This window comes from Diceros bicornis, chromosome 12, assembly GCF_020826845.1.
Source record: "Diceros bicornis minor isolate mBicDic1 chromosome 12, mDicBic1.mat.cur, whole genome shotgun sequence".
In the NCBI taxonomy this organism is placed as follows: domain Eukaryota; kingdom Metazoa; phylum Chordata; class Mammalia; order Perissodactyla; family Rhinocerotidae; genus Diceros; species Diceros bicornis.
Genome location: NC_080751.1, coordinates 56,353,115 through 56,425,203, shown reverse-complemented (window position 1 = coordinate 56,425,203; position 72,089 = coordinate 56,353,115). Strand labels below are relative to the sequence as shown.

The following is a 72,089-nucleotide window of genomic DNA, read 5'->3' as shown; positions in this document are numbered from 1 at the left end:
TATAAAATCATGTCATCTGCAAATAGTGAGAGTTTCACTTCTTCCTTTCCAATTTGGATTCCTTTTATTTCTTTTTCTTGCCTGATTGCTCTGGCTAGGACTTCCAGTACTATGTTAAATAGGAGTGGTGAGAGTGGGCATCCTTATCTGGTTCCTCTTCTTAGAGGGATAGCTTTCAGTTTTTCACCATTGAGGATGATATTAGCTGTGGGTTTGTCATATATGGCCTTTATTATATTGAGGTGCTTTCCTTCTATACCCATTTTATTCATAGTTTTTATCATGAATGGATGCTGTATCTTGTCAAATGCTTTCTCTGCATCTATTGAGATGATCATGTGATTTTTATTCTTCATTTTATTAATGTGGTGTATTACGTTGATTGATTTGCAAATGTTGAACCATCTCTGCATACCTGGAATAAATCCCACTTGATCATGGTGTATAATCTTTTTAACATATTCTTGTATGCAATTTTCTAGTATTTTGTTGAGGATTTTTGCATAAATGTTCATCAGTGATGTTGGCCTGTAATTTTCTTTTTTTGTGTTGTCCTTGTCTGGTTTTGGTATCAGGGTAATGTCAGCTTCGTAGAATGAGTTAGGGAGCTTCCCCCCATCCTCAATTTTTTGGAAGAGTTTGAGAAAGATAGGTATTAAGTCTTCGTTGAATGTTTGGTAGAATTCACCAGGGAAGCCGTCAGGTCCTGGACTTTTATTTTTGGGGAGGTTTTTGATTACTGTTTCGATCTCCTTACTGGTGATTGGTCTATTCAAATTCTCTATTTCTTCTTGATCCAGTTTTCGAAGGTTGCATGATTCTAAGAATTTATCCATTTCTTCCAGATTGTCGAATTGGTTGGCATACAGCTTTTCATAGTATTCTCTTATAATCTTTTGTATTTCTGAGGTGTCTGCTGTAATTTCTCCTCTTTCATTTCTGATTTTACTTATTTGTGCCTTCTCTCTTTTTTTCTTGGTGAGTCTAGCTAACGGTTTGTCAATTTTGTTTATCTTTTCAAAGAACCAGCTCTTGGTTTTATTAATTTTTTCTATTTTTTTTGGTCTCTATTTCATTTATTTCTGCTCTGATTTTTATTATTTCCCTTCTTCTACTGATTTGGGGCTTTGTTTGTTCTTCTTTTTCCAGTTCCTTTAGGTGCATTGTTAGATTGTTTATTGGAGATTTTTCTTGTTTGTTGAGATAGGCCTGTATTGCTATAAACTTCCCTCTTAGAACCGCTTTTGCCATATCCCATAAATTCTGGCATGTCGTATTTTCATTTTCATTTGTCTCCAGGTATTTTTTGATTTCTTCTTTGTTTTCTTCGTTGACTCAGTCATTGTTCAGTAGCATTTTGTTTAATCTCCACGTATTTGTGGCTTTTCTGATTTTCTTCCTATAGTTGATTTCTAGTTTCATACTATTGTGGTCAGAAAAGATGCTTGGTATTATTTCAATCTTCTTAAATTTATGGAGACTTGTTTTGTGGCCTAATATGTGATCAATCCTGGAGAATGTTCCATGCGCATTTGAAAAGAACATGTATTCTTCGGTTTTTGGATGGAATGCTCTGTATATATCTACTAGGTCCATCTGTTCTAGTGTGTCATTTAAGGCCAATGTTTCCTTATTGATCTTCTCTTTGGATGATCTATCCGTTGGTGTAAGTGGAGTGTTAAAGTCCCCTACTATTATCGTGCACTGTCTATTTCTCTTTTTATGTCTGTTAATAATTGCTTTATATATTAAGGTGCACCTACACTGGGTGCATAGATATTTACAAGTGTTATATCCTCTTGTTGGATTGTTCCCTTGATCATTATGTAATGCCCTTCTTTGTCTCTTTTTACAGTTTTTGTTTTAAAGTCTATTTTGTCTGATATGAGTATTGCTACCCCAGCTTTCTTTTCATTGCCATTTGCGTGGAGTATCTTTTTCCATCCCTTCACTTTCAGTTTGTGAGTGTCTTTAGGTCTGAAGTGTGTCTCTTGTATGCAGCATATATATGGGTCTTGTTGTTTTATCCAATCAGCCATCCAATGCCTTTTAATTGGAGCATTTAGTCAATTGATGTTTAAAGTAGCTACTGATAAGTATGTACTTACTGCCATTTTTTAACTTTTTTTTTTCTCAGTGTTTTAGTAGTCCTTCTCTGTTTCTTTCTTCTTCTATACAGAATTGATGGTCTCTTTAGTTTGACCCCTATCTGAAAGGTCTACTCTTTAACTCCCCTTCTCCCACATTTTATGTTTTTGATATCATATCTAACCTCTTTTTTGTGCATTTGTATCCATTACCCTCTTATCATGGAAATAGATAATTTTTCCTATTTGTGGTCTTCTTTTTTCCCCTTAAATCAGTCCCTTTAACATTTCTTGTAGCACTGGTTTCTTGGTGACAAACTCCTTTAATTTTTGCTTGTCTGGGAAATTTTTGATCTCTCCTTCCATTTTGAATGATAACCTTGCTGGGTAGAGTATTCTTGGCTGTAAGTTTTTTCCTTTTAGCACTTTAAATATATCATGCCACTCTCTTCTAGCCTGTAAGGTTTCTGCTGAGAAGTCAGGTGATAGCCTTATGGGGTTTCCTTTGCATGTAACTTGTCTTTCTCTTGCGGCTTTTAGGATTCTCTCTTTATCTTTAATTCTGGACATTTTGATTACGATGTGTCTTGGTGTGGGCCTCTTTGGGTTTTTCTTGTTTGGGGCTCTCTGTGATTCCTGTACCTGGATGTCTGTTTCCTTTTTTATTTATTTATTTTTCCCCCAAAGCCCCAGTAGATAGTTGTATGTCATAGTTGCACATCCTTCTAGTTGCTGTATGTGGGATGCGGCCTCAGCATGGCCAGAAAAGTGGTGAGTCGGTGCGCGCCAGGGATCCAAACCCAGGCCGCCAGCAGCGGAGCGCGCACACTTAACCGCTAAGCCACGGGGCTGGCCCACGGATGTCAGTTTTCTTCCTTAGGTTAGGGAAGTTTTCATCTATTACTTCTTGAAATAGATTCTCTGCCCCTTTGTCTTGCTCTTCTCCTTCCGGGACACCTATAACATGGATGTTAGTGCACTTGATGTTGTCCCAGAGGTCCCTTAGACTGTCCTCACTCTTTTTAATTCTTTTCTCTTTTACCTGTTCAGCTTGGGTAATTTCTTCTAGTCTTTCGTCCAGCTCGCAGATCTGTTCTTCTGTATCATCTACTCTGCTTTTGAGTCCCTCTAGTGAATTTTTCATTTCCAGTATTGTATTCTTCATTTCTGATTGGTTCTTTTTTATATCTTCCATTTCTTTGTTGACATTCTCACTGAGTTCATCCATTCTTCTCCCCAGATCAGTGAGCATCCTTAACACTCTTTATTTGAACTCTCTGGTGGGTAGGTTGCTCATTTCTGTTTCACTTAGTTCCTTTTCTGGGGTTTTGTCCTGTTCCCTTACTTGGAATGTATTCCTTTGCCTCCTCATTTTGCCTCTTTCCCTGTGCTTGTGTCTACGTATTAGGTAGGTCAGCTACGTGTCCTGTTCTTGGAGAGGTGACCTTATATAAGTGATGCCTTAGGAGGCCTGCAGTGTGCTTCCCTCAGTTCTCAATGTTCCAAGGATGACCCCTATGAGGGCTATGTGTGTCCTTCTGTTGTGGCCTGTTTGCTCTCCCTGTAGGCGCCCAGGAAGGCCGAGTTATGCTCCTGGCCAGCTGTTGTAATGCTCAGCTGCTTGTAGTTGTTGTGGGCCCCTCAGTCTCTTTATCAGGTGTGGGGAGCCCCAGCACAGTTGGCTGCAAGTTCTAATACCACATTTGTGTTGCAGTATTTTTTTTTAAGTGAGTAGGCCCCCAGCGTGGCAGGTTGTTAGGCTCAGGGGCTTACAATTGCTATAAGCCTCCAGCCTTTAGGTCTCTCATCAACTCTCTGAGGACTGCAGCTGGGTGGGGCTGGCCTCAGGCACAGGAGCACCCAATTGTTTCAGGCATTGGAAGGTAGGGCAAACCCCCTATGTGGGTCTTTGAGAAGCATAAGTCTTCTGCAGCTGACAAGCCCTGCCACCCACAGGTCCACACACACAGTCAACACAGTCCTGCCCTGTGTGCGTGCCCCGACCTCCTGAAGTGGACCCAGTCTCTCCACGGCAGGAGCCCCACACACTCCACCACTGCCCCACACTCTCCACCTGCTCCTTGTGCATGCTTTGCCCCACTGAAGTGGGCTCAGTTGCTAGGCTGCAGAGAATCCAGTCACCAATCTATGCAGGCCCACAAGTTGCCTGAGGGCTTGTTGTTGGGTGGAGCCAGTCTCTAGGGTGGGCTGCCTGCCCTGGCTGAGCTGGTTAAATCGGTGCTCTACTGGGTGGGGCAGACCTGGGCTAGCAGGCCCCAGGGAGAACTCCAATGGCGTCTGTGTCAGCACACCCACACCAGGTCACAACAATGGCCGCCGCCAATGTCCCAGTCCCTGGAGAGGTCTCAATTCTCACTGCGATGCACTCAGAGCCTATCAGGTGAGTCTCTTTTCACCAAAGCACTATGCACCTTTCTTTCTGGTGATTTTAGGTTCCTTTCTGAACGGGATGAGTTTGCACGTGGGCCCTTTAATAGCCGGTTTTAATTTCTTTGTGAACCAGCTTTTCTGGGGGGTACTCCCCCATGCTTTAGTAGCAGGCAAAGTCAGATATTATGCCACTCTTCTCAATTGTGCTGGGTCCACAGAATGCCCACAGCAGGGGTGCTCTCCGGCTCAGGGCCCTGCTCCTCCAGGGAGGGCTGCATACCTGTGGGCTGCTCCCGGGTGGCCGTGAAGCTGGCGGCTTGTGAAGGTGGCGTTTTTTTCTCTCCAGAAGGGAGTTTCTGCCTCGTCCACCTCGATTAGGATTGTCTGTTGTTGCAGTTCCTCTTATCCAGTTTTCAGTTCTGTCTCAGGGGTAATTTTTCCACGAGTAGTTGTAAATTGGCTGTGTCCGCGGGAGGAGGTGAGTTCAGAGTCTGCTTACGCCGCCATCTTGACTTCAACCACCAGAAAGAGTTGATTTAAATGCACGTGCACACACACACACACACACAAAATACTTAGGGTAGAAATCTAGCCCCAACACATTTCTACTTCCACCACCACCTCAAATCCCCCCTTGCTAGGACCCCTGCTGAGGTAACACCAGACACATGGAGCAAATACATGCATGAGAGTAAAGACTTTTGCAAATAATTGATTTCAGAAAACACGAAAATGATGAAGAGTCAAGTTTGATAACCAGAGAGTGAAGACAAGTGCTTGAGGCGGGATGCTATCAGCATGATGGAAACTGTCTACCACGGCTGCAGGTGGTTTCAGATGGGCCAGGGGAATATGGGACACCAACAGCATCTGCCGCAGTCATCAAAGGGAGTCAGTCAGGCACCAAGTGGTCCTGGACAAAGCTCAACAGGGTCTCTCAAGGACCAGGAATGACAGAAGAGAGAGGTGGAATTGAGACCCATGGAGGAGTGGCTGCTTCAATGCCCAGTGGAAACTCAGCAGTTGTAGCCTCCAGTTAGGAGAGGCAAGGACAGACTGCATGGAGAGAAGACGCTCCATCTAGCACGGGTAACACTGAAGGAACAAGTAACTCTGAGAGAACATGAGAAAGTTGATGGAGATGGAGCTGGAGAGACCCCCAAAGATTCTATTCCCAAAACGTAATTTTCCCTAATTGATACCTGACTCATCTTAACCACTTTGAGTTCATGACTAGAAGTGAGAATAACAAGGAGGATAGCAACATATTCCTAGTTCAATTAAAGCTGAGGTGTCCAGGGCTGGCCCGGTGGTATAGTGGGTGAGTTCATGTGCTCCACTTCAGCAGCCCAGGGTTCACGGCTTCAGATCTCAGGTGTGGACCTACACCACTCGTCAGCCATGCTGTGGTGGCGTCCCACATACAGAATAGAGGAAAATTGGCACAGGTGTTAGCTCAGGGTCAATCTTCCTTACCAAAAAAAAAAAAGCTGAGATGTCCAAGGTGAATAAAACTATTAATAGAACTAAGGAACTGACCATTCTTTTATAGTAATTTTTAGATTGTTCCTCTAATTTTAGAGGTTTGAAACATTTTTGCCTGTGTAAAAAATGCCTAGGAAAAAATTGGAAGGAAACACTGCAGGCTCTACAAAGTGTCTATTGAATTTACCTCAGTATTCCCCAGGGCCTAGCACCATTCACCAGAGGGTTTAAGTAATATTAGTATTAAATGAATCAATCAATAAATGAAATACATCAAGACATTAACAGTGGTTTTAACTAAATGGTAGGATTTGGTACGTTTTTCTACTCCTCTGTATTTTTCAACTTTCTATGCTATAATGCAAAAAAATCTTAATAAAAAAATCAAATCTTACAGTCTCAATTTCTTTCTTATGGACCAACCAGGTTCAGAGTCCTTCAGATTTTCCCAGGTGTCACCAGTTGTCAGGAAACATTGGGTCTTAGGCTTAGGGTGGGGTTCAGACAAACAGGTCCTTATTGCTGCCACCTACTTACTCCCAAGTCCAAGGTTAACCATAAGGCTATTGGCCTTTTTCCCTCTATACACAGAATGATATTTTGAAACCAGTAAGTTTTTACCCCTACTGGCAGCTTCTTTGAGCTCCTAGGTTGCACTCTGGGCAAAGGAAGTCCCCTTTCTATTCCTTTGTGCTTTGAGCCCTCCAGGGCATGTCAGTGGGGTCTTATAACAAAGGTTTGCAATCCAGGCTTATTTTACCTGTATCCAAACAGGTGATCTTAAAATTTCCTTTACTATGTAAACTACTAATAGGTTACTAAAGAATAAATGTAGCTTAGACCTTTGTCCCATATATGAATCCTCGCTTCTTATTCTCTTTCCACCTGATATGGCATTAAGTTATTAGACATATTAAATGATATATTGTTAGAGTGGGAAGGGACCTTAGCTTAGATATCATCTACCTCAACTCTCTCACTTTACAGAAGAGGAAAAAGAGCCAAGAGGGGAAAATGACTTGGCAAAGATCACACAGCTAGTGGATGGCAGAGATGAAGCTTAAAGCCAGTCTTCTGAATCTAGGGAATCTAGACAGAGGGAGTTTGTTGTTAGTGCCTCAAGTCAATTCTGACTCCTAGAGACCCTGTGCACATACAGCGTGTACATACTGCTGAGCTGAAACCAGCCTGGTCTTTTTGCCCCCTCCTTTCACTTCTGGTGCTATGTCAGGCAATGCTCCACTGCTATTCGTTGGGTTTTCATGGCCAACAGAGGGAATTAAGATAGATCAATTTACATACAGAATAATAGGACCTTCTGGCAACAAAAATAAATTTAAAATAATATAAGATAGATTCCACAAGGAAGGCAGTTCTTCAGAAAAACTACTTTTCCTAACGAAGAGAGGAAATGAAGTGTAGGGGATCAGAATTGGCCACCTCAAAATATGTTTCTTTACCTTGATTATTTTCAAGAACAAAAGACGCTGAAAGAAACTTTGACCTACCCCCTCCCCCACTAACTGCCTAAAAGGATTTAAAATAGAAGGCCTGAGGACAGGCCATCACCATAGATAACTCTGGGTATGGATAGACGGGGAGGGCCCTTGCTAAGCCCATTCTTATCAAAGTTCTATTTACCAAACATTTACATTTTAAGGGAAATCTCCATTTGTAAAGGTATCTCCCTCTCTGTACGGAGAAGAGGGGGGGTGACCTCATCTCTAGAAACTGTCAGTGTGGAAGGTGAGGCCTTAAATATGCATAATAACCTTTCTCTTGTTTACTGTGCTTTTCTGGTAATCTCCCATAACTGACTTCCCCCACTGCCAACATCCTCCTTTGTCTTTTGCTGAAGATATTATTTAAGATGAGAACCTCTGCCATTTTGTTGAGTTACCCAGTTTTTCCAGATCTCTCCCATGTACACGTTATAAAGCTTTGTTTGATTTTATCCTCTTATTCTGTCTCATGTCAATTTAATTCGTACCCCAGACAGAAAGGACCCAGAGTGGGTAGAGGATAATCTTCCTCCCCTACAGTTTAGCGATGAGGATGGGATAAAAAAAAATTCACTGGCTGGATGCTCTTCGCTCCTAGACTACTGCAGCTGAGAGGTCCTGGACCCCTGACAAGAGCTGGCAAGAGGTAAGAGTTCTTAAAATGTCAGTCTTCCAGATCTCTGTCTGCAGGGTCCAGTGGAAGTGATGGTGGTGAGTTTTTTTCTTTTCTAGATTTAGATTAGCAGGAGAAAATATTGGTGAAGCTAGCTTCTTGAACTTAGCAACTCTAGGATTTGGTCCAGTGCTCATTGGTTAAGTAGATCCTCTTCCTCCCAGAGATAATATTTTTCCTTGTCTCTGTCTTTTTTTGTCTTTTGTCATAAGACACAAGCATCCCTATAAGACTATTGTCTGGGGCTTGGCTTTGTGACCTCGTTGGTCTCTGCCATCTGGAGGATACATGTACTGGCGTGCATCTTGGCAGCCAGTTGAGTAGACTGAGGTTCTGGGGCTTTTGTCTTGTTCTATGTCTTGAGAGATTGGCTTTATGACCTTTCTTGTCTCCTCCATCCAGAGAATGTACGTACTGGCATGCATTTTGGCGGCCAGTTGAGTAGACTGGGGTTCTGGGACATTCTCTTTGTTCAGCTGTGCCTGCTTTCAGGCAAGTTTGTCATAAGGGGCCCCACTTGCTTTCATAAGGGGCCTTTGTCTTCTCAACCTTCGTTGCTTGTTGTGCTTTCTTATTTTGGGGAGTGAATTCTCTGGATCTCTTTTGGGGATGCCTCTTACGTCCATGGTTAAGCTCTGATATGAGTCTCTGTTAAGATCCTGCTCATCAATGTGGCCAGATGATGGATTGTTTAAATTGGGAAAACTTCTAAATTGGGGATAAATTTTTTTGAGAGCTCTCATCATAAGTGTTTTATAGGTACCTATGAAAAGGCCAAATTTAAAAAAGGAAAAAAAAAAAAAAGACTAGCCTTAAGACCCTGACTCAGGTTGCAATTAAATTGAGAAAATGTAAAAGTGTTTGTGACATGTGTACTTAAAATAACTTCCACAATCTCTTTGGTAATTTGAAACTTTGAAGTTTTGCTAGATTAACGATAAAAATTCATTGAGTATTTAGATCATTTTCAAATAAGATAAGATATTAGATATTAATTACTAAATATAAGATTATCTACTTTTGGCTTCTTATTACTGAAAAACTAAAAGGAGTTTAGGGTCTATTGGGAAACATGTCTTGTGTTTTGTTAAAAGACTCTACTATAAAGTAACATGTTTCTAAAAATTATGAAAATAGCTTAGAATGCTGATGTAAAAGACAGTTCATAATTGCTTGCTTACTTAGTTTTTACTTAAAAAAATTAAGGTTTCTAAGGGTTAAAAATTCTAATATGTGATTAAAGCTACTAAAAATTAATGAGGAAAACATCTTTGTATTCAAGGAAAGTAAGATATATGTTTTCAGTAAAGAAGGTATAAATAATGGAAATATTTTTGTTTGTTTTGTTAAGAAATATAAATTTGTCCTAAAGTACTAGAAGGGAAGAAAGGAAGGCATGGGACAAATTCTTTTTTTTTTTTTTTAATTTTTTGTTTATTGCAGTAACATTGGTTTATAACATTGTATAAATTTCAGGTGTACATCATTATACTTCTATTTCTGCATAGATTACATCATGTTCACCACCCAAATACTAATTACAACCCATCACATGTGCTGAATTATCCCTTTTGCCCTCCTCCCTCCTCCCTTCCCCTCTGGTAACCACCAATCCAATCTCTGTCTCTATGTGTTTGTTTGTTGTTGTTATCATCTACTACTTAATGAGGGAAATCACACGGTATTTGACCTTCTCCCTCTGACTTATTTCACTTTGCATAATACCCTCAATGGGACAAATTCTGAATGTAAAAAAGTAAGTGAAAGAAAGTTTGTGAAAGTAAAACCCTGAGGAGTTTTATGGATGCTCAAGTTGGCTAAGATTAAACTAAATCTAATTAAGTAAATGAGTTTTAACGTCAAAAGTAAGCTGGTACAAAATTAAAATTTGGTCTTCTTTCTCTTAAATGGATAATTTTATTGGACTTTTCATTTGCTCTTGATAAAGAGAAAAAAGGTTTTTCTTTACCTTTGAGTAAGTCTACCTAAAAGACAGAAAAACTATGTTTTGTTAAAATAATTTCCTATATTCAAAAAGACTGAGGTCTCTTTATTAAGATCTTTTGGGCTGTTTTAGCTCCCTGTTCGCCCTTGACTGTTTCTGTTGTTACTTTGATTGAATGGATAACTGAGCATTGTTTCACAGTGAGCACTGTTTCCTACTTGATCAACTGTTTTAAAACCTTTTGATATTTTTGACAAGCTTCTCCTCCCCCCAAAATTATTCAAATCCTGATTTAAGTCTTTCTTTTGACCTGGAAGAAGAATAAAAAAAAATTTTTTTCCTTTGAGAATTTTCAGAGGACCCTTGGGACTTCTCAAAGAAAATTTGCTCTCTTCCTATAAGGAGGAAGATACTAAACTTATTAGGCTTATTTTGTATGTTAAATTACGTGGGAAGCATTGTCAAATAAGGGATGCTAAACTTTCTGAGGTGGTATTATGTGGGTAAACGTTGTTGATATAAGTGTTTTAAAAATTATATAACATTCCTAGAATTCCGATCTGTTCTGGTTATCAGTCCTGATTCTGGTTATTATTTCAAAGGGTTGTATGTCACAAAATTAACCAAGTTTCTTTGTCAATTGTCATTTTTAAGTCTTTTGGCATTTACAGACAGGTATTGTTTTACTCTGAAGTTTTTGCAAATGTTTTCATCTTCAGAGGGATTCATGAAAAGGACTCTGACATTTACTCTGGAATACAGGTTTCTGACAAACTTTCAGATCATAAAACTGAACTGGGTAAGAAATTATAGAACTCTAATGGAGAAACTGACTTCATGAAACTGCTAACAAGATTAAGATCAAGAATCGATTACACAGGACTAGATGAACTGATGAGGATGATTATAATTTTTATGACTTTTGCTTGAAATATTGCTGATTTTTAAAAATGTTTTGCCTTTCATATTTAAGGAAATTTTTTCCTCTTCTTGCTCAAGCTAACTATGACTTATAGCAATTTGGTAAATTATAACTTTGTGAGCAGAATTGAAACATTTATCTTTTTCTCTCTACTTGATCCCTCCAGAATTTGGAAGCTCTTAGTAAGTGAATATTCTTACTTCATGGCAATATAGTTATTTGCATAAGTTCAACAAGAATCTATTCTCCTTATAACAGGACACAATTGGAAACATTGGTTATATTACCAAGGCTTTGACTGGAATGCCATATTTTGACAGAAACATCACACTCAGATATGACAAAACAGCTTTTGAGGAATAAAGGTTGACTTTCTGGAATAAAGCCACTTGGAAATGTTGGCCTAATACCTTATTTACAGAAGTTCCTAACAATCTTAACCCAGTGAGTAAGGAATGTCACTTATCTGGCACGTGCAAGGAACCTCAAAATATTTCGAGGGACCTTGAGAAGAGAGGAATCCACCCAAATCTGCAGGTATTGCAGGCAAAACCTGATGACAAATCCTTAGCTTTGCTTTCCTGGCCTTGAGAGGCCTTTGAGGTTCAATCTGAGATTCCTTATGAAAAGTTCCAGCAAAGCAGATTTAAAAGAGCTTATATGATCAGTTGCTATTCTTGCTGTGCTTATGTAAATAATTGGACCAAATTTATTGAAACTAGACTTATTTTACAAACTAGTTACTCTTTTTTTTTTTTTACACTTTTTTTTTGTGTGTGAGGAAGATCAGCCCTGAGCTAACATCCATGCTAATCCTCCTCTTTTTGCTGAGGAAGACCAGCTCTGAGCTAACATCTATTGCCAATCCTCCTCCTTTTTTCCCCCAAAGCCCCAGTAGATAGTTGTATGTCATAGTTGCACATCCTTCTACTTGCTGTATGTGGGATGCGGCCTCAGCATGGCCAGAGAAGCAGTGCATCGGTGCGTGCCCGGGATCCGAACCCGGGCCACCAGTAGCAGAGCGTGCGCACTTAACTGCTAAGCCATGGGGCTGGCCCTCCATTGTATGTTCTTAGTTCCTTTGTTGAAGATTAGCTGTCCGTAGATGTGTGGTTTTATTTCTGGGCTTTCAATTCTGTTCCATTGATCTGTGTGTCTGTTTTTGTACCTGTTTTGATTACTATTGCTTTGTAGTATGTTTTGCAAATAAGTAGATGTTATAAAGTCAGTAACCTAGAAAATATGTTTGAACACCTTGTTAGAAGCCCTAGAGAAATGTGTGCCAAGGGCAAATAATGGTAAGTACTTGTACTGGGAACCTATTGTTGCTGCTTATATTCCATTTATTTTCTGACTTACTTCCTAGAATTACCCTCCACCCATAATCACAGGTTTACCATGGAAGTCATCATTTTATACAGGGACACTCTGCCTCCTGACTACAGTACTACAGTCTGTGGGTACACATCTAACACCAAGTTGGAAAAATTTCTCTCTTCTGGGGAATTTTGGAACTGGGTCCTACTGAGAGCCCAAGCTTGGACCTAACATGTAAAACTCAGCAGCTCTTGGTTTTATGTCATGTGGACTGGGAAAATGGTCTGAGCTGAAAGGAAGAGTGAAGCTAATGTGTAGACAGCAACAAAGACAAACATGAAGAGAGTCCATTGTTTCAACTTTAGTTTATTCCTGATGCTCATTTGCACTCCTGATCTTGAGTTCCATCAGAGACCCTAACTTCTTTTAATTATTTCCTTTTTGGCTTGAGCTAGTTAGAGCAGGTTTCTCTTATTTGCAGCTAAGGGAATGTGTATTGACATAAGCTCAGAAAAGCCAAGGAAGCTGTGACAGTGGAAAAGTGGTCATTATATGAATATGTAGGATTAAAGAGCCTAAGGATTCAAGACAACCACTTCATCTTTCTAGACTTTACTTTGCACATCAATAAAATGAAGGAGTTAAATTAGGTGATCTTTGTAGTACCTTAAAAATGTTCCACTTCCTTTTGGGGTTCATGGTTTCTGATGCAAAATCCACATTCATTTGACTCACTGTTTCCCTCTTTTTTTTTTTTAAAGCTTTTATTTATTTATTTTTTTCCCCTTAAAGCCCCAGTAGATAGTTGTATGTCATAGCTGCACATCCTTCTAGTTGCTGTATGTGGGACACGGCCTCAGCATGGCCAGAGAAGCAGTGTGTTGGTGCGCGCCCAGGATCCGAACCTAGGCCGCCAGCAGCGGAGCGCGCGCACTTAACCACTAAGCCACAGGGCCGGCCCTGTTTCCCTCTAAGTAATCTATCATTTCTCCTTGGCTGCTTTCAAGATTTTTTCTTTGTCTTTAACAGTAATGATGTATCTATGATGTGGGCTTTCTTTAGACTTATCCTGTTTTAGATTAACTGAGCTTTTTGCATCTGTAAATTTATGTCTTCCATCAAATTTGAGCATTTCAGCCATTCTTCAAATATTTTTTCTGCACCACATTCTTTCTCTTCTCTTTCTTGGACTCTAATGGCACAAATGTTAGACTTTTTTGGTATTTTCCCATAGACCCCCTTGTGCCTTTGTTCAGTTTTTCAATCTTTTTGTAACCAAGCAAAAAGGGGCACTGCAATTCAGTGCCAATCAATTGCAAATGAGTCAGTAGTTGAGAAAGGAAAGTTTTATATGATTATCTAGCATAATCGGAAGATGGCAGACTAATGTCCTAAAGAACCATCTTAAAATTATATAGATTCTTGAGGCAGTTATATAGGGGAAATGGGCAGGGAAGGAGGGGGTTTAGGGATGCTTAGCTTCTGGTGTGATGAACTTCAAGGCGCCACATTATCTCTTTCTTCTGTCATTCGTGATGGGTACCAATGCAGAGTTTTTGTTTCTGGAGGTCATCATGTTCCTCGGGAACTCAGAGAACAAAGTTATCCTCTTATCACAGTTGGGAGATATACATAAGCAAGAGTCATAGAACTAGCAGATCATGTATTTTGCAAAAGGGAAAAGTGCTTAATCATCTAGGCTACATGCAGGCCAGAAGGCATTCATAGAGACTAGAGAGTTAGGGTCATAGTTACAATATTGCTTCCTTTCCCTAAGATGGAATCCCTCATGCTAACTTAAGATCTAGCTGTTACATTTTTTCTCTCTGTTGTGAACAACAGATGCGATTAAATTAAGGATCTTGAGATAGGGACATTATCCTGGATTATCTGGGTGGGTCTACTGTAATCACAAGAGTCCTGATAAAAGGGAGACAGGAATGTGAGAGCCAAAAAAGGAGATCTACAATGGAAGCAGAGAGTGGAGTGATGTACTTTGAAGATGGAGGAAGGGACCATGAGCCGAGGAATGCAGGCAGCCTCTAGAAGCTGGAAAAGGCAAGGAAATGGATTTTTCCCTGGAGTCTCCAGAAGAAATGCAGCCCTGCTGACATCTTGCTTTTTACCCTATAAGATTCAATTCAGACTTCTGACCCTTGGAACTGTAAGATACTACATTTGTTTTGTTTTAAGCCACTATATTTGTAGTAATTTGTTACAGTAGCGATAGGAAACTATACAAAGACAATGCAGTAATTTAAAAAATTTTGGTTATTGTATTTTTGAATTCTAATATTTCCTTTTGGTTCTTTATGTTTTCTATTTCTTCGCTGAGATTTTTCATCTTTTCCAGAGTGTTCATACTTACTTATGACACTTTTATAATAGTTGTTTAATGTCTTATTCTGATAATTCCAACATCTGTGTCATTTCAGCATCAGTGTCTATTGATTGTTTTTTCCTATGTGAGTGAAATTTCATGGTTCTTCATATACCAAGTAGTTTTGGATTGCATCCTGGACATTTGAATATTATGTTATGAGGCTATGGATCTTGTTTAAATCCTGTGGAAAACGCTGATATTTCTGTGTTAACAGGCAATTGACCTGGTTTGCTTTAGGTCACAAGTTCTGACCAACTTACTGTGGATTGTGTTTTCAACATGAGTTCTCTTTTCAAGTCATTGCAGTGCTATTCAGATCTATAGCATATATGTGCCACCCAGTGGCCAGTCTGGGACTTGGGTGATGGCATATCTCTTAGTGCAGTTCTAAGTCCACGGTATGCTTTTCAGGGTTAAATCCACGCATGTACAACTGCAAGATGATCCCAGAAGTTCATAAAACTCTATGGGGTCTTCTTCCTGAACTCCTTCACTCTCAAGTTACTCAAGTTTCCCTGAAATAACACTCTTCTCAAAGTAGCAGACACTTAGCACACTTGTAACTGTCTTTATTACATGTGTTTTTAAACACATCTCTAAGTGCATTATACAATGCTTATCACACCCATTCCCTTAAATAAGACTCTTCTCAAAGTAGCATACACATAGTACTCTTATAACCATCTTTATTACATGTGTTTTTAAACAATTCTCTAAATGAATTACAAAGTGGCAATCACATTCATTCCCTTAAAACACTGTTCTCTTTGTAGCAAATAGGTAGCACTCTTATAATCATCGTTATTACATGTTTTTTAAAACCCTTCTGTAAATGCATTACAGAAGAGCTAAGAATATTCTCAAGTATTCTTAGAACACTCAAGTCATTCCTTTTTAAAATATCCTTTACAGGTTAAAATCCAGCCTCCTCAAGTCTAATTGGTATAACGAGAGAGGTAGAGGCCATTTGATGAGTCACAATGGCCAATGGGAAGTAAATTGATCACACCACACCCAGGTCAAATAAAAACAAGGGTGGGTACCACTCTCTCTCCTTAAATCTAGGGTAGACTTAGTTTGGACTTTTATCTCAGAGCTAAAGAATAAATCCCACCAAACAGGAGTTTGCATTCAATTAAGACTCCACTGTGTTTGGACAACAACAGAACACCTACATTAAAAATATAAAAGCAAGCAAATAAACAACTTATAAAAAAATAAAAGCAGCTTTGATTTTAGATTATCACAGCAATGCAGGCTTGTTGAAAAAATTAAAGCAATTGAGAAATGTGTAATTTAGAAACTGAAAGTACTTATGGCTCCCTTTCTGGTTGTAAAACGAACCAAAGTATATATTTTGCTTTTGAGTTGTTTACTTAAAAAGTGTTATGTTTCCTGTTCTTATTTTTAAAAATGAAATGACCACAACTTTTCATATTGCTCTCATACACACAAAAGAAATACACAAAGAAGTTGTTTTTTACTTGAATCTGGTTCTCAGGTTGTTTTTTCTTGAGAGTCTGTGAATTTAAAAAAATTTTAGAAAGGAAATTTATTAAAGAATGGCCCGGGCCGTCCCCATGGCTTAGCGGTTAAGTGCTCGCACTCCGATGCTGGCGGCCAGGGTTCGGATCCTGGGTGCGCACTGATGCACCACTTCTCCGGCCATGCTGAGGCTGCGTCCCACATACAGCAACTAGAAGGATGTGCAACTATGACATACAACTATCTACTGGGGCTTTGGTGGAAAAAAAAAAAAAAAAAGAATGGCCCAAGAAGTGGAAACGACCTACCATCCATCAGTAGTAGAATGGATAAATAAACTGTAGATAGTTTTACAATATACTACCATACTTTAAAACTATGCAGAAATTAAAATGAATGAACTACATCTATATGTATTGATATGGATCAACCTCAAAGCAATGTTAAGTGTAAAAACTGCTGTAAGAGGTTAGGAACAGCGGGATACCATTTATGTACACACACACACACACACACACACGGGCACAAAATAATACTGTATTGAATCTGGATATGAACATATGTAATAAAGGTGTAAAAATATGATTAGGAATGATAAACAACAGCTTCAAGATAGTAGTTAACTCTGGGGACAAAAAGGAAAGAGATGGTGAAGACCTAGAGCTTTTGCTGAAACATTAAAAAAAAAAGCTCCGAAGCACGTATGGCAAAAGATTAACTAACGTCTGTTAATTCCTGGTGGTGGTATATGCATATCAAGCATACTACTTTCTATATGTTATGGTTAAAACGGATAACGACGATGCTGAGTAGAGGGATGAGGAAACTTTCCTGGTGTTGACTGCTGAGAGAGCAGTTGACTCATCCTTATGCTTTTTCTGCTAAAAGATAAGTTTATGGATGTACCATATAGTATGTCTTTAAAAGCACACAGATGCCTTCTTTTTTTCTTCCAGTTTGAATCATTTTAATACTTAAAGGCAAAAATTGAGTGCTGACTTTTTTTTCTATTATTTTTTAACGCACACAGAGGTCTAACAGCCAAAATGCACAAAGGAAATGAGCCCCTGCTCTGTCCCCCACAGTCCCATCCTGTGGTTGATGCTGCTGTGGGCCCGCCCTTCTCCCCTCCAACACACATAGGAATTCACACTGGCTGCTTCACACTGCAGCTGTAACACATTCGGTCTGTTTCATAATGCATGCGTGTGCCTCCCCAGCATCTCCATTCTAAAATAAAATCCAAACAGTCATTAAGGGCAGGAATACATCTCTCCCACTGGCATCAGTTCCTACTCTACAATGGGATAGCAAGGGGAATCTTCTAGTTAGGAGCCATTTAGTGAAGGGGGTGGGGTGGCCAGAGCTGAAGTAACGGTCTGCATTGCTGCACTCTGGTATCGGAATGAAGACAGAAGATATAGGTCAGGACAGTGTGCAGGGGACAGATGAGGGACTCTGTGAGATAAAGTATGGAGAATTCTCCTCACCAGGTTTGGATAGATCAACGTGTCAAAATTTAAAATAAAAATAAAAGTAATCCAAATAATCAGCAATTCAAACACTACTGAATTTTAATTTTTTCCCTGCCAAGACAGCTCAAATACAGCAGTAGCAATCTGGATCTTTCCGGGAAGCTAAGGTAGAGTGCCTGGCATTCCTCCTGATGGCTCTGTGTTGGGCCCTGGAAGGATCTGTGCTGCTGCAGTGACTGCTGTTGTTGCATTTGCAGCTTTTCAGTCTGGAAGACGACAGGAAGAGCCAGGGTCATAAAGGCAGTGGCCGCAACCCACAAGGCTGCCCTGGAAAACCTGTACATTTTCTGAGCCACAAAGAGGGAGAGATCAAAAGTGGCTCTGGCCTTGGACCCAACCCTCTCCGAGAACATCTCTTGACAGACATGTTCTGTCAGAACAGAACATCTCTGTTCTCTCCTCCCGGGTCTCATCTAGCTCCTGTTGTTCTCTTCCAGCTCCTCCTCAGTCTTCTCAGTCACCTTTCAAGAGCAATTCCTCTCCAGGGCCTGGGTGGTGACGGCCATGGCTGTCAGGGACCCCAGCCACAGATGCCTTCTCTTACGAGAGAATTATTTCTTCTAATACATACCTAGGCTTTTATTTCTAAAAGTCTTTACTTCCAGCACTTTATTAAATTTAAAGGGCTGTGACTGTGCAAAGATGGGATTTTTTTAATTACCTATAAAAAGTGCTTTATCCCGACTTAATTATCCCTTTGGCTTCTACCTATTTTTTTTATTTGCAAGTCTTATTCCTTTGTAGCAGTTTGGGCTCTAAAGTCTGTCTTAATGCCTTCTTTCTTTATTTCAAATTTCTCTAGAGAAGCTGTTATTTCACTTTCTGCTGATTACCTACCTACTGCTTTCAAGAGTTCGCTGGCTGATGGCTATCTAAACGGCTTGCTTCTCAATTTATCCCTTTGGCCTCTCCTATTCCTATTCTCATGCCAAACCAGAAAGAGAAATCCAATATGAGGAATTTGCTGACGCTTACATCAAATCCTTATGACCATCTCCCCACCAATAAAACACAGGTTATCCTAAACAGCCACCCTATTAGCACAATGACTTGTCTGCTCCTACTTTATAGAATGATAGAACTTTATAGTTTTATACTATATTGTAGAACTTTAGAATTCTACAGTTTTGGCTTTGTACAATTTGCTATAATATTCTGGCAGATATGCCTTTAAAAGTACTAAATTTGAAACAACTTTACCTAAAATGATAAAAAGCCCATTAATTAAAAACACCCAATTCATGAATTCCTCTGTCTTTCCCCTGGTTATCAATACATTTTCAGTTGTAAGAAGTATGTATGTGTTATTTTCTGCTTTTTAATATAACACTAATAATCCATTTTGTCTTTTTTTATTGAGATAAAATTCACTTAAGATAAAATTCTCCATTTTAAAGGGTACATTTCAATGGTTTTTAGTATATTCACAATGTTGTGCAACCATCTTCATTATCCAATTCCAGGACATTTTCATCACCCCAAAAAGAAGCTCCATACCTGTTAGTAGTTATTCTCAATCCTCCTCATCCCCATTCCCTGGAGATCACTAATCAACTTTCTGTCTCTAGAGATTTGCCTATTCTAGACATTACATATAAATGAGATCATACAATATATGGTCTTTTGTGTCTGGATTCTTTCACTTAGCATAATATTTTCAAGGTTCATCCATGCTGTAGCCTGTATCAGTCCTTCATTCCTTTTTATGAGTGAATAATATTCCATTACATGGATGTCCACATTTTGTTTATTCATTCATCAGTTGATGGACATTTGGGTTGTTCCCATTTTGTGGCTATTATAAATAATGCTACTATGAACATTCATGTACAAGTTTTCGGGTATATACCTAGGAGTGGAATTGCTGGGTCATATGATCACTCTATATTTAACTTTTTGGGGGACTGTCAAACATTTTTCCACAGAGGCTGCACCATTTTACAATTCTACCAGCAATGCACAAGGATTCCAATTTCTCCTCATCCTTGTCAACACTTGTTATTTTCTGGGGTTTTCTCCATTTTTTTGCACCCACTCATTTATCTTGTTAATGACTGATATTTTATCAAATTGATTGACCATAGTTTATAGTTTGGGTTCTTATTTCACTGGCATTTTGATTGCTTGCATTTTCCCTCTGCAATGATAAATATGGCTCCTTATAAATCTTGGCAACAAAGATTCTTTTCTTTCAGATTATTTCCTGGAAGTATATTCTTCTGAAGTGGAATTACTAGGTCAATGAATATGAAGAGTTTTAGAACACTTGTTGCTGCTAGCAACATATATTTCTTTCAATTTAATTCAACAAAAGTTTACTGAGGGTTTATTGAGTACTAGGCATTATGCCAGGTTCAGGGGTCTACAGATGTGGTCCTTACTCTCAAGGCACTTATAGTCCAGTAAGACAGATAAGAAAATAGATAATTTCATAACATTTAAGCATGAAGAAAGAGATATGCACAAGATGTTGTGGGAGCATGGGGGAACAGAACTGTCTAGTAGGGGGAGGTGAGAGTAGGTTTGGAATGGGAACAAAAGAGGTTTCTTGGAAGAAATAAAACAAGGTGAATCTTGGAGGTTGTGAGGGAATTAGCCAGGCATGAACAGAGGAATAGAAGCTTTATAAGTACTGTGAGTTTTACTGCTAGTCTTACTGGTTTTATTGTTATTCCAAGAGGGCATAAGTGGAAGCTGCAAGGCCTTTCAAGGCCTAGGCTCAGAAGTCACACAATGTCACTTCTGTCTCATTCTACCAGACAAAGCAAATCATAAGGCCAGAGCAGATTCATGGGAAGGAAAATAGATTCCTCTTCTTAATGGATGGAATGGCAGAGTCACCTGGCAATGGGGCCTGCACAAAGGGATGGGAGGAATTATTGCAACCATCCTTGCAAACAATCTACCAATTCAGATTAGCTGCTGTAGCTAAGGGACAAGACGGTAAGTAAGCTTCATTAGGGAGAGCTTTGGAAACCACTAAATTACACTTGAATTATTTTAAGGTATTCAGAAAAAGAATGTCAAAAACAAACTAAGGTAGTAAAAACCCTTGTCACAGGTTTTGTTTAGTCAACATAAGCTGTCTCTTACTTCCAAACCTCCCACTCACTCTTCAACTCTCTGCAGTCTGGTTTCCAACGTCAGCAACGCCACTGAGATGGCTGTCTCTAGGCTCCTCCACTTTGTTGCTAAATCAGATAGATGCTTCCAGACTTCTTATTTGATTTTTCATCAGCTCACACTGCCTGTGATTATTTCCTCCCTTGATCGCTTTGCATCACTTTTGTCTTGATTCTTCTTTCTCTGACAACTCTTCCCAACACACACACACACACACACACACACACACACACACACACGCATGCACATGCTTGATCTCCCAGGAACACAGGATTATTCATAAATCCTCAATCGCTTATATTAGTTTGTTTTCGACATTCTTTTTCTGAATACCTTAAAATAATTCAAGTGTAATTTAGTGGTTTCCAAAGCTCTCCCTAATGAAGCTTACTTACCGTCTTGTCCCTTAGCTACAGCAGCTAATCTGAATTGGTAGATTGTTTGCAAGGATGGTTGCAATAATTCCTCCCATCCCTCTGTGCATTGCCAGGTGACTTTGCCATTCCATCCATTAAGAGGAGGAATCTATTTTCCTTCCCATGAATCTGCTCTGGCCTTATGATTTGCTTTGTCTGGTAGAATGAGACAGAAGTGACATTGTGTGACTTCTGAGCCTAGGCCTTGAAAGGCCTTGCAGCTTCCACTTATGCCCTCTTGGAATAACAATAAAACCAGCAAGACTAGCAGAACTTCCCAGCTAAGCCCAGCCCAAACTGCTGGCCCACAGAATTATGAGCAAATAAAATGATTATTATTTTAGGCTACTAAGGTTTGCATGATTTATGTGGCAATAAATAACTTTTACATCTGCTTAACTTTTTAAAGTGTATTTTCTTACAGCTTATGCCTACTGATATCACATTTCATTATGAAAGGCTAAGTTCAAAGAGTTGTTTCTGTACCCTACCTTCTACAGTCATGTGCTGCATAATGACGTTTCAGTCAACAATGGATCGCATGTACAATGATGGTCCCATAAGATTAGTACCACATAGCCTAGGTGTATAGTACCAGTTACGTGCCAGTTGAGCCTCAGACTCAGACTGCGAAATGGACTCCTCCTCCGGGAGCCACCCGCAGGCCACAGTCAGCACACACCTCTCTGACAGGTGGTGAAGAATCCCAGGCCTCACAGATGCCCTAGAGGAGCACAAGCAAACAGAGATGGGAACTTGTGAATGTAATTGTCTTTCCTTCCTTCCAGAGAGATTTAAGGGACACTGTTAACAGCTCGTTCCAGTTTGGATGTGACTCTTTTATTAGGCCTGTTAAAAGGCCTCCTATAAGTTTCATCCATCACCTGGCCTTCTCCTTATTGTTTACAGATGTAGTTCTTGTTCGTGGATGCCACTAGCTCCTGCCCTGGATCCCTAGGACCAGTCCCCATCACTCTGAGAAGAGGCCTTGGGGTGAAGGCCAGAGCTGGCAGTGGGAACTTCTTCTCTTTTTTACTATCACAGCTGATGACGTAATTTTTACTTGGGGAGGGGGATGTCATCAGGAAGTCCAAAACATTAGCAAGCGCCAGATTCTCATATAGTTTTCCCAGTTGTAGCTTCAGCTCACGTGGCAGGTCTGCCATACCCATGCCACAGGTGACCACACCTATCCTGCTTTGACTATCAGCTTTAGGACAAGCTCTAGCAGATTGACAAGCTAAAGGTCAAAAATGATTTTAAACATTTTACCTCAGATTAATTTTTCAAAGGATTCAGGTTTCAAAACTAAACCACTGCTTATTTCAGTGCACTGTTTGAACTAATATCCATGTGATTTTTGTAGTCGGAGACAGCTATACAAACCCTAGCTCCCGGTTTGAGCCAGCGTGCCTGGCTTCCTTGTCTACTGCATCCTCAAGACAGTCACCTGCTGCTGAGTTAGCCACTGTCCTTCCTAAATGTAGAGAAGTGAAGTGTGTCACCGTTTCAGGGAAATTCAGGCAATTACTGAAATAAGAGGATGGCAAGGAACAGTTCTACCCTGGTGTCTTATGAATAAGAAACTGGATTCTGGTTGGGGAAAAAAACAATCTAGGTTTGTGTAAGTACATTCTACGATGTTCACACAATGAGATAATTGCCTAACGATGCATTTCTCAGAACGTATCCCCGTGGTTAAGTAATGCATGACTGTAGATTATTTGTGTAAATATTAAATCAATCCTTGTGAGATCTCAAAGCCTTTATTCAGAGAGTTTTCTTTTGTTTCCAACCATTTGTTTCCCGTCTTTAAATGAATTCTCTGCCCAAGATAAAATATCTCACACTTTAACAGTGAATTTTTAAAAAGGAGAGGAGGGGTGAGGGGAGGAAGGAAGAAAGAGAGAATCTATAAAGAGCCAGGGCATTGGATGGTACTGGTCATTCACAGAATGCACTAATAATGTACTCCTTGCCTGGGGTCCATATTTTATTCAACTTTGTATCTCCAAGGTCTATCATGGTATCTATATTTGGCACATGGCTAGCGTTCAACAAGGATATATGAAGAGATAATGAAGTTGCTACTTTTACACATTATTTCATATTTGTATATCTTGTTTCCTAAAAGTAGAGCCAGATTCTGCTAGAGTTCTGGTCAAGCAGGCTGCATGGCCTTGGGTATATCAAGGAAGATCTCAAAGGCTTATGTAGTAGATATGTAGGTTGGCAACTATTGCCTTAATCCCTGTCCCAGGCTTTTGAGGATTCCTACATGAAAATGGATCATAGCAATATTTCCTACTCTCTTGCTCCTCTTAGGTTTTTTTCTGCTAGTACCTTTCTCTTCTACCAAAACCAAATAACCATCGATCTCAACTCCAATGATCTCAAAGTTTCATGAAGACAAAAATGATCCATACTCAAAAATGGGGTCTCTTGGTGTGGCTGTATGTTCAAATTGAAATAATAATAATAAAAAAGAATAGTGGTTACATTCGGTTATATCTGCAGACCTGACATTAGACAAGGCAAACAGGAATAAGGAGAAAGGCACAACAGAGGTGATGCCACTATGGCCACACATCGGTATGATCTGTACTTGGTTTACCTAGAATTCTGCTTCTATTCTAGTGCAGTAATAATGGAGAAAAGGATATGTGTAGGAGATGTATCAATTCTCTGCTCAGAAAATACAGATGCTGGGTCACTACCAGAACTTCAAGAATGCTGAAAATAAGACTTTACACAGTGTAAAACTTTGCCTGCGATAAGTTGTTAAAAATAATTCTCCTTTTTTGTTACAGTCATGCTCACTATTTCAAAGAGAAATAATCACTCATCTTCAAAATAAGAATGGCAAGTAGTAGAGGTTCTAATAAATAAATTACTAGACCTGTGATTTTATTCTTACCTCATATCACACTGGGCCCCTGGGTCCCTCTGAACCTTTGTACTGCCTCTCTTGGTTTTAATGACTACTGACACCACTGACAGCGTTCAAAGGTCAGGAGCACAAAAATAGCCAGAAAACCATTGGAAGGCTGATAGGATGACAAGTCACAGCATAGAAGAGATACCACCCCCTCCACTGACATGGGAAGTAGCAGGTACAAAGCGGCATTAGTTTATGCTGAATCTCTGCATATTGCAGACTTTTTCTGTGATGAAGAATATGATTGATGACCCACTCAGAGTTCTCTATACATTCTTACATAGTAGGATTATGGTTGAAAAATGTGAAATACAGCAAAAACCAGGCAGACAAAACCCAACTTGAGAAGGTTTACTCCAGCCAGGGAATTCCAATTTTAAGAAACAGTAAGCAATGTAATGAATCTGTTCAGTTCTTCCTAGTTTTTTTCTCCAGTTTTGATTAAAAACTGACTTGCAGATTTTCTTTTTTTAACATCTTACCATGGTAACATGTAGAAGCATGGTTCAGTGGAAAAATTATTCAACTAAAGTTTTGATGACCTGAGCTCTTATTCCAGATTTATCATAAACAAACAGGGTGACTTTGGGCAAGATATATAATTCTTCTGTTGTTCCATTCTGTACAATTAAAACCACTACCTGGCCCACGGCTCAGAGTTGTTCTAGAGAGATGTAAAATTGCTTTGAGAATCATAGAGTTTATGAATATAAGACATTATTATTATTTTAAAATGCAAACCAAATCAATATTTCTTTAGAAGCTTCCTTGGGAAACCTTGCCCATTTTTATGGCTTTAATAACTTATATTGGAGTTATTGACTATATTAGTCCTTAACTAACTTCCAATTTTCTAGATATCTCCATTTATCTGACATCCTCTTACTTCAGACTAAATAAAACGGAATTCTAGGAATTAAAACACTTTTTTTTCCATGTTATATCACAAAGGTGCTAACGCTGTTTCTAGCACAAATATTTTCTATGATTATCATTCTGGAAGGCAAAAACCTGATCCTGAGTGTATGAGATGGAGAAGAGAGAAACTTCTATGGACGAGGAGGCAGACAAGTAAAGCAAGGCAGTAACAAACTATGCTCAGTATTGTGGTGCAGAAGGAAGAGATTGCACAGGGTACAGAAGGTAATAGCCAGGTCAACGTGAAGCCATCCCTCGCAGCTCTGGGCTGCCTTGGGGATAAATGCCTCCTGGAATGAAATTCAGGAAAGAGGAGACAGGAAGGTGATTCAGTTACAAAGGCAAATGTGTTTAGTTGAAAATTTTCCCTTTCCAGGTGAGAGTGCCTGGTAAAGCTCACCCAGGTCTAGGATTCATGGAATTTTGGAAAAATAATATCGTATATTTGTATGGGCTTAATTTAACAGGCTTAAGCCATATCACTTCACATGCTCTATGTAATAACCGTAAGGTACGACAAGAACTTTAATCATTTTCCAGGTCAGATGACTTTATCTCAGAGCAGTTAAATGATATAGTTTCATTACATTTCAGAGATGAATGGGGTCTTAGAGATTTAGTCTAACGTTCTCTTTTCAAAAAAGAGAACTGGAGTTATGTGAAATAAGTTGTCTGGGATCACACAGCCAGTTAAGTGACAAATGTCAAAGTATAAACAAAACTGTGTGTTTTCAGTTTAGAAATTCTCAGACTGACTTATAATTGATTCAAACTTGTTACAAACTTTGGCAGAAGAGAGGCAGCAAATTGTAACTGCTTTCACAAAATCAAAAGCTGCTGTTTTAAAAACATTACTTTTGAAGAAAATATCAGAGCTAGGAAAAGAATTTTACACAATCAGAAATGTCATTTTGAGTTTGCTTACATCTAAAGTGATTAACAATAAGTGCAGTTTATGAACTATTATTAGGTTGTACTCAAGACACATTTTTATGGCTTCCCACAATTAACTAAAATATGTTTTTCAACTATGAAGTTCATATTTCAGATGGGTAAGCAAAGGTTTTGTATTAAAAACCATTTGAGGGGCCGGCCTGGTGGTGCGTAGCAGTTAAGTTCATGCATTCTGCTTCGGCCGCCTGAGTTTCCATGGTTCAGATCCTGGGCTCAGACCTACTCACTGCTCATCAAGCCATGTTGAGGCAGTGTCCCACATAGAAGAGATACAACTCTACAACTATGATACATAACTATGCACTGGGGCTTTGAGGAGAAAAAGGAAAAAAGAGGAAGACTGGCAACAGATGTTAGCACAGGGCCAATCTTCCTCAAAAAAAAAAAAGGAGCTCTCGACCTTACTTCACTCTTTAAAAAAAAAAACATTTGATAATAAGAGTTTTTTTCTCTTCATATTGATTAGAAGAAATGCATAGCAGAGGAAATCTGTAGCCTATGACTTGGGACAATAGCCTCAGTCTGATTAATGGATTGCCCAAAACTCTGTATTTAGCACAAAGGTGTGTCAATTCAGTTTTCTTATCAGTACACAGAACGGATTTATATACAGCACCTGCATAAAGGAAATACTTTTATGCCCAAGGAGGTGGTTTCATAGTTTTCCTTTCATTTGAGCCAATTTCCTTCTTAAATTAAAGGGAGATTCACATTTCTAATGTCCTTCTCCAAGCTGGGCACTTCATAGCATATCAAAGAGATCTTTGCTCATCCATTCAACAAAACGTATTGAGCAGATATCATTTGCAAGCCGCTGGGCTATGGGGCATGGGGAAAACTGAGATGTATAAGATACAAATCTTCCCCTTAGGGTAAGTGAGGGAAAATGACACTCAAGTTTATTGATCATCTATTATGTACCAGGTATCACAGATGCATTATATCTACTACCCCAAAAGAATCTTAAACTTTAGAAGAGGAGATAAGACATATGCAGAAATAATAATATACTTGGCATATATTGAGTCCCCAATAAATATTTTTGAATGAATGAATGTAAAGAACATAAGAGATCTCAAAATAATGGCCCTCAGTTTCAGAGGCCCAGAGAGACTGAGAGGCTCCCTTAGCTAGTGGCTTCCACATCAAAGACCTCTGTTTAGGTCGGGTTGACCATTTCCCAGCTGTGTAATTAAATGATCCTGGGCAGGTTAGGTAATCTGAATTTTGATCTCCTAATTTGCAAAGTGGGGAAAATGCCTTCCACCTCAGTGTTGTTATTGGGGTTGCTGATAACCTACGGAAAGTTCCCCGCAGAGAAGGCGCTCAATAAATGGTAGCAACTACTACTGTTATTACATGTTATTATTAGATTGATACACACTAGCCATTGTTCCAGTGTTCTTTCTACGACTGGCTCCAGTTATGTAAACGCACTTCTTGCAAAGGCATTTAAGGGCCCCCAGAGACTCCAGAGACCAGTGCTTTCATCTGGCCGGGGACATCAGTAATCTTAACCTGAACAGTGATAGCGCGAGTGTGGTGAGGCGGTCCAAGGTGCACAGACAACGCTGACTGAGGGGTTTGTCTCTAGTGCCCTTTCATGCCCCTTTACCGGCTGCAAAAAGCCTCCCACCGGCTTCTCTACATAAATCACGTCCACTAAGCTCTTCCTGCGTGCAGCGCTCCGTGCCAGGAGCTGGAAGCCGGCTGGGCACAGACCTTTTTTCTGCTCTTTTACTCCACGGCTTGAGGGAACTAAGCCCTCCTCCCCAAGGTACTGCTGAATTGGTTCGCACGCAATCACCCTACTCCCTCCACCAATCCCCCCAACTAAAAGGATATCCCCAAATCTCCACCCAGGCGCGGATACCACACAATTAGCCAGCCTAGCCCAGAGACCTGGAGCAGAGCCTTCGGGAAAATTGACCTTTCACCTCCCCACTTGCCTTACTTCAGCTCACCAATTTTGACGCTAGCGAATCAAGCCACCAGGAGACCTGGAAGGCGGGACTTAGTGTTGCCTGATCCACGCTGATTGGACTGCGGCGGCGTGAGGGGGCGGGCCGCGTCAGCAGGCTAGCGACCCTCCCTCCATGGGCGGGGAGAAGGGGGCTCTGCGCTTGCGCGCTGGGAGGCGGCGGAAGCGGCTTAGGCGCTACGCGTGCGTGGTGGGCGGAGCGCGGCTCTTCCACCGCCTTTGCCAGCCCGGGTCCTCCCATCCTTAGTTAGCCGGTGTGGTGCTCGTGCTTCTCAGCCTCGTCGCGGAGAGTCGCTGCCGAGTGGGCGCTGAGTGTCCGCGTCGTCATGGCTGGTTACGAATACGTGAGCCCGGAGCAGCTGGCTGGCTTTGATAAGTACAAGGTAGCGCGGGCCCCGCGGACGCCCCTCTCCCTCCTCGTCCCGGCCTCTCCCAGGCGGCTGAGGGGCCGGCGCGGTCCGTGTCACCTTGTGCCGCGTGGCTCCGGGCGGACTGGCGGGCGTTGCTCCGGGGGTCCTGCCAAGTCTTGGGGCTTTGGGGTCGGGGTGCGTGGGAGTACCCTAGGCCCGCCGCCCCTACTCCGCACCCTCCCAGGGGATTGCCTTTTCCTTAGGAGACCGCTCGACGGGAGTGGAGCGAGAGAATTCCCTTCGCTTCTTTACTTCATTATTATTTTTTAGCCCCCTTGAGAGGTGATGCAGTTCTCTTCTGTGGTGTCTTGTCTTCATTTTAATGAAGTTTTTACCCTCCTCTCTTGCATACAACTTCGGAGAAGGAGATGGTCGTTTGGCAGATGAGGCCCGGGGAGAGGAGTGACCGCTGAGGCCATGCTGCTGATGCGCTCCACCTCTACTCCCAGTACAGGCTTCCTCAGCTGTAGCTGGTGGCGCTCGGGCTGCCCGATGAAGTAAATGTACGCAGGAAGGAACTGTGTAGTGGAAAGAACTCGGGCTTTGGAGTACATATAAACGTGATACCAAACCTGATACCGACATCTTATTTCTTTTTTTGGCTTTGGGCCAGGTAATAATCTCTACCTGTGCAAAATAATTATAAGAATTTGCGAAGCGCCTGGCGCATAAGGGGCCTCCGGTAAATGCTGGTTGTTAACCATCCTCCAAATCTGGTTCTTCTCCACTGATGCCTTATCAGTGAATGACTCCACTGACCCTCCAGTTGTCCAAGCCAGAAGTCTGGGGTGTAGCCTTTCATCCTTGCTACCTGTGTCACTTTCACTCCCAGTACTCTGCCCGACCCACCAGCCAGTGAATCACGAGGTCCTGTATGTTCTATCATTTTTAGCCTAAACTGGAAGCGTAGTTCCATTCCCACACTCTCCACATGCAGTTTAAGTAATCTTTTTGTTTTAGAATAGTTATTTTAGAATAGATTTACAGAAAAATTGTGAAGCTAGTACAGAGTTCCCATATACTCCACACTTAATTTTTCCTATTATTAACATCTTACATTAGTATGGTACATTTGTCACAATGAATGCACCAATATTTACACATTATGATTAACTGAAGTCCATACTTTCTTCAGACTTTTTTAGTTTTTACCTAATGTCCTTTTTATGTGCCAGGGTCTCATCCAGGATGCCACATTCCATTTAGTCGTCGTGTCCCTTTGGGCTCCTCTTGGCTATGATAGTTTTTCAGACGTTTTCTCTTTTTGATAACCTTGATAGTTTTGAGCAGTTCTGATCAGGTATTTTGCAGAATGTCCCTCAATTGGGATTTGTCTAATATTTCTGTTATAATTAGACAGAAGTTACGGGTATTTGGGAAGAAGACCACAGAGATGAAGTGCCATTCTCACTGCATCGTGTGAAGAAGACATGCTATCAACATGACTTATCACTGTTGATGCTGACTTGGATCGCCTGGCCAGGATAGTGTTTGTCAGGTTTCTCCCTGTAAAATTACTTTCTTTGGAAGGAGGTCACTGTGCACAGCCCTCACTTAAGAAGTGGAGAGTTATGCTTCACCTCCTTGAGGGCAGAGTGTCAACATAGTTTGTTTGGAATTCTGCATGGAAGATTTGTCTTGTCTTCCCAATGTATATTTATTTAATCATTTATTTATATCAGTATGGATTCATGGATATTTATTTTATACTTTGGATTATAATCGAATATGACTTAATTTTGTCGCTCACCCACATCCACTTTTGCATTTCCAGTCCTGTCTCTATGTTTCATAGTGATCTTTTAAAAAATATGCATTTGGTCCCATCACTCCTTTGCTTAAAACCCTCCATTGTCTTCCCATTGCTCTTGGAATGAAGTCCAAAAATCCATAACACCACCTGTGCGGCTCTGAATGATCTGGTTCTTGTTTATGTCATCAGCTTCATGTTCTGTCACTCACTGTCTGCCCCCTCAGCATTAGTAGGCATCTCCTTTTTTTTCAGGTGTTCAAGAAATGTTATTTCTGCCAGGAATGTAGCTCCCCTCCCCATTTATGTTCATCTTCACATATTTACTTAAATATTACTTCCTCAGAGAAACATTCTCTAAGTACCCCTTTTCCTTTAAGTGTGCTCTCAAAGCACCCTTTGCTCCTTTATGGAATTAGTTCTTTAGTGTGTATACCCATTAGAATGTAATACCCAAGTGGTTAGACTGTCTAATGGACCACCGTGGCCTGAGCACAGGCACCCCGTAAACATTTGTGGGATGAATGAATAACTGAAAAAATCATAATGGATTTTGTCTAACTGGGATTGAAAAAACTGTAAGGGACCTTAGAAAGTCACATAGTACATTCCCCTGCTTTCAAGCAACATTGAACTGACATGCTGACTTGTCTTAAAATTTTAAGTGGAAAGAAGTTCCAGAGCCTTCTTGGTAACCCAGGGCTTTACAACTTTCATTAAAGAAGGCTGTTAACCCAGTTACCTCCTGTTTTGCCTGAAGCTTTACTCGCTTTCTCTCTCTCCTTTTTTTTTTTTTGTGTGAGGAAGATCAGCCCTGAGCTAACATCCACGCCAATCTTCCTCTTCTTTTTGCTGAGGAAGACCGGCCCTCAGCTAACATCTATTGCCAATCCTCCTCCTTTTTTCTTCCCTTTTTCTCCCCAAAGCCCCGGTAGATAGTTGTATGTCATAGTTGCACATCCTTCCAGTTGCTGTATGGGGAACTCAGCCTCAGCATGGCCGGACAAGTGGTGCGTCGGTGCGCACCCGGGGTCCGAACCAGGGCCGCCAGCAGCGGAGCGCGAGCACCCAACTGCTAAGCCACGGGGCCGGCCCCTCTCTCTTCTGACGTGTAAAACTTTTTCTTCCTTACTAGGTTCTGGCTTTCTGGGTGGATGCCAATAGAAAGCTGTTTCATTTGCAGCCGTGTCTGTAATAGGGAATCTACTTTTTCTTATAAGTAGTCTTCCCTAGATTTATATTTCCAGCTAGATAGATGTCCTAATTTGCAAGAAACTTGAGTGTGATTTTCTGTTCCTGTCTTTTCCCCTCTTAGATTATCTGACTCACTTCCTGTGTCTGAGAGTAGGTTTCCTATGATCCTGGAAACAAAGGTCAATTTAGCAAGCGTCCAGTGTTCACTAAAATATAGTTTGTTGATGTTATTTTAGTTATAACGAGGCTTCCTTTAAAAAAACCGGGAGGGCCCAAATTTATAACCTAAACTTCTAGTAAAGGGTTCTTTACTCAGTACTGTGTTCATATTTAAAAATATGAATCCAAAGGAGTCCAAAGGAAAAATCTATGTGATCAGTTTTACTGGAATGTGAATTGCACCTAGAGACCTTTTCTTCCTGAAGATCACACCTTCTCGTTATGTGGTCTTTGACAGTAAGTGCTTTATAAATGCTTATTGAATTCAAACAGCTTTACCCATAAATGGGTAAAGACACAAAACACTCAAAAGACATTTTTATTCCCTGATGTGACCCTATATATTAGAGCAAAGAGATGTAGAGAAAAATTGATACTGTAAAGGCAGCTATTGGAAAAATTTCCTTTACACTAGTCTAATTTCTTTATCTTCCCTAGAGGTACATTTGAGAGCTACAGTTTGGAAACCTGGCAGTTATTTGGAATAACTGCTGAAAGGGATGCACACATAGAGTGATAATTAGGTTTCTGTAGTAAGAAACTGTAAGACAATTGATTCAGTACAGAAGAGAGCATGGGATGGATTCTGTGTTATATGCTCTCTTAACACTTGTGTTCTCTGTGTTACCGCAGTTTTATTAAACGGTTAGTTGAATAATTAGTTGAGTGCCTGCCTTCTCTGGTAGGATGTGAGCTCTGAGAGGGCAGAGCCTCTAGCTGTCTTGTTCAGCATGACTGAGGTCTAGCACGTGAACAGAGTAGGTGCTCAACAGATATTTATTGAAGGAATGAAAGTGTAAAAGAATATAAATCATTTTGGAAGTATGGGAAAAGGGAGCTGTGCATCTCCTAGATAGCGGAAGGATACTTTTGTATTTTGAATGTGAATTTTTGAATTCCACCCCTCTCCCTAGCCTTTCTTCGGATGGGTCTTGGTAGTTGAAGGATTCTCCCACTTATCTAAAGGTGAAGCTTCTACTGTGGTTTACCTAATCTGACATAGGGAAGGCACAGTTTTAATTGCTAGTGTAGCAGCTAGTTTCACATTGTATCATTTTGCTTCAAAGAGGAAGTGTTCTGGGAGATATCTTGTTTGGTTTCAAGAATATAATTTTATGATGAATTTTTTTTCACTATTATGGTAGTTAATTAACTTGGCTGTCAATGACACCCTGATTACAGGAATTGTGATAATTTTGAATTCATTAGTACAATAAGAGGTCTTTAAGAGAGACTGTGCATCTTGATGGTAATGCTAAAGAGCTAGAATCTGGCCTTCACCCTTACTGGTTCATACAGTTTGATTTTGTTTATTCAGTAAGCATTTATTGAGGGCCCACTAGGTGTTAGGCATAGCATTGGGTTGCAAAATTAAGCTAGGCTGAAATTCCTGCCTCCAAGGAACCTGGTTTGCTGGCTTATGGGCAAGTAAATAGACTTATAAATAGTTAAGAAATGCAGTTAGGTAAGTGCTGGGTGCTGTGGGAGAGGAGAAGGAAGCAGTGCCAGGGAGTGAGGGTTAAAGCTGAGAAAGGCTTCAGAGAGGGAATGGAGGGGAAGGCAGAGCTCAGTCTAGGAAGATGAAGCTGAGTAGGCCCCAGTGTTGCCGGGTGAAGAGGGGAGAAAAGGCATTACAGAACAGGTGAGTGCCAAGGGGTGGAGGCCTGAGTGTTTTCTGGGAACCACAAGAAGTTAGATGTTTAAACAGAATAGTGGAGTGGCAGTTGAGACTGGAGAGGGAGGTGGGGCCCTGTCAGAGGGGGATGATTCTGGATTTTACCCTGTAGAGCAGTGTTTCTGTGGCCCAAGGACCATCAGCATTAGAATCACCTGGGGAAAGTGTTTAGCACATTCCTAGGGAGATTCAGATTGGATAGATTGCTTTTTTTTTTGGTGAGGAAGATTGGCCCTGAGCTAACGTCTGTTGCTAATCCTCTTTTTGCTTGAAGAAGATTGGCCCTGAGCTAAAATCTGTGCCGATCTTCCTCTTTTTTTTTTTTGGTATGTGGGTTTCTGCCTCAGCATGGTTTTGATGAGTGATGTAGATCTACATCCTGGATCCCACGAACCCTGGGCCACAGAAGCAGAGCCTGAGGAACTTAACCACTACACCACTGGGCTGGCCCCTGGGTAGATTGCTTTTATCTGCATGTTAAACAAATACCTCAGGTGGTTCTTAGGCATGTTGTAATGCTATAGGTTTTGGGGAGCCAATTAAGAATTTTAAACAGGATCAGATTTTAATTTTAGGAAGCTCACCCTGGCAGCTTGTAGAAAATGAATGGAAGGTGGTAGAGGTAGGGGTGATCTGGAGACCTTTTAGGATCCTCCTGCATAAAACTAGGTAAGAAATGAGGAAGGCCTGAATCAAAGCAGTGGGGATAGAAAGGAAGTGGGGATTCTGAAGATAGAGGTTAAAAACAGGTTAACGTGCCCACTAAATTTGGCCAGCAGATGTGTTTAATTTGGCCCACACCTACTTTGTTTCAAAAATTGGTATCTTCCCCATAAAAGTTCAGATTTATGGATTTTCTTGAAAAAACAGAATAGTGGACAGGATTGGTTCTGAGCTTCCTCTTGACAAGAATCTCCTGAAGTAGTCCTTGCCCTCTTTAAAAAGGGAATTTGCTCTCTAGTTTGCCTTTTCCCTGCCAGTCCATATGCTTCATGCTGGTCTGCTTTGTTCAGTTTACCTGTCTGATCCCTGTGGACATTTCAGTTTGTGACCCTTGATTTAAGATTTAAAATTGACAGAATATGGTGACTGACTAGCTGGAGGTGGTGATGAAAGATGGGGAGAAGTCTGGGATGACTCAGGTTTTGGTAGGATGCCTGGGTGGGTAGAGGTGGCGGTCATTGAAGTGGGGGATTTGTGAAGCATTAACTCTGGAAAGGTACCCTTGGTAATAATAGCACCTAACATTTGTTGAGTCTAAGATTTAATCCTCTTGATAGCCCAATGAGGAGGTATTATTAGTATCTTATGAGTAACCAAACTCATGAGAGCTTGATGCTTACAGAACAGAAGCACAATTATAATTTAAATGATAAATGATGCTGAATCCGGCAGGATAACAGTAATCTTTTGTGCAGGGCACTTCTCTTGGGCGGGACTATGTGAAGGTGTGGACTTGGGATTAAAAAAAAGAAAACTTCATGTTCTGAAGAAATATAATTTGTGGATGAATTGTCCTCCATTAGAGGAATATTTCTGTAATAATTTCAAAGATTAGAACACTTTCCTCCTGAGCCACAGTAGAAACATGAGAAATTCTTGATCTTTTGATTTTTACTTATTATGACTGCAAGCTGATTACAATATAATATGTTACTTATGGCGTCACCTAGATATGTTACAGTTAATTCAAGCATAACTTATTTTCAGTTGTGCATTGCTCTCCTTGCATAGATTTAGGAAACTGGCCTCTCCCACCTGTAAGTGCATTAGTAAGGCTTGAAATGCATTTTAGAGGTCTTAGATATAGATTTACAAATGTCTCACAGAAAGAATTATTTTTGCAGTTGGCAGAGACAGGAGTCTTTTAGAAAGAATAAGAGAAGGATGGATGGGAAACTTCTGCAGAATGAGAGGGAGAGGGATTAAGTGGTAGGTAGAAGGTTACTACATTTTTAGGTGCTATTTGAAAGAAACATCTTGAATTAGTTCTTTTACTACTTTCTGAAATAACAATTCACTGATGATGGCTTGTTTTTCTAACTGCTGTAGTGCTTAAATGTGAAGAACTTCTTTGCTGAATGAGAATTTGCACAGTGCATAAGGGAGTTGGGGAAAGATGTTCCAGTCAGAGAGACTGATGGGAGCCAAGGCACAGAGACCAGGAAGACCATGGTAAATTAAAGGCACAAGGAAGGGTGGGTGTGTGAGGGACCAGGCTGAGCCTCGCAAGCTCAATGAAGGAAAGTTGCAATGGCAAGAGCAATAGCGTCGTAAATACTGAATGATGATGATGATGATGATGATGATAAGGATAGCAAACATTTATATAGTATATACTATATGCCAGACATTGCTTTAAGTACTTTACATATATTATCTCATTTAATATTCACAAGTGCCTTGTGAGGTAGAGGTAGTATTATTTTCCCCGTTTTACTGAGCCACAGAGTTTAAGTAACTTGCTCAAGGTCCCACAGCTGAGGTTTGAACCCAGGCAGTCTGCCTCTGGAGTCCATGTTCTTCACGCTATGCTGCCTGTCAGATCTAAGTATGAAATATAAACTCTGCCTTGTAGTTACGGTGTTTTGTACAAGATATACAAACATTAGAATAAAGACCTTCAGTGACTTGCTTAATTGGGTTTGTGTCTAATGTTTGCAGTTGGGGAAAATGTACAGTGAAAAAGAAAGAATTGATTTTGTTTTCTCCCAGTTTTAAATTATTAGTAGGGGCAAGTGGATGACTGTATTTACTAGTCTTACATTTAGTTGAGTACTAAGAACATTTCATATACTATTAGCTCTAAGTGAGGTAAAAGGCTTTTGGTTAAATAATTAGCTTTGGGACTAATATTAAGGTAAAAAGAACCCACATACTAGCTCTGTGATCTTGTAACTTAGTCTCTCTAACCAGGTTTCCTCATCTGTGAAATGGGGTAGTACCTACCTCATAGGATCATTATAAAAATTGAATGAGTTAATATTTGTTAAGTGCCTGGCACATAGTGCTGTGTTAGTGTTAAGTAAATAAGAAATAAAACTTGACATTTGTGCTTCCTGCTTGTGAACATTAGCTAGCGTATAACATATACATGCGTACCCATACCTCAGGGAGTTTTAACAAGAGAAAGTATATTTTAGGAAAGGAAATTAAGGCTGACAACTTAATGGACAGATGGAAAGAGTAACTGAGAGGTCTGTGTCTAGCTTGGGTCCCACAGATAGTCTTTGACTTCAGATTTCTTCTCTATTTAATCATATATAATAGTACAACAGGCAGAGTAAGTAAAATTTCTCAAATACCACTCTCCTTTTTGAGAATCTGCAGTAACTTCCATGTGTTATTGTGTGTTTGATATCCAGATTCCTCAGCGAGGACTTCAAGTTCCTTCACTAAATGACCTCTCCTTTTGTCTTATCTTCTCATTCTTGTTAGAGCTTGCTACAGATTAACTCCAGCAAGCAAACCTGTTTGTCATCTTGACTTGCTTGTTCTTGTCTCATTGCTCTAGCTTCTCCAGTCTTCTCTCACCACCGTCTTGTTTCCGACTTGTTAGCAGACATAAATGACAATACTCACTGAAATGAGATCTCATGGCCCACTGAGTCATGTTCTCTGTGGGTGTAGTTCTTAATGTCTTGTATTGATGAAAAAGTACTTTAAGAAACTTTATTTCTGTCCCAGGGTTAATAGAACCCTCCCTTTTTTTTTTGCATTTTAAGTTTTGATTTGGTGTTTTTATATCATAGTAGATTGTTCCTAGCACAATGCCTTGCATTTAGTAAATTTAGTGAAACTTGCTGAATTTATTATACCTCGTCTTGGTTGTGGTGCAGTATTTGAAGTCACCATAAAGAGGTATAGATGTTAACCACCAAACTAATGGTGTGGCGTATCCTTCAGCTGAGGAGTTGCGAGAGTGTTGTTAATGTTTGTTTCCACCAGAGCAGTGGTCCTCAAACTTGAATGTGCTTCAGAATCCCCTGGAGGGTTTGTTAAAAGACAGATTTCTGGAGGCCAGCCTGGTGGCGTAGTGGTTAAATTCTTGTGCTCTGCTTCAGCGGCCTGGGGTTTGTGAGTTTGGATCCTGGGCGTGGACCTACGTACCACTCGTCAAGCCAATCTGTGGTGGCGTCCCACATACAAAATAGAGGAAGATGGACACAGATTTTAGCTCAGTGACACTCTTCCTTAAGCAAAAAGAAGAAGATTGGCAACAGATATTAGCTCAGCGCCAACCTTCCTCACCAAAAAAAAAAAAAAAGGAAAACAGATTGCTGGGCCCCACCCCCAGAGAGTCTAATTCTGTACATCTGGGGTAGGGCCCAAGAATTGTGTCCAGTTTGGCAACTACATTTTGAGAACCACCTCATCAAAGAAATATTCAATTTTATTGGAATCTGAAAAGCATTTAATAAAACCAAGAAACAAGTGTAAAGGAGTAAGAAACCATTACTATAATGTTCGTATGTTAGCTCTCAAGCGTGAAGTAGTCTTGATTTTGTTGATAGGAGCCTCATGATATCTCTTACTAGAAAAGATGGTGTAGTGCTTTCAGAACTGTGTATTAGTTTTTATCGCTTTGTAACAAATTGCCACAGACTTGGTGGCCTAAAACAACACACATTTATTATCTCACAGTTTCTGTGAGCCAGGAGTCTGGGCATTGGTTAACTGGCTCCTCTGCTCAGGGTCTCACCAGGCTGCAGTTAAGATGTCAGCTGGGCTGTGTTCCCATCTGGAGCTTGGGGTCCTCATCCATGCTTGAATGGTTGTTGGTAGAATTCACTTCTTTCCAGTTTAAGTTTGAGGCTCTTTGCTCCTACAGATGACCCACTTTTCCCTGCCACATGGCCCTCACTATTGGCAGTTCACATCATTGCTGTTTGCTTCTTCGAGGTCAGCAGGGGACTCTTCTGCAGACTGCTAAGATGGAGACATATTATATAATGAAATGTATCATGGAAATGACATCTCATCTTTGCCATATGTGTCCTAATCAAGGCAGTGACATCCCTCACCTTTGCTGTATTCTGTTGGTTAGAAGCATGTTATAGATCCCACCCTCAAGGGAGCAGAATGAACCATCAAGGGGAAGGGATTTCTTATGCAAGGACTTGACTCATTAGGGATTACTTTAGGATGTGTCTGCCACAAGTTGGAAGACAGAAAAGTCTATATTGGAGGATAATATGAGAATAATAATTTCAGTACATTGGATCTATGTAGCCCCTGATTGTATTTGAGCCAGGAAAGGGTGGTCTGGTTTAAAACAAAGTGATTAATTTCATAGACGTGTTCCAAGATGACTCAGAAAGGAGTTACAGTTTAGACCCTCCTGTTTATTAGCTGTGTTAATTTCTGAATTTTATAGTCTCTTCGTCTTAAGATAGAGAGGAATAATCTACCTTTTCCATCTTATAGTATCAAATAAGAGAACAGATATAATTGTCCTTTGGAAACTGTAAAACATTATACAAATGTAAACATGGTATTTTAATAGGGGAAGAGTGAGAGGAATTTCCCCTCCTGAAGTTAAAAGTTGCTGTGAACTAGTTCTGGGGGAAATAGATTCAGTGAAGGGAGTAACACTTCCTCTCATCACTGATAGGTTAACTCTATACTACTACTTAAATAAACATGCAAAGTAGTTCGTGCACTTATTCGTTCATATGTGCAAACATTCAAATGTTTATTGAGCTCAGTCTACTGTTTGCCAGAAGCAGAAAGGATCAGGTTGGGAAGCTTTCTACGTTCCCTTAACTGATTCTTTATATCCCAGGGCTCAGTGTGTCCCAAATTTGTATGTGAAAGGCAGCTCTTTTGACTGCCTTGATATTTTCTGAGTGAATAACAATTTTTAATAATTGGGATCCCTCTTTTTATGTTTTGTGCTTAAGTGACTAGCCTGGAGGACTGGAATGTCATTAATAAAGAACTCTGCCCAGGAGTGGTAGAGCACATGTTGGCCATGATGGATTTTGCCCCTGTAAAGACTTCAACACTGAAACATGATTGAGTCATGAGACCTGTCAGCAAGGACTGACCTCAATACTGTTAGCAGACACTGAGCTTCATTGTGCAGGGGGAGAAAAGAAAGCTGACATTTCTTTTCTCTCTCCTGAGTTCTTAAGAGAGGTTGATAATGTGTTTATTTCATTTTAGAGATGTCTGGAAAGTTGGTAAGAGCAATAAATACTATAATTTCATACAGTGAACCCAGTTGTGAACTAAAATCAGTTCTCTGTGGCTGTCTTGCTTTTTACTTCTAAGAACATGGAAGATTTTGAACTCAAGAATTTTTTTTTTTTTGTGAGGAAGATTAGCCCTGACCTAACATCCGTGCTAATCCTCCTCTTTTTGCTGAGGGAGACCGGCTCTGAGCTAACATCTGTTGCCAGTCCTCCTCCCTTTTTTTTTTTCCCCCCAAAGCCCCAGTAGATAGTTGTATGTCATAGTTGCACATCCTTCTAGTTGCTGTATGTGGGACACGACCTCAGCATGGCGGGAGAAGCGGTGCGTTGGTGCGCGCCCGGGATCCGAACCTGGGCTGCCAGTAGCGGAGCACGCACACTTAACCACTAAGCCACGGGGCCGGCCCCATGAACTCAAGAATTTTGGAAATAATTTTAAAAAGTCAGAAATATCATTTTGAGTTTGCTTATATCTGAAGTGATTAACAATAGGTATAGTTTATGAACTATTATTAGCTTGTACTCAAGCCACATTTATGGATTACCACAATTAACTAAAATATGTTTTACAAGTATAAAGTTTATATTTCAGATGGGTAAAGACAAGCCTTATATTAAAAATCATTTGATAGTAAGAGTCGTAGTCTCCTTAGATTGGTTAGAAGACAAAGCGTAGGAAATGTGCTGCCGTTTAGAGATAGTAGAGCGTTACTCAGGACAGTAGCCTCAGTCTAATTAATAAGTTGTCCAGAGCTCTGTATTTAGTGCAAGGGTGTGTCAGTTCATATCAGTTTTCTTATCAGTGCACAGCAGGGATTTAAAATATAGTACTTGTATAAAGGAAATACTTTTACATCCAAGAAGGTGGTTTCATAGTTTTCCGTTTCTTAGAGCCAATTTCTTTCTTAAATTAAGGGGAAACACATTTTTAATGTCCTTCTCAAGAATGGGCACTTCACAGCATATTTTGGAAGTAATTTAGAAGTCACTGTACTGCTCTTAGTCTGATCCATAATCATCTCTTGCCTGATGTACTATAACAGTCTTTTGACTGGTCTCTCCATTTACTCTTTTGTCCATTTTCTACACTGTAATCAGTGTGTTCCTTTAAAAACATAAATCAGGACATGCATTGGGCTTAGAATAAAATCCCACTCACTGTGGTCCTGCTCAGTGGTGTCTGCTCATGTCTCCGATCTCATTTCATATCACTATTCCTTGCTCACTAAGCTATAGCTACGATGGCCTTTCTCCAGTATTTCAAATATTTCTAACTTTGTGGTCTTTGCACATTTTGTTCTCTCTGCTTGGAATGTGTCTTGGCATGCACCTCCTTCTGTCCAGCACCTATACCCACCCTTCCCCACACACACATGTCCACTGCCACACGTATGTTCTTTATTTTCTCTCTTTCTTTTTAGGTATAAATTACATATAAATGTACAGATCTTAAGTATATAATTTAGTGAAGTTTTACATATGTCTATACCCGTGTAACCACCATCCAGATCAAGATGCAGAATTATTTCTAGTACTTCAGAAGGTCCCCATTCAGTCCCTCTCACCAACTATCATTATGACTTCTTTTGCCGTAAATTAATTTTGTCTGTTTTTGAACTTCATATAAATGGAATCTATAATAGCATGTTCTCTTTAACGTCTCACTTCTTTGAGTCACAGTTATGTCTCATACGTTCTCTACCTGTCTGTCTTCTTGTCATCTAGGACTCAGCTTAAGTGTGCCTCCTTAGAGAAGCTTTCTCTGACCACTCTGACTAGGCACACTCCCTGCAGCCTTGTCCTCTTGCAGAACACCGTGTTTATTTCCTTCACAGAATTTATCACAACTTGTAATTATTACTTGTTTTCTAGCTTACTGTCTATCTCATGTTAGACTGTAGACTTGGTGAACACAGGAAACATTGTAGTCTTGATCACCATTCTCTTCCCAGTGGCCTAGCAAAATTTTGCCTGGCAAAATCAGAGGCACTCAATCATAAATTAATTGTTGGCTTACTGAATGAATGAATGAAGAATGAACTCTGCTTTATTTCCTGACTTGTATTGAAGTAAAAAAAAAAAAAGTTTTGAAACTTTCTAATATTTGGCAAAATGTTATCTAAGGTAATTCTGGATTTCACTAAGACTTCATGAAAATCTTTTTTTGTGGGCATGATAGATATAGTTGCCATAGATGACAGTACATAATTCTATACCCAAATAAAAATTATTAAATGTACTAATAGCAATCTGGAGGGAAATGTTTAGAAATGCTACCTTGATTAGCATTTTTATGGAGACTTAGGTGAAGGCACTATTAGCAAGACAGATTTACTTGCTGTGAGTTTTGGGAGGCATAGCTGTTACCCACTCTGCTGTACACAGGGTTGCTAGGAGTGGGAATCGACTTGATGGTACTAGCGACGAGCTGTTACCTTGGATAACTGAGTTTGAATCTGAAGAGGTCTGGAGGGGCTAAAAAGATGACTTGACTCCAGCAAAATGAAATACTAAAATGGTAAATGTTGAGTCTTATGCTTAGGTTCCAACAGTTAGCCTCCTATTAGCATAGAGAAAGGTGGCTTAGCGGTCCCTATAAGAAAAGCCTATAGGGTTTAGATGACTGTGTTGTCTGCAGTATGATTTTGTTGCTGTAGGAAATTAATAGGTTGAACTTCAGAGAAATAAGTTGTTGAGGAAGAGAGGTTTATAGTCATGTTCTCCTTTCTACTCAGGCACCACTTGAAATGTTCCTTTTGCCCTGGACCACACCTTTGTGTTGGTTTAACAAGAAATTGGATTGTCTGGAGCACCAATTGTCAAACTACAGCCCCCAGGCACCTGTTGTTGTGAATAAAGTTTTATCGGAACACAGCCATGCCAACTTGTTTACCTATTTTCTGTGACTACTTTCCTGCTTCAGTGGCAGTGTTGAGTGTTTGTTACAGAGACCGTATGGCCTGCAAAGCCTAAAGTATTTACTGTCTGGCCTTTTCTAGTGTCGGGGAAGAGGGAGAATCCCCCTCCACCCTTTCCCTTAAGGTTCTTCTTGCTGGCCAAATAATTAAAAAGACAGGTTAGCAGGAGAAAATAATACCAAGTTTAGTAACATGTATACATGGGAGAAACCAGGGAAACTGAGTTTCTCAACACAATAGTGGCGATTCTCGTCTTAAATACCATCCTCAGCTAAAGACAAAGGAGGATGTTGGGGTTGGGGAGAGAGAAAGAAGGGAGACAGAAATTACAGTAATCAAGGGTAAGCAGATTTAAGGCCTTATCCTCCACACTGATAAGTTTCTAGAGAGGCCATCCCCCCTTCCCCCCAGCACAGAGAGGGAGATACCTTTACAAATGGAGATTTCCCTTATAAATGTAAATGTTTGACTGCCAACTCCTTGCAAGGCCACCTAGAGAATGTGGCCTGGGAGAGACAGAATTTTTGATAAGAGGGGCTTGTTGGTGCCTTTCCTATTGTAACATCTATTTTGCATTATATTATAGCCATCGTATGATAGTAACTTCTTCCTGGAACAGGTCTTCTATGTTAAATTCTTTAGGCAGGTTGGGGGAGGTCAAATGTCCGTCAGAGAAAATAATCAAGGTACAGAGATATATTTCAGGGTGGCCAAATTTGATCTTCCACATTAGAAAAAGCTTTCCAACCTCTGGTCTAGAGACCTAGACCTAGATGATGAAGGAGATTAAACTGTGGCAAAAGAGTAGCAGCAAAAGGAACATGGGATGTTGCAGAGAAGGTGAAGAGGGGAAGAGAAGATTTAGGTGTGACAGGGAGAGCTGTCTTCAAATATCTGAAGCACTGTTGTTTAGAAGAAAAATTGGACCCTCGTCTGCTTAACTTTGTAAGGCAAAAGGAAAACAGGATAAAAAATATGGGGGAAGGAAAGGATTTTGTTAGTGTATAGAAAAGTTCTTTTAACGTGGATTAAGTTGCTTCTGGAAGTAGTGAGTTTTTTTGTAACCAGAGGCATTTAAAAAGAGGCCAGTAAAACAGTCAGCTGTTTTACCTATTTGTGTAGATGAGTGTCAGGCATGTGAGAACTAAATGTCCTCTGAACTCTTGTGGTTCTGAGGTTTTTCCTGGGAATGATTCCCTCAAACTCAGGCTGTGCTCCTCAAGCATTTCTCCAGGACACTAGTTTAGTCTGGGCCTGCAGATTGCAGAGCCAAACAAGTCACAGTAGGCCTTAACAGTGGATTATCTACCTAGTTCGGATATTCTGGTGTATACCAAAATATCATTCCAATAGAAAATAAAAATATTTTTAACAAGCATTAACAAATAACCTAAATCTGGTTTAACACCTTTAAAAGTTAATATTTTACTTATTTTTTCATGCATGTAGAAGGTTTGAGTCATTTTTCTTCCCTCAAGACAGTTTCAAGTTTGTTTATGCTAAGTGATATATGACCTTGAAAAATACTCAGGTGTGTAAGGCTAGAGCACAGAGTGTTCTTGAGGTTTATTGTTTGCTACCTTTTGTAATCTCATATTAATCTTTCTTGCTATACTTGAGCTCATCAGCTATAAGTAAATGTAAAAAATCCGGTTAGGCAAACTCACCTTCTTGTATTTAGTTCTGCATTCTTTTCATACTTCTACTGGTCTCCTGAACTAGAGATTTAGAGTTGAAACTTCAGAATTTAAAAAGAGGAGCTTTTCAAGTCAAAATATTATTAGTTAAGGATCCAAAATTCAAATTATGGAAAGCTACTGGATGAGACTCATTCAGTAAACATTTGGATTAAGGGCATTGTACTTTGTACATCGTACTAGCTATTCGTGTAATGTCGAACTGTTTTCTTCTGATTTGGACTTCTTACAACTTTTGTACTTGGCAGTAGATGGTGGACTTGAAATGTGTGGTTTTCTAGTTTATCTGACCTGCTGGCTACATCACGCAGTCTGGGTGGACTTTGGTGAAGTGGAGGAGGCCAGGCACTCCCACCTTGTCATCCGCAGCCTTTAGGGGTTCGTATTGGTTCCATGTCCTCAGGTCTGAAGACTTAAATTCAGGCAGTCCTGTCAGTTGAGAACTCCTTCATTCTGCAGAGGTTCAAATATAGTGCTATCTATTATGTGGAGAAGCTTTATGAAGTGTAGAGAACCATGCATTAAGAGTTGATTTTAGTAAGAACAGTAATACTCATTTAAGTAGGCTCCTGCTGAGAGTCTGGATACAGCTGCATAGCTTCTCACTCTGGCCAGCAGAGGCAAACCTTGTTCTCTATCACCATTTTCTTCCTACTATCTATCTCAGATCTTTGGTCCAAGTTTTATCCCATTTCAGTCAGAATAGGTTGGAGAAAGTGAGGGCCTCAGACATGGAGTCTGTTGAATAAATGTTTGACTTACTAGTTAACTCTCTTTGCTAGCAGTATTTTAAATTATTTCTCTTTATTTACTTTTGTGTTCCATCACGCTTTTAAGTCTTGAAATACTTTTGAGAAGATATTTCCTGCATATTCATAAAACATTCAGGAAGAAATTTTGATCTTATTATTTAAAAAAAATTAGATACTCAAATGCTTACTACTTATTTTACGTACATACTAAGCATAAATACAAAACACAGTCAAAATTTTTTCAGACATTTGAATAATATGACATCGTTTAAATGTCAGATGGTTGAATTGGGTAATATTCGCACTCCCTGAGGGTGGGAATTGTCCCTTACCAATTTTGTATCCCTTCTTTCCCACTTCTAGTGGAGTGCTTCCTACATGCCGGTACTCCGGTGTGATGTGTCTGATGAATACGTCATTGACATGACTCTTAAAGTTTTACATATTTGTATACAGATATTTGTTAAAATTTCCTTTGAATTTTTCCTAAGTAGCTCAATAATTGAGGAATAAACTGTGGTAACAGAACCCTAAGCTGTTGTCTTCCTTTGCTTATTTATGCAATTCATTTTCCTGCTGTAAAGGGATCTGTCATTCCTTTGGTGCTCAAAGCACATGTAATAATATCTAGTACTTAGATAGCACTTACTGTGGGCCAGGTGCTGCTCTAAGTGCTTCATGTATATTGTTAATGTATCTAATCCTATGGCAATCCTTTGAGGTAAAGGCTATCATCCTCATTTCACAGGTGAAGAAACTAAGGCAGAGAGGTTAAGTAACTTACCCAAGGTCGCACAGCTAGTAAGTGCATTAGTAATGGTATCTAGGGGTAAAACAATAGATTCCTGTTAGTTGAGAAGGATGAAGGAGGTTGAAAAGGTCGAATGTGGTCGTTATTTCAATGCACACAGTGCGCATATTACTGATCCTGCATAGTAAGTGAGAATTTATAAGCAATATAAATTTTTCTACTGAAACATGGTAAGATAAAAGTTGATTGAGTAAAAAAATATCTGGCTGTGCTTGACCATCTTTGCCCCATTTATATTGCATTTCCAGTTTTGTTGTGCAGACGAGGACATCATAAACATAGACATTCTCCAGGTTATATTTGTACTATTATTGTCATTTGAGAAATATTGTTCTACTTGCTAGTATGCAAGGATTAACTCTGAATGTTTTCTTTCATTTCTTAACAGTACAGTGCTCTGGACACCAATCCACTCTCTCTGTATATCATGCATCCATTTTGGAACACCGTAGTAAAGGTAAGATGATTAATAGGCATATACTTATGTTTTAGTAAGTTTTAAATGTTTTAAAGTGTTTTATGGAGTGTTACGGATGCAACTGTCAGTTTAATAAGATATCTAGAGAAACTACCTCTCCTATCCTCCTTTCCCTTAGTCACATACCTTTTGATATATCTCATTATTGAAAAAGAAGTTTATACTCTAGAATTTATCATTTTTATAAAATACCTTTTAAAATTTTTTTGAAATAAATGTTGTTATGATTGTAAAAGTTTATTGATTATAGAATTATTTAAAATATAGAAAATAGAAGAAAGAAATGCTTATTTCTATCAATTGGAGATTATGGTTTGCATTTAAATATATGTAACTCGTGTATATAAGATATTTCAAATTTATAGCTTTCATTATGACTTAAATTTGCATGTTGTGGTGTTTAGTGGACAGAGAGTTTCCGCTACTTTAACTATTTTGTAATTATTTTGAAAAAAATAGGTATTTCCTACTTGGCTGGCTCCAAATCTGATCACCTTTTCTGGCTTTCTGCTGGTTGTATTTAATTTCCTACTTATGGCACACTTTGATCCTGACTTTTATGCTTCAGGTAAAATTATTACTTTAATATAAAATGTCTAAATAGAAAGGAGATATGGTTATTTTCTGGTTCTATTGAGATGCTCATATTTCTGAAAAGTTCTGGATATTATAAGGGTATGTAAAATGTCAGAATTGGGTATAAAAGCCAAGTTTTGTTTTCACAGTATGTTATGTATGTTTCCATTAAGCTCTAGAAACCAGCGTGGCTATTGAATTTAGATAGACTGTCTGAAAAGCAACGAGGCTTTGGTAAATAAAGAATAATTGGATTTATAAGAAGGTGGAAAATCAGGACTGTGAAACTTTGCCTGAAAATTAATATAAGCAGAGCCCAGCATACTTACCAATTCCAGAAATATCTCTTTCCTTTTTCTAGTTATGGAAGAAAAATCCCCTTGTTGCTAAAGGGAATATGATCTCTCTTTCCCTCTGCTCAGCATCCATGCTTGCCTTTAATAACTCCCAGTTTCCTCGGAAATGGTTCTTAGACCTTAAATATTTGTTGACTGAACTCTGGACCCTTATTGGGGAAGAGAGGAAAGAAGCACTTTTGGAGCGGTTTTCAGCCTGCTCCCACCTTGGACTCCTATGTCTTCTTTCATACCTATTCCTGTCTTCACTTTCTCCCACACCCAGCTTCTGCCCCAAGCCATAGGGGAGAATCTGGAGTGTATTTGGGATGAGGAGGAGTAAGTGGGAGGCAGTTTATTTTTTTTGCTCAGCCAGTTGGTGGAGTTGAGAGGAACAGAAAGATGGAGGTAGATGAATATTTTTTGAATTCTAAGTTAGAGATTATGTTTTCTAATAAGAATACTTATAAATGATGTAGTGAGGAATTTTAGTATTATAATTCATCTGTGTTGTGGGTTCAGCAGACTTTTGTGGACTGATCTGGAGAAATTAACAATCACTGACAACATTGTTTTTTGTATGAAATTCGGAGTTTCAACACTTTTGACTTTTGATATATAGAAATCCTGAATATTAAAACTATACATATGCCTAACTTTATCAACTAAAATTTTTAGCCATAGCTTCTGTACATGTAATAAAATGGTAATTGAAGATCATAAAGTACCACATGAATAATAAATAAAATTAAATTTCATTAAGTATGGTTTTGATATTAAGTAGTTTTAAAAAAATTTGTATATTAATCCTCAGGACATCCTCAAAAGTTTATCTTTGTAACTAGAAATATTATTTTCTCTGACTACTCTAAATAAGATTATTTACTTAGTTATTAAGAGAACTAAAATATGTAAATATTGTATATACATTTCCCCAAATCATAGAACTTGAAGGACCAGGTAAACCATCTATTGTCAGTATATTTGGGAAATGTAAGATAGGAAAGGTTAAATGATATATTCAAGGTCACAGTGCTGGTTGATTACAGAGCTAGGGCTAGAACCCAGACCTCCTGATTCTCAGTTATTCTATCTTAGGGGGAAATAGCAGGGTCCAGACATTTCGGAATGATTCTGATGCCAAAATCATCCAGTTGAGGTATCTATCTATACCCAAATCAAAAGGTCTTTTTTTTTTTTTGTTACAATTTCTTTTTTTTGTGTGTGTGAGGAAGATCAGCCCTGAGCTAACATCCATGCCAATCCTCCTCTTTTTGCTGAGGAAGACTGGCCCTGGGCTCATCTTCCTCTACTTTATATGGGATGCCACCACAGCATGGCCTGACAAGCGGTGTGTCGGTGCGTGCCTGGGATCCGAACCCGGGCCGCCGGCAGTGGAGCTCGAGCACTTGACCACTACACCATGGGGCTGGCCCCAAATCAAAAAGTCTTTTGTTTAGCTAATTAATAATATAGTGAGAGAGTATAGGTTGATGGCTCAATACATGTTTGTAGTTTAATCATAAACAATGAGCATCAGATTAAATACAAGCATATTTTAAATTCCCAAAACATTTTTCATTCTAGGTACATAAGTAATTTTCAAGTAAAGATGAACAATCTGTCTTGAGTTACGATTAAAGCTCAAAATAAATGCCTGTTGTTTATGTGGGGTTGGGCAGTTACTTCTTTGGTTTTGTCAGAGTTCACTGATATATTTTAATATTTACTTAGTTCTGCATTCAAAATATATTGTAAAGTACTTTAACTTCTATTTAATAAGTAGAAACATTTCTCATTGGTGGTGTATGCAATGGTGAGAATGATTGTACTTAGACTGTATTAAAATCTGAGTTGCTTTCCTTTGCAGCACCGGGTCACAAGCACGTACCTGATTGGGTTTGGATTGTAGTAGGCATCCTCAACTTCATAGCCTACACTCTAGGTAAGAAATTGGCAAATACTAATTTTAGTCAGTGGCTGGTGAATCTGTCCAGCAAGGATAGCCACCCACTAAATTAACATTTTCTGCTATAATTAATTCATTTTAGCTAGGGTTTATTAATATCCTGTTCAATTTTATAAATATGTTTTTGAGTTTCTCTATGAAATATATTGTCATTCAGTGCTAGGGATTCAAAGAATAAGATAGGAGTTGGCAAACTACCACTTGCGGGCCAAATCTGGCCCGTGCCTACTTTTGTAAGTCAAGTTTTATTGGAACACAGCTATTCTCATTCCTTTCCATATTGTTTATGGCTGCTTTCCTGCAACAAAGACACAGCTCGGTTAGTTGCAACAGAGACCATATGGCCCACAATGCCCGAACTATTTACTGTCTGGCCCTTTACAAAAAATATTTGTCAACCTCTGTAATAAGACATCATTTTTGCCTTAAGTTTGGGAAACAATACTGACATATCAAATAATTGCAGAATACTGAGAGAGATGCTGTAATAGAGCACAGTGGGAGAACAAATAGGGAAGTGATCAATTCTTATTTGGTGGAGGAAGTGGTCAGGGAAGTCTACGGTGCTAGGCTATACTGTCTATTCTGCCAAGAATGCTTTTTGTGGGGATTATCTGCATGGCTTGTCCTGCATTCTCCTATTCTCTCCTGCTTTATTTTTCTCCATGGCACTTAAAACCATATGACTTACTTGTTTGTTGGCTGTCTGCTCTATAATGTAAGTTTCTTGAGGGTGGGTACTTTGTTTTGTTCTGTGCTGTGTACCCAGTGTTTAGAACAGTGCCTACAACATAGTAGGCACTCAGTATATAATTTTTGAATGAATGTAAAATAGCAGACCCGGACTTAAAGTTGCTTAGATCTCTTTAGATAAAATGACTTGTACTCATAAAATCAGTATGATCTGACACATGACTAAATGCTGACATGGTGGATGACCAGAACTGCAAGAGTTTGGGGAAGGAAGAGAGTCAAGTCTAGAAGAATTAGGGAAAAGCTTAGTTAAAAGTTACATATTTAGGCAGAGGCTTTTGTACATTTGTTATTAAAGGTGAACAGCTTTTAAATTCTGCTCCTATTCAACCAAATAGGATTGGTTGCCAAGGAGTGCGGGAGGAATAGGGAAAATGTGTGGGTGGCCTGTGGGCTCTGACTTTTCATAGCACGCCATGACAGCCTTTTGATGTGCTGTACTGTCTACCTGTTTCAGGTCCACAATTCTGGCAAAAATCCTGACCTAACATGAACTATTTGTTGAAAAACCTGCCTTGAACTAATGTGAAGCAATTTATAATCTTTATTTATTTTACTAGTGTGACTATTCTTACATTTTGTTGCAGAAATATTAATGTGTTTGATCACAGGGTGCTGCTCTAGGTTCTACTACGGGGTTTTTCATAATATATGGTACTTGCCTGAATTACCTTTCTTGAAAAAAACCCTTCTGAAACATAGCTAGACCCCACCCAGACTTGTGGAGCTGGGGTGGGTTCAGTATGACGATGTACGAAACCTAATGAATGTGTAGGTCATGAATTCAATATTTGTAATTACTGTGCAGGAGTTGCACTAAAAATAGGAAATTAAGCCAGCAAATAATGAGAAAAGTCTTTTAGGAAATATTTTAGCTACTTAAGGGCTACTTTAGCTACTTAAGAGATCTGCAGTATTTGGGCAGGAGCTTGGGATCCGTCCTTGCACATTTTTCTTCACAATATTTTTAAAGGCCCTCTTCACCCCAAACTGAGCTAGTCACTGGGGATAACACTATGGCGAGCAAGATAAATACAGTAATTATAATGAGTTTTTAATCCCTTAAATCCGAATCTTTACAATTAGCCTAATGCTGATGCACTTGGTTAACAAAACTGTTTGTTTGGGGGAGAAATTTTTATAATTCAGACTCTTCTTCCTTTTTAACTAGGTTTCACATTCTTTCTCTCTCTCTCTATGTCCCTCTCCCCCTCCCTTCTTCCTCCTCCCCCTCCTTCCTCTCCTCTCCCCCCCCAACCCCACCCCCATTTCCTCTCCCTCTCCAGGCTCCTCTGTTTCTGCCCCTAAATGAAGGTGTTTCACTGTGCTTTACCTTTAGCTTTCTTTCTCCTCATTCTGTTGGTAATCCTGATTCTTAACACTCTTGAGAGAACTCCCATGTTTTTATCTAGCCCTTATCTGTCTTCTGAGTTGCTAGTAAGTACCCTTAGATTGAGTTGCGTGACATTACCACGTGGATATCCTGCCAACACTTCAATTTAAGTATCTAAACTTGTCCTCAGCGTCTTTTCTATCAGTCTCGCTCTTTCTTCGGACATCCTTGTTTCTGTTAACAGTACTACTCTCTTAGTTATCCAGACAGAAAATTTTGAAGATGGTCTTCTTGTCCTTTGGCTTCACCTCTCTTTTTTGCTGCATTGTCGTTTTTACTTTCCTAATATCTCACCTGCCTCCAGCTTTTCACTCCCACTGCATTCCATCTCAGTTTAGGCCTGTCCATTCGTGTTCCTCTCTCCAGACTGTCGTTCCCACTCATGTCAGGTGAGTATTCCTGAAGCACCTCGTTGCTTTCACTCTTGTCAGTTCCCTCCTCAGACACTGTTAGTAGCTCCTCGTACTCCCTGAAACTTTTAAACTGGCTCAAAGCTCCCTTCTAGCCTCTTTATACTGTCTTCTTTACATACTAGCTTCTGGTTAAAATAAACTACTTGGCATTCTCTGAACACACATGTGGTTTTCCAACAGGGTGTTTTTGCTGGTAGCACTCCCTCCTCTTGAAATGGCATACTCCTTTATCTCTTACCTACTGAAACCCAACTCGGTCTTTATGTCCACACTCAGATTGCACCTTGTCTGGAAAGCCGTTCTAGATTGTCTTAGTCTGAAGACAACCCATCCCTTTTCTGTGCTCTTCTATGGTTTGTGATACACCATATCTTTAATTGTCATGTTTTGTCTCCTTTTTCAACCGTAAACACTCTGAGGGCACAAACTTAGTTTATTCTAAGATTCTTATAATCTTCACAACATCAAGACTAGCATACTGCACAGTTTCAATAAATGTAATTCTTACATTTCGTGAACACCTACTATGTGCAAAGCCTTTTCTGAAGGCACTTAAAATTGTGGAGGCTGTAAAGAAGTGACTAATGTCAAACAGTATGACTGACGTACAGAGTGCTTTTGAATCCTAGAGCAGGAGTGGTTAGAGAAATTATAATGAATATTCGTTATTCATATCATATTCATTATTCATGATTTATATCATAAGTCTTGAGAATTTATGTCTAGTGGAACAACTCAGTTGTTAGGTAGATTTGGAGGAATTCAGAGTCCAATTAGAATACTTCTTCCTCAGATCTAAAATTGACACGATTCAGTGTAATATAACATATTTTAATTTTCAGATTAAACTTAGAGAAACTAGGGATTTTACTTCTTGAATCTTTGTATTGTACGACTTAATAGTACTGGCTGGTAGCTATACTTTAGTTAATTAACATTCCTATGATATGCTGATTTGTTTTGTTTTGTTTTTCTCCAGTTTATTAGAGACTTTCTCTGTACTGTTACAGATACTGACCTTTTCCTGTGGTCCTGTCTTTTTGTTGCAGATGGTGTGGATGGAAAGCAAGCCCGTAGAACCAATTCCAGCACCCCTTTAGGGGAGCTTTTTGACCATGGCCTGGATAGTTGGTCATGTGTTTACTTTGTTGTCACTGTGTATTCCATCTTTGGACGAGGACCATCTGGTGTCAGTGTGTTTGTTCTTTATCTCCTGCTATGGGTAGTTTTGTTTTCTTTCATCCTGTCTCACTGGGAAAAGTATAACACAGGGATTCTTTTCCTGCCATGGGGATATGACATTAGCCAGGTGGTAAGTATGTGTTCTGCCTTAAATTTTCAACATTGCCATGAATTTTTTGGGAAGTTTTTGTGATTTCTTCTTTGTTGCCCTTATGCTTTTTTTGCTTAGAGCTTATATGTGCTTTTTAAAAAGTTGCCTTTTTATTTTATATTATTTTTACTTATTTATGGAAAATTTCAAACGTATACAAATCTAGAGAGAATAGTATAATGAACCCTTACGTACCTATCACTTAGCTTCAGCAGTTAACACGTGGCCAGTCTAGTTTCATGTATACCCTTCCTCGCCCCCCTCCCAATTATTTTAAAGGAAATTCCTGACATTACGCGATAAATATTGTACTATATATATATTTCTAAATGGTAAGAGCTCTTTTTAAAAAGCATAATGACAATGCCATTATTACACCAAAAAATGAATAGTTTCTTAATGTTAATAAACATTCATTTGAACTGTTGATTTTGTAAAGAAAGATGTGCGCATATAGTTAAATTGTTGGCTTTTTGTCTTCATTGCCAACTTTTCAATGAGTAGAGAGATTTGTTTTCTCTTACTTAGTAGGCTTGCTATTAACTCTCCCTGCCTTTGAATCCCAGCTTTTTGTGTTGCTATTTCGCCCATTTGCACCTAAGGCTCTAGTAAAGAATCAGAAGTTGGAGTGTGTTTGAAGAAAGTGATTAGGTGGGCAAACTGGATCATCTTAAGGCTTAACCAGTTTATGAGGTGCCTTAAAGTGTTCCAAATGAGGGCCAGTTGCTAGCATTGTCTAGAAGTTAGTTATTTTATGGCATTGTTGGCTGAAAAAATATATTTTAAAGGCAAGAAGACTTGCCAGGTATCAAATTTAAGCATACTTCTTGCTTTTACTAAAATTGTTTACTAGACTTATGCTGCATAAAGCGTTATTGACTCCCTGATCTTTCCAGCTGTTAATGCCTCTGTATGCTTTTGTCTGCATTTTCCTTTCAGACTATTTCTTTTGTCTACATAGTGACTGCGATTGTGGGAGTTGAGGCCTGGTATGAACCTTTCCTGTTTAATTTCTTATATAGAGACCTATTCACTGCAATGATTATTGGTAAGAAGTTCATGTTGAAGCCTATTTTAACATCACCTTGTTATCAAAACTAGTGTTTGATTATAACAAGCAACAGCACCCTTCCCTCTCCCCCACGCCCTCCAACAAGCAGAACAACTCTACAGCCCTGTAGGGTTTCAACCGAACCATTAAGGAAAATAAAGTTTCTTTGTTTTGTTTTTTTGTTCAACACCAAGCTATTTCTAATCAGAAGGAAATACCAAAATAGATTACACAAACCTTGTAAACTAACTATTCAGATTCATCTAGACTGTATCAGAGGATCCACATGTATGTGGACATTTGGTATAGATTTCGTACTTATCTCAAGATTGAAGATTATTAGTTTGTAGGACATAGAACAGGTGAAACATAGAGATTACTTTATACTACATCCACTCCAAAAATTGAGCCTCTGTTCCTCTCAGATACCTTCCTCATGCCGCTGAATGCTAGGTAAAGCCTTTGATCATGGTAATGTTTCCCTTTTGATTTTAGTCAAAGGAGATATCTACAGGATGACTGAGTGGGGGGGGGGAGGTTTTCTATGGAAAGAGGCAAAGAGGAAAAGGAATCTAGCTTGTTATTTTGGGGCACCAGGAGTGGCACTAAGGACCTTTGTAGAAGTGGAAAAAACATACTTGTTGGCTGTTGCTCTGTTCCCTTATCTAAAAAATAACCCTCTTTCTTTCTGTTGGTGAACCTTGGCAGTAGAATGGGGATTGGGTAAGGCTTACAAACAGCTGAGAAGATGGTGCATTAGGCAGTGGCTTTCAGAAAAGGAGTGCTTTAGGCCTTTTTCTGTGGCTCTGGACTGCAGATATTTTAGGAACTCTGTTGTACTCCACTGAATGTTCATTTTGGGGTACCTGTATAAACTGATTTCTTTACCTTGAAAAGGCAAGCTATTTTTCATCTCCCACCATGTAGTGAATCTTTTGATTTAAGCAGTTTGTCCTATGGCAGATTTGCTGCATTTTACATTTAAATGTTAAATTTAAAGGTAAGGTGGAATCCTCTGATATATGAGATATATTTTTGAATGTTAAGTGGGTACTTGAATAGGCACATAATTTTCTTTGTAGTTTATAAGTTTATCTGAATTTTTCCTTCTGAAATAAAAGCCCACATGTTTCTGTATAGGTATATAAAGCAGCTTTTCCAATACGGTCATGTGCCACATTACAAGGTTTCGGTCAACATTGGACTGCATATATGGTGGTGGTCCCAAAAGATTAGTACCATATAGCCTAGGTGTGTAGTAGGCTATAGGTTTGTGTAAGTACCCTCTACAATGTTCACCTAATGATGAAATCACCTAACAACACATTTCTCAGAAGTATCCCCGTTGTTCAGCAGTGCGTGACTGTACTAGATTTGAGCAGATACAAATAGACGGAAGGGCCTTAGGACCTAAGCTAGTTAATTTCTGCTGGTAAAATTGATGGTGCTGGTGTTGGAGTGGCTGGGGTAGACTAGAGCCTCAAGATGAGGCAAGGGATGATAAAAGGTTGGTAGGAAGTGGAGTGGCTCCTGTTTGCCATTATGGAAGGTTGCCTTCTTTGGGTATAACAGACTGGCTGCCAAGATAGAAAGCAGGAGTCCCCCTCTCATTTTTTTCTCTTTTTATTATGAAAAAATTTAAACATCTATATTCTTTCTTGTCTTTCTATTTTTATGTAATAAATGCCTATGTACCCCATCACACAGCTTCAACAGTTTTCAATACCAATGCCAACTTTGTTTCAAATGTACCACTACCCTCTAACTCCTGGGTTATTTTATAACATATAGTCTTTTATACTTAATTGCGTATTTACCATTTCTGCTGCACTTAATTCCTTTCGATATATCTGACTTACCATATGATGTTCTTTCTCAGAAGTCTGAGGGACTTTCTTTAGCATTTCTAGTAGTGCAGGCCTGGTAGATGTATTCTCTCATTTTTTGTGAAAGTGTCTTGATTTTGCCTTTATTTTTTAGCACTTTGAATATGTCATTCTAACGTCCTCTCGTATTCATTGTTTCTGAGTCAGCTCGTATATCATTGTCACCCTGTGTGTGATGTGTCGTTTTTCTCTTGTTCCTTTCAAGATTCTCTCTTTATCTTTGGCTTTCAGAAGTTTGACTATGATGTACCTAGGTGTGATTTTCTTTGTGTTTGTCCTTGTTGGTGTTTGTTGAGCTTGTTGGATCTGTAAGTTAATTTTTTTTGACTAAATGTGGGAAGTTTTCAGCCAGTTTATTTCTTCAGATATTTTTCCTGTCTCTTTCTCTCCTTTCCTTCTGGGACTCCTCTTACATGTATGTTAGACTGCTTCACTTGATATTGTCCTACAGGTAATTTTATGAGGCTTTATTAATTTTTCTTTAATCTCTTTATTCTTTTTTTTTTTTTTTAAAGATTTTATTTATTTATTTTTTCCCCCAAAGCCCCAGTAGATAGTCGTATGTCATAGCTGCACATTCTTCTAGTTGCTATATGTGGGACTCAGCCTCAGGATGGACGGAGAAGTGGTGCCTTGGTGCGCGCCCGGGATCCGAACCCGGGCCGCCAGCATCGGAGCGCGCACAGTTAACCACCAAGCCACGGGGCCGGCCCATCTTTATTCTTTGTAGTAGATAATTTCTATTAATCTAACTTTCTTTAAGTTCACTGCTTTTTTTCTTCTGCTAACTCCAATCGGCTGTTGAGTCCATCTAGTGAATCTTTCATGGAACCTGTGATTTACATTATTTTACTTTTCAGCTGTAGAATTTCCATTTGGTTCTTTTTATACTTGCCATTTCTCTCGAGATTTCCTATTTGTTTATTCATTATCACCGTATTTTCCTGTAGTTCTTTGAACATATTTAAAATGGCTGCTTTAAAATCTGTCTACCAAATCCAACGTCTCGGCCCACTTAGAGTTAGTTTCTGTTGGCTGCTTTTTTTCTATTTCTTTGCATATCCAGCAATTTTTTTGTTGTTGTTGAAAACCAGATATTGGAAATAATACTTATAGAGACTTTGAATCTGTTTTTTTTTTTCCCCTGAGGGTTTTTGTTTTTGTTCTAATAGGCATTTAACTTGTTTGGACTCAGACCGAGAAATCTCTCTCTCTCATGGTGTGCAGTAGCTGATGTCTGTTCAGCTATTTTCAGCTTTTGGCTGCTACTTTTTTAGTCTGGTCCCTTGGGGATCTCCCTTGTGTCTGTGTAGTTTAGTGGTTGGCCAAAGATTTGGGCAAAGCTGATACCGAGATTTTGGTGTTCATCCTCTCTGGTTTCCTTTTTTCTGGGGTTTCCCCTCCTAAATCTTCAGTTGCTCTGCCAGCACCTGTGTTCTGGCTTCTGCCATCTCAAGCCAGTAAGGCTTCTGCCTCCTGCAGCCCAAGCTGAGTGCTGATTAGAAATGCCCTTAATGAAAGTCACAGCAGACGCACAGATCTCACCAAGAACACCCCTGTCTTTCAAAGACAGTGCCTCCTCTAGTTTTTGCCTTCTTTTTCATTATGCTTCCTGGGGTCTCCTGTTTGCCTGCTTAGTTTAGCAGCCAGCCAGGGATTTGGGTAGAGTTTATACTTAGATTTTGAATCTCAGCCCTACTACATCTCTCTCTCTCTTCTAAAATCTCCCCCTCCCCCTTTAGATTTCCAGTTTCTCTGCTGCTCTAAATTCTGTTATCTGCCTCTTCAAGCTGGTAAGGAAGGCTGTGGCTTTCCACCATCTAGGCTGGGACAGGAGGCAGGCAAGGAAGCCTCAAACTGGGAGTTGCTCCTCAACGTTTCAAGTGTAAATGCTTCTCAAGTTTCTGCCCGCCTTTGATTGTTTTCTAGTGCCTTCAAGTAGTTGTTTTTAATATTTTTTTGTCTGGTTTTTAATAATTATTTATGAGAGGAATTGCCCTACTTCTTTATGCCACCGTTATCAAACATTCTCCTCCCTTTGGGCTATTTTGAAGCAAATTCCAGACATCATTTCATTTCATGCATAAATACCTCATTGTATTTATGTATTTCTGAATGATATGGATTCCTTTTTTAAAAACGTAATTACACTACTATTACCACACCAAATAAATGAACAATAATTTCTTAATATCATCAAATATCTAGTCAGTGTTCAGATTTCCATTAATTGTCTCAAATGTCCTGTTATAATTGATGTGTTTGTACAGCCACCAACTAGGGCCTCTACATTGCATTTGGTTGATAGGTCTTTTATGTCTCTCTTAATCTATGTAAGTTTACCCTTTTTTTCTTTGCAATTTTTGTTTTGAAGAAAGTGAGTCATTTGGCCTATGGAACCCTGGCATTCTGCATTTTGCTGATTGCATTTTGCTGATTGCATTCTCATTGTGTCGTTTAACATGTTCCTCTGCCTCTTGTTTTTCTTATAAACTGTTAGATGTATAGATTCTGTTAGGTACAAGTTTTGATTTTTTCATGGCAACAATACTTACTAGGTAATGATACTTCCTATTGCATCACATTAGGAGGCACACAATATCTAGTTATCTCTCTTTATGTGATGTTAATAGTGATCAGAGGATTGAGGTATTATATGTCTCTTTCATCTGTTACTAAGTTTTGCATCAGCTCTTCACCTAATGGTATTAACAGACATTGTTGATCGTTGCTTAGGAATCCATTCAGTGGATAGCTAGGGGAATAAAGTTTTTTTTATATATAAAATACCTCATAAATTCATACTGATAAGTCCAAATAAAATATGATGAATCAGAGTTTTTACTTAACTTCATTGATCTTACATTCGTACCTCCTTTAAACTCTGACAAAAGTCTTTGTTTTCTTTTTTTTTTTTTGTGAAGAAGATCAGCCCTGAGCTAACATCCATGCCAATCCTCCTCTTTTTGCTGAGAGAGACTGTCCCTGAGCTAACATCTGTGCCCATCTTCCTCTACTTTATATGGGACGCTGCCACAGCATGGCCTGACAAGCGGTGCTTCGGTGCGCACCTGGGATCCGAACCCGGGCCGCCAGCAGCGGAGCGCGTGCACTTAACTGCTACGCCACGGGGCCAGCCCCAAAAGTCTTTGTTTTCAACAACACAAAATAATTATTTGCTTTATTCCACAAGTCTCAGAACATAGTACCAAAATCAACAACAATTTGATTACTGAAAATTGTTTTTGCAGTTCCATTTGTCCTTTTGGCTTATCCCACTAGAGATGCCCAGTCAGGTTAATGTATATATACGTATAATTTTTTTTTTTTTTTTTGGTGAGGAATATTAGCCCTGAGCTAACATCTGTTGCCAATCCTCCTCTTTTTGCTGAGGAAGATTGGCCCTGGGCTAACATCTGTGCCCATCTTCCTCTACTTTATATGTGGGATGCCACCACAGCATGGCTTGATAAGCAGTGCGTAGGTCCATGCCCAGAATCCGAACCTGCGAACCCTGGGCAGCCAAAGCAGAGCACACGAACTTAACCACTACGCCACCAGGCCAGCCTCATGGTAAATATATTTTAAAGTCACTACTCTGTGGTTATACCACCAACTGTGGATAGGTACATTTAAGTTTGTTTCATTTTACTTTTGATTTTTAGGAATTACTTCTTCTTTTAAAATTTATTTTTCCTTTATAATTATGTAACATAGTCACAGGATTACAAAGTCAAATCTATATATAAAACTAGGTATATTCAAAGAAGTCTAACTTCTGTTACTACCCTAATCGTCTCTTCCCTCTCTTAGTTTTTAATTTTTTGGTTTAGCTTTTCATTGTTTCTTTCTTAATATGAGTAGGTGTGTGTGTGCGTGGTTTTATCCTCCCTTTCATAGATTAATGGTAGCATACTATGTATTACTGCACTTGCTTTTTTTCCCCCTTAGTAGTATATCCTGGAGATCACTGCATAGAGGTGTATAAGGATCTTCCTCATTCTTTCTTACAGCTGCCTGGTTCTTCATTGTGTGGATGTACCTTAATTTATTCAACCAGCGTCCTACTGGTGGACATTTGGGTTATTTCCAGTCTTTTGCTGTTATACAAATTGCTGCAATGAAGAGTCTTGTACATATATATGTCTTTCATATTTTTGCCAGGGTATTTTTGGAGGAGATCTCTAGAAATAGAATTGCTAGTAAAGGACATGTGTATGCAATTTCACTAAATATTTTCATATTCCCTTCTATATGGGTTGTATGATTTTGAATTCCCACCAGCCGTGTATGAAAACTGCTTGTTTATTTACAGTTTTACCAATATAGAATATTGTCAAACTTTTGGATTTTTGCCAATCTCGTAGGTAAGAAATGATATATCTGTATAGTTTTAATCTGCATTTCTCTTATTGTGAATGGACTTTTCTAGTGTTTGAGAGCCATTTGTATTTCTTTTTTCTGTATATTCTTTATATCTCTAGCCAATTTTTGCTGTAGGATTGTTAACCATTTCCTTTATTTTTAGAAGCTCTTCATATATTAGGTATATTAATCCTTTGTTTTGATATAAATGACAATTTCCCCTTTGTTTTTACTTTCCTTTAAGTACTTTTTGTCTTGGTGGTTTTAATTGAAGTTCTCTTTTAATAAATAAGCCTTAGGGGACTGGCCCGGTGGCATAGCGGTTAAGTTCACGCGCTCCACTTTGGCAGCCTGGGGTTTGCAGGTTCAGATCCTGGGCACAGACCTACGCACTGCTTATCAAGCCATGCTGTGGCGGCTTCCCATGTAAAGTAGAGGAAGGTGGCCACGGATGTCAGCCCAGGGCCAATCTTCCCCAGCAAAAAGAGGAGAATTGGCAACGGATGTTAGCTCAGGGCTAATCTTCCTCACACACACACAAAAATAAAATAAATAAATAAGCCCAGAAATGTGAAGAACCAAAATATTTTTCGAGACCATGTCATCCTTGGTGTTTATCTTATCCAAGTCAATCCTTTTGTATAAATTCTACTCTAATTTTTTTTTTTTTTTGTAATTTTATTTATTTATTTTTCCCCCAAAGCCCCAGTAGATAGTTTTCTGTCATAGTTGCACATCTTTCTAGTTGCTGTATGTGGGACGCGGCCTCAGCATGGCCGGAGAAGTGGTGTGTCGGTGCGCGCCCGGGATCCAAACCCGGGCCGCCAGCAGCGGAGCGCGTGCACTTAACCGCTAAGCCACGCGCCGGCCCTGCTCTAATTTTTTTATGTTATATTTCCTGTGTGAAGTCATCTGGGCTTTCCTCTGGCAGTACGAAAAGCAGGTCTACATACGTGTGGGTTCTATCGCTATTATTATATAAAGTTTACTATTTATTTATTTATTTTTGTGAGGAGATCAGCCCTGTGCTAACATCTGCCAATCCTCCTCTTTTTTTTTGCTGAGGAAGACTGGCCCTGGGCTAACATCCGTGCCCGTCTTCTTCCACTTTATATGGGACGCCGCCACAGCATGGCTTGCCAAGCAGTGCGTCGGTGTGTGCCCGGCATCTGAACCAGCGAACCCTGGGCCACCACAGCGAGCGCACGCGCTTAACCGCTTGCGCCACCGGGCCGGCCCTTATATAAAGTTTAATAGATAAATATTTAAATTAACAATTAGGTACTCTTTACAAAAAGTACATTAAATGCTATTTAGAGAAGAAATAGAAGATGCAGTGTTTATCTTCGGCAACTTATACAGAGCCCAGGCTTCTACATGCTTACTATACTTAAGATAAAGCTATTTCAGATGTTTAAAACTAAATATACTCTTGGTAGCAAATCCTTTGCAAGTTTCTTTCAGCTTATTTCCAGCACCTCAGAGCTACAAATGATTCTGGGTTAATTCATTTAGCCCTGCCTCCCTCCCAGAGTTTACCAGCTTGATATGGGTAGGCTGCTAAAAATTTCTGAGGACATCAGCTTATCTTCTCCTTCCTTTTCCTCTAAGATTTCTAATGTGGGGAACTTTGTTCTAGTTGGGCTTAGAAGTAGCTGAGTAACTCGTCTTTTGAGATGGGATTTCCAGTGTCTTTTCATCTGTTTTTAGCAAAATGTCTTAGGAATTGTTTTGAAGGAATGCCTTTCTGTCTTTGATCCTTAAGGTCATAGCTGCATTGACCCCCCCGCCAAGCCAAGTAAAATCACCGGGAGTCCAAAGTGAACAAACTAGGGCTAATGTGTTGAGTGACAGTGAAATATCCAAATGAAGTGTCCAGAAACTTGCCACATGTGTTGATTTGGAGTTTGAAAGAGAGAAAGATCAGGAATTTACATCTCTGTAGATCATAGAATCAGAGAATTTTAAAGATGCAAGGGACACTAGAAAAATCATTTAACCTATCCTCGTTGTACAAGGATGTGGAATCTGAAGCTTAGGGAGATTTATTTGCTCAAGAGTACAGAACTAGACTTGGAGTTATCTGCAGGAAGCTTTTAGTTAAAGCTGTCAGAGGAGATTCTCTGAGGGAGAGTAGAAACACAGTTGACTGCCCAGTTAAGAATATGCAGGAGATAGAGTTGCTCATTAAGGACACCAAATGTAATGGTTGGATGGCTAGCAGGAACATGGGGAGAATGGAATCACAAAGGCAAAGGGAGGAAAGAAATACAAGGATAGTCAATGAGTCATTTTACTGAGAAGTCAGGAATGAAGAAAGGATATTGAATTTGATCATTAGGAGAGCCTGGTAAATTGCAAGAGTACTGTTTCTGCAGAGGGGAGGCAGAATGAGTAAAAGAGTGTTGAGGAATTGAAGGCAACAGAAGAGTTCCGTGAGTGATAGGAAAGAGTAGAGTAAGATAGTAGATAGTGGGGGCAGCAGAAGCAATGGTTGGGTTTCTTGGGAAGGCCATCCTTGTTTTTAGGTTTGAGGGGAAAGAACTGGTGTATGGATAGGGGTAGGGGGAGAAGTTAAGAATGCTGGGGAGGTAAAAAAGTGTAAATGGGAAGCAGCAGGATCCATTCATCATCCTTTCTTCTAATAATTCACACTTATTGTGCAATTTATTTACTATGTACCAGGTGCTGTTCCAGGTATCTTTACATGTAATAACTTGTTTAATTCTCAAAACCCTGTGGATGGTGATACTACTATTATCTGTTTTATAAAAGAGGAAACTGAGGCACTGAAAGGTCAGTTTGCCTGAAGTCATATAATCTGTTGGTGGCACAACTGAGATTCAAGCCCAGTCTGGCTCTTTGAGTCTCTGCTCTGAATAACCAAACTGTACTGCCCTTCTTCCAGTGGTAAATGTTGTTCAGAAATGTATTTAATTTCATTACAGAAGTAAACCTAAACCTGAAAATTATTAGATCTAAAAATATTATGTATTTTGTGTGTATTCAATTATTATAAAAATCTCTCTTGAATAGTAAGTCATGATAATTTAAATATTCTTCCCTTTAGGTTGTGCATTATGTGTGACTCTTCCAATGAGTTTATTAAACTTTTTCAGGTAAGTATTTTGTTTTTAATTGGGCAAGAAATATGAAAATCCTTAGAAGTTGTTATTTAGATGAATTTTAGGATCTATTTTTCTTTCGGAATCTAGACATTTTGCAAAAGTCGTGAAATCCGTATTTTGAATTTAGATTGAGGTTAGGATAATTTACGGTATCTGTGGTGGCTTGTGTAGTCAATTCAACAATAGCACAAAACTACAAGTTCTTTTGTCATGGTTTTGGGCTTACCAAACAGTCTTCTAGTTTGTAATTTTTTGTGACTGAATCAGGAGGGAGTATGTTCCTCTTGAATATTGATAGGTTTATATTCTTTTTATAAATTATAAGTTTTTATAAATTGATATGTGTAGGTTTAGTTAGCATGGTCATAAAATAAAATTTCTGAACTTGTGTAGTTTAGGACCAAACCCTGGACCTATGCTGACTCTTCTCAAATAGCACTGCATAGAAATTCCTGCCTGAGGAGTGGGGTAGGCGCTAGGGAGGGGAGTTGCCCAGGTGAAGTTTCATTTCTCTGATCTGTGTGTGTACTTCTCCACCTTTGCTCAGCCACCCTGAATTTACTTCTGTGACCGCAATATATTTTGCTTTCTCCCCTCAATAATTTTGCTCCCACTCCTTCCTCTACTACTGTTTCCTTTACTTGAAACACTTTCTTGTACTTCCCACTTCATCCTTCAGCTCTCAGATCTGTCTTACAGAATCCTATCCATGTCAAGCCAAGCTCTATGAACCTTCCCTTTTTATGGCAGTCCTTCACAGAAACCATAAAATTAAAAGCTCTGAAGGCCTTAGAGATTATTTGAGTTATATCCTCTTTATCTTGTAAAGATGAGGTCCTGACTGGGCAATTTCTTGCCCAAGGTCGTGTAATCAGTGGCAGAACCAGGACTAGAATTTGGGCCCTGTTCAGATGAGCAGACATATACTGGAGTACCGCCTATGTGCCTAGAGACCTAAGGTATGCTATGGGCAGTTTCGGTTCAGTATCACTTTATCACTTTGTATCATAGTAGCACTATGAGGTGCTCTTCTGGTATTGTTTTGTGTTCATTTTATTTTCCCTATTAGAATATAATCTCATAGAACAAAGACCAAGCTTTATTCATCTTTACATTCCAGGGGAAAAAATGGGACTAGGGGTCAGAAGACTTCCGTTCTAGTCCTGGCCCTGCCACTTGGTAGCAAGTTATGTAAATTTAAATTCTGACATCCTCACTTGACCTGGCTGTAAAATGGGGTTAATAATGTTGGTTCTACCTATGCCATGGGATTATTGTCAGTATAAAATAAGAGAATAAGTGTAAAAGTACTTCGAAAACTACAAAATACAAGTACAATGTTAAGGTTTATATGTAGTAATGTTCTTTGTATTACTTGATTTTTTTTTGCAGAAGCTATAAAAATAACACCTTGAAACACACTTCAGTCTATGAAGCTATGGTTCCCTTCTTTTCTCCATGTTTGCTATTCATTTTGTCTACAGTATGGATCCTCCAGTCACCTTCAGCTATTTTAGAGATACATCCTAGAGTATTCTACTTTATGGTTGGAACAGCCTTTGCCAATATCACAGTAAGATTTTGTTCTTTTAAAAACTATAATATGTATAAGAAATATATGACAGAATTTGATAATTTGAGAAACCTTATATAGTATTAGAATAAGCAGATTTTAATTTAAAGATATTTTACATCAAAAATTTAAAAAAATGATTAATAACCTCTAAGTCAGAACATGCTGAAACATGCTATTTTGTTTTTCCTTTTGAAACCAATAGGATTTGGAGACTGCGGTATTATTTTGGAACCATGACACACTTAAATTTTTTGTTTTGGTTGCCTGCTGAAGAAGTCATAGAATAATTCCCTTCAGACTCTAAATATTAACCGTGTAGTTGAAATGGCTGCAGATCCAATCATTAGTTTAGGGAGCTTGAAAGGGGTTTTTTTTGCTGAGGAAGATTGGCCCTGGGCTAACATCTGTGCCCATCTTCCTCTACTTTATATGTGGGATGCCTGCCACAGCATGGCTCGATAAGCAGTGCTCAGGTCCGCGCCTGGGGTCAGGACCTGCGAACTCGAGCTGCCAAAGTGGAGCTTGCAAACTTAACCACTGTGCCACTGGGCCGGCCCCTGAAAGGGGTGTTTGAGAGAGCGAAAACACATACACACACAAACACACATAGCACAACTCACACATTTTTTAAATCAACTGATTTTTAGATTAAGAACATGGAATAAAAAACTTTGTAATAAATACAGAATAATTTTAACAATCCCTTTCTCTGCTATGGCCCAGCAAGAGAGCAGATAGGAAGGAGAGGTCAGAAGGAGTTGAGAAAAGACCCTGCCAGCCAGGAAGCCTGTGCTCTAGCTAACGCCAGGTCCTTAATACGTTTTTATTTTGTAACTTAGCCACTGAGCTTATGTTTCCATGTCTGTAATGTGTTTAATATCCAGAGTTCTTCTGATTTCACAGGGTTAAAAGATCTGAAAACATTAATGCATTGTATAAAAAGTATCTCTCAAAGAATAAACCTAAATTTGAGTAAGATGTTGAAAGAAAAGGGAACCAACGGAGTTTTTAGCTGTTAATATGGTAATATGACTGAATTTGAGGTAGTGTCTCCTTACCATCATGAAGAAATTTTGTTGTATGAGGCTGTGGGAGGCGTTTTGAAGTTTTTTTCCAGATATCATAGAATCTTAAAATTGGGAGAAATTTCTTTTATCCAAACTGTTACCAATGGAAGAGTGCCTTCTATAGCATCCTTACTAAATTATCTTCCAGCCTCTTCCTACAAACACTGTGAGGGTCCATAGGTTTGGAGGTGAGGACAGAGGTTCAGTTGGGCTCCTGAGCAGTTGAGAACTATCTGAACTTAATAATGTAATGTGAATGTATTGGCTCAAGTACTTGAATGCTTTTTCAATGTTGGAGTGACTAGTTTTGGAAGTGCTTTGCTAATTAAATTTTCATTCATTTTTTTTTTTTTTTACTATCTTCAAGTGTCAGCTGATTGTTTGTCAAATGAGCAGTACTCGGTGCCCAACTTTGAATTGGCTGCTGGTTCCTCTCTTCTTGGTTGTCGTGGTGGTAAACTTAGGAGTAGCCTCTTACACTGAGACCCTTCTCCTGTATACATTAACAACTGCTTTCACTCTGGCCCACATCCATTATGGAGTCCGAGTGGTGAGTAATCTGGAGCAACGTTGGTTCCATTTGGTTCTTATAATAGTGGAAAGGAGGCGAGGGAAAATTTCAAAAGAAAGTTTCTTATTATAGTAGCTGGAAGAATTTGGGGATATTCTCTAAATTTTGGGTAATGTTCAAGTGTGTAATTTCAGATGTTGTTTCTCTAATGAATATTTTATGGTAACTACAAATAATTTAAAAGCTGGATAATAATTATGAGGAATTAGTTCTTCTTTTTAAGTGGGTAAAAATGTAAACCATTTTCTTGGTGAATAGAATTGTAAACTCTTTTGTGCTTTTAATTATATGCTACCAAATAATCCCATTTGTTGATAATCTATTTCTATACTTGCTTCTTTAGCTTTAGGGGCATTTTTATAAGAGGAAATACAGAAGAGAATGGATTTAAGAAGTATTTTTCAAACCTTAATATTCTCTTCTAAAATAAGAGTCTAATTTCAGAACAAAGAGAGTAAGATAAGTGTAATAAAATGAAAATCAGAACCATACAGTTTATTCTCTTTTTCCTAATAATTTAACATTCTTTTCTAATTATTTTACATATTTTAGCATGGTCTCATAATTATGATTTTTAATTGCTATACAATATTCCATCAAGGAGATTACCTAATAATTACCCAGTTTATTTAATCATGACCCAGTTATTGTAATCATTTAAGTTGTTTCCAGATTTTCACCATTGTAAATAAAGTTGGAGTGAACAATCTGGAATAATATTTTCTTTCATTTGCTTTATTTTCTGAGGAGAATTTCATAGCAATGGGGTTATGTAAAAGGGTATTCACATTTTTATGGCTCATAAAATACTATTTGGTATACTTGTTTTGAAGGGAACCCTGCTGTGAATCAGTTTGAGAAAGAAAATGTCTTTTCTTCTGTATTGTCGTATGTATTTTTAAAATGAGGGGACCTGTCACGCTTGATAACAACTTTATACCTTGCATGTGTTGCTAAACTTAGGTTTCATCCCTTAGTGTTTCTCCCTAAAGTAGCCCACGTTTGTTGGAACAAAATAGACGAAAAAGAAGCATGACAAGTCTATGAATTTTGACAGGAAGTCGTAATCGTTTGTTTTTATTTGTGGAAATTTAACATTGTATACTTTATATCAACACTCTTAGGCCTTTATCCTGATATTTCATCAGTGATATGCATGAATTAGAACACAGTTGCCAATGTCTTTCATAATTAGTTTAATTTATTATAACCATTCAGAAGCATGTCTTTAGAAAACCATACATACACCAAACCAAACCAAAACACATTTTTCTTTAAATTACAAAAGCAGTACATTTTCACTGTTAAAAATCTGGAAAATAAATACAAGCTAACTGAAAAAAATTCCAGGAATATCTTTTTTTGTCTGTTTTTTGGTCTCTTCTCAGTTCTGCAGCTTCCGACCAGAAGGTAAAACTTGCTAAGCCACACAAAACACTCTCTTGAACTATTGAAATATAGATGATAAGAATAAGAATAGAAATAAGAAGTATCAAATAAACAATATTTGCTAACTGGCACATAACCAAGCTCTTGCCTACCCACTAGGGATACCCTCATCCATATGGTTTGAACCTCCCCAGATTTACAGATCTAGTTTTATATAACTGTTTCATCAGGATTAGGAATGATTACTTAGAAAAGTTATAAGAAGCTGAATGTTGGGTCTTAGCTGTATATGTGAATTTTTGATCTACTAGATATTACAAGTCAGCCAACCCTATACTTTTTCAGTAGTTTTGGATGTGAATCTGTGTGGTCTGGAGGGTCTGGAAAGACTTGGTTTTGAAGTTAGGCAAACTGAGGTTTAAGTCGTAACTCTCCCAGGGTAGTTCTAGTACTCTTACGTAGCCGTCTAGCTCTATAGCTATCCTAGTCCAGAAAATCCTCTTCATTATTTCTGATGATTTTTGCCTTATCAGTAATTCGTTGTCTCCAGAGGGTGAATTCTATGTGCTTTAAAAAATAATTAGGTTAATTAGGTGTGCGTTTGTCCCTGCCTTGCAGGTGAAGCAGCTGAGCAGCCATTTTCAGATTTACCCCTTCTCATTGAGGAAACCAAACTCGGATTGACTGGGAATGGAAGAAAAGGAGATCGGCTCGTAATCTACAGAAAGAAGTACTGTCAATAAGATGCTTGTAAATATTTCATCCATCACCATTGAACTAAACTGATCTGCTTAACAGACACGGGAACTTGGTGTGTGTGGTGCTTGGACAGCAGGAATGATACGTATGATCTGAACTTGTGGAATTTTGGACCTGCTAATTCCCAGCTTATTTTATTTTATTTTCATAAAACCGGGTAACATTTTGGTTAAGCATAATGTACCTTAGACCAGCAAAATGTTCCTAGTGATTTTAGCTTCATGAGTCGAGAATGTTTTGGTTTATACAGAGTTCAAGAAGCTATGTTTTTATGTTTAAAACCCCAAAATTGGTTTAAGAGCACTGGTAACATTCAGAAAACCATAATATGTTTTCATATTTGATATTTAGTAGTAGGTCTTTAACTGTGGAAGCTATCAGTAGCCCAAATCTAATATAGGGAAAAGATAAGAGCAAGTCACTGTCCGCAAGAGATGCCAAATGACTGCAGAACAATACACAGTTGCCAAATACTGGTTTCTCTTTCCCCTGGAAATGCCTTTTGTCCTCACATGCTAAGAGAGCTAATATATATATTTAGATTCTCTAGTATTCCGGCTCTCTTTGTTATGGAACAGATCTTGATGAATGGTTTAATTTTTTTTAAGAAAAATACTCTGTTGAGACTTAGTATGATTGTAATTGTAGCTCCACCCATTGGCATGGTTCATTGTTGAAATGTGGCGTTTTTTTCTCTTAGCTACAAGTTGCTGAGATTTGGTGCCTGTGAACTATGATTATATGAATGCATGTGACAGTCCCAGTCTTAGGATAATTACTTGTGAGGAATGCAGATAAACTTCCTTATAAGAGAAATTTACTTTGGAGTTAGAAATCTTATGAACCTCACTATGAAATTACTACTGTGAACCTCATTACGAAATTAGTTTTCTGATTCAATTTGTTCTTCCTTCCTTCCTTCCTTCCTTCCTCTCATTTTCCCTCTCTCTCTTTTTTTGGAGAAGACAGTGCTGTGTTTTTTATTTCATACAGGATAAAGAAGTAGAGAGAAATTCTCTCTCACCCAGCTTGCCCACTTCCCCACTTGAAGAAAATGTTTGATATATATGCCTTACTGAGTACGTACACCCTTTAATATGACTTGGAGTAATTTTTGAGGTTTGCTGACAAACATAAAAATCCCTTTGATTTTAATGTGGTTGTTTTATAGATGACAGCTTTTCACAAATGTGGATATTTTCTTCTTTTTCTTTTTGACTTTGTCTCCCTTTAGTTTGGTGGTGGTGAAATTTACTTGCTGATTTTCTTTTATTTTTCACAGAATGAAGTTTGTGCTCGAATGAAGAGTGTATCTTAAACCCTTTTTTTTGGATAGATTGCACTTGGATAAAATAGGCACCACTGTGTTGATATGCAATTAAATTCATAACCATTATTTATCTATGAATGTGACCATTGTTAAATTTAATTATAGTATATTCCTTTCTTGAATTTCAGTCTGCTGCTTTGTAAAAATAACTGTGTAATTGATATTTTGATTTTTAAATTTGTAAATTCTACAAAGGAAACTCCATAAGGCTATCAGCTGACTTCTCAGCAGAAACCTTACAGGCTAGAAGAGAGTGGCATGATACATTTAAAGTGCCAAAAGGAAAAAACCTACAGCCAAGAATACTCTACCCAGCAAGGTTATCATTCAGAATGGAAGGAGAGAGAAAAAGTTTCCCAGACAAGCAAACATTGAAGGAGTTTGTCACCAAGAAACCAGTACTACAAGAAATGATAAAGGGACTTATTTAAGGGGAAAAGAGAAGACCACAAATAGGAAAAATTATCTATTTCCATGATAAGAGGGTAATGGATACAAATGCACAAAAAAAAGGTTAGATATGATATCAAAAACATAAAATGTGGGAGAAGGGGAGTTAAAGAGTAGAGCTTTCAGACAGAGGTCAGACTAAAGAGACTATCAACTTAATATGGACTGCTATATATGTAGGTTACTATAGATGAACCCTATGGTAATCACAAACCAGAAACCTATAATACGTACACAAAAAAATAAGAGAAAGGGACCCAAACGTAATACTAAAGAAAGCCATCAAACCACAAGGGAAGAGAGCAAGAGAAGAAGAAAGGAACAGAGAAGAACTACTAAAACACCAAGAAAAAAAAGTTAAAAAATGGCAGTAAGTACATACTTGTCAATAGCTACTTTAAACGTCAATGGACTAAATGCTCCAATTAAAAGGCATAGGGTGGCTGACTGGATAAAAAAACAAGACCCATATATATGCTGCATACAAGAGACACACTTCAGACCTAAAGACACTCACAAACTGAAAGTAAAGGGATGGAAAAAGATACTCCATGCTAATGGCAATGAAGAGAAAGCTGGGGTAGCAGTACTCATATCAGACAAAATAGACTTTAAAACAAAAACTGTAAAAAGAGACAAAGAAGGGCACTACGTAATGATAAGGGAACAATCCAACAAGAGGATATAACACTTGTAAATATCCATGCACCCAATGCAGGAGCACCTAAATATCTAAAGCAATTATTAACAGACATAAAAAGAGAAATAGACAGTAACACAATAATAGTAGGGGACTTTAACACTCCACTTACACCAATGGATAGATCATCCAAACAGAAGATCAATAAGGAAACACTGGCCTTAAATGACACACTAGAACAGATGGACCTAGTAGTTGTGTACAGAACATTCCATCCAAAAACCGAAAAATACACGTTCTTTTCAAATGGACATGGAACATTCTCCAGGGTTGATCACATATTAGGGCACAAAACAAGGCTCCATAAATTTAAGAAGACTGAAATAATACCAAGCATCTTTTCTGACCACAATGGTATGAAACTAGAAATCAACTATAGGAAGAAAATCAGAAAAGCCTCAAATATGTGGGGATTAAACAAAATGCTACTGAACAACGAATGGGTCAATGAAGAAATCAAAGGAGAAATCAAAAAATACTTGGAGACAAGTGAAAATGAAAATACGACATGCCAGAATTTATGGGATACAGCAAAAGTGGTTCTAAGAGGGAAGTTTATAGCAATACAGGCCTATCTCAACAAACAAGAAAAATCTCCAATAAACAATCTAACAATGCACCTAAAGGAACTGGAAAAAGAAGAACAAACAAAGCCCAAAATCAGTAGAAGAAGGGAAATAATAAAAATCAGAGCAGAAATAAATGAAATAGAGACTAAAAAAACAATAGAAAAAAATTAATAAAACCAAGAGCTGGTTCTTAGAAAAGATAAACAAAATTGACAAACCTTTAGCTAGACTCACCAAGAAAAAAAGCGAGAAGGCACAAATAAGTAAAATCAGAAATGAAAGAGAAGAAATTGCAATGGACACCTCAGAAATACAAAAGA

At 39.0% G+C, this 72,089-nt stretch overlaps 1 protein-coding gene across 1 annotated transcript; it reads left to right on the top strand.

Moving 5' to 3' along the window:
• Positions 1-28,289: 28,289 nt before the first annotated feature.
• Positions 28,290-71,825, top strand: SELENOI (selenoprotein I). Its single transcript, XM_058551629.1, has 10 exons — positions 28,290-28,438; positions 46,067-46,135; positions 46,616-46,724; positions 48,938-49,012; positions 52,645-52,907; positions 53,868-53,976; positions 63,301-63,349; positions 64,751-64,931; positions 66,369-66,551; positions 68,580-71,825. Exons 1-10 carry the CDS (start codon positions 28,382-28,384, stop codon positions 68,676-68,678), a joined length of 1,194 nt encoding a protein of 397 aa, XP_058407612.1. The 5' UTR covers positions 28,290-28,381; the 3' UTR covers positions 68,679-71,825.
• Positions 71,826-72,089: the final 264 nt, after the last annotated feature.